This window comes from Electrophorus electricus, chromosome 18 (genome assembly GCF_041902795.1).
Source record: "Electrophorus electricus isolate QZ-2024a chromosome 18, ASM4190279v1, whole genome shotgun sequence".
Classification (NCBI taxonomy): domain Eukaryota; kingdom Metazoa; phylum Chordata; class Actinopteri; order Gymnotiformes; family Gymnotidae; genus Electrophorus; species Electrophorus electricus.
The window spans coordinates 19,947,589-20,019,677 of record NC_137514.1 but is presented as its reverse complement, the minus strand read 5'-3'; the positions used below and the strand labels follow the sequence as shown (position 1 = coordinate 20,019,677).

General features: G+C 41.4%; 3 protein-coding genes across 4 annotated transcripts in view; 2 read left to right on the top strand and 1 right to left on the bottom strand.

The window, feature by feature from the left end:
* Positions 1-17,654: 17,654 nt before the first annotated feature.
* On the bottom strand, positions 17,655-29,995 carry ndfip2 (Nedd4 family interacting protein 2). The gene is made up of 8 exons (XM_027019897.3): positions 29,739-29,995; positions 26,375-26,546; positions 24,339-24,469; positions 22,552-22,639; positions 21,563-21,687; positions 21,263-21,329; positions 19,363-19,468; positions 17,655-18,806 (listed from the first exon to the last, which is right to left on the bottom strand). Exons 1-7 carry the CDS (start codon positions 29,766-29,768, stop codon positions 19,365-19,367), a joined length of 717 nt encoding a protein of 238 aa, XP_026875698.1. The 5' UTR covers positions 29,769-29,995; the 3' UTR covers positions 17,655-18,806; positions 19,363-19,364.
* A 6,713-nt stretch (positions 29,996-36,708) lies between these two features.
* Positions 36,709-56,507, top strand: LOC113583527 (histo-blood group ABO system transferase-like). Of its 2 annotated transcripts, XM_035534593.2 has the most exons (15): positions 36,709-36,862; positions 37,366-37,518; positions 37,660-37,742; positions 38,546-38,624; positions 38,749-39,243; positions 39,332-39,659; positions 39,781-40,870; positions 40,981-41,295; positions 45,306-45,368; positions 47,184-47,260; positions 48,017-48,052; positions 48,191-48,241; positions 52,738-52,767; positions 52,955-53,089; positions 55,369-56,507. In XM_035534593.2, exons 10-15 carry the CDS (start codon positions 47,205-47,207, stop codon positions 56,051-56,053), a joined length of 993 nt encoding a protein of 330 aa, XP_035390486.1. In that variant the 5' UTR covers positions 36,709-36,862; positions 37,366-37,518; positions 37,660-37,742; positions 38,546-38,624; positions 38,749-39,243; positions 39,332-39,659; positions 39,781-40,870; positions 40,981-41,295; positions 45,306-45,368; positions 47,184-47,204; the 3' UTR covers positions 56,054-56,507. The 2 variants fall into 2 exon arrangements, with proteins under 2 accessions (XP_035390486.1, XP_081557746.1); XM_081701620.1 differs by lacking the exons at positions 38,749-39,243; positions 39,332-39,659 and having other exon boundaries at positions 40,661-40,870.
* A 9,120-nt stretch (positions 56,508-65,627) lies between these two features.
* Positions 65,628-72,089, top strand: part of LOC113583521 (histo-blood group ABO system transferase-like) — an 11,233-nt gene continuing 4,771 nt past the window's right edge. Inside the window, exons 1-6 of the mRNA XM_035534904.2 lie at positions 65,628-65,859; positions 67,331-67,407; positions 68,780-68,815; positions 68,972-69,022; positions 71,436-71,465; positions 71,653-71,787. Of these exons, the coding sequence (XP_035390797.1) occupies positions 67,352-67,407; positions 68,780-68,815; positions 68,972-69,022; positions 71,436-71,465; positions 71,653-71,787 (308 nt within the window). The 5' untranslated portion in view covers positions 65,628-65,859; positions 67,331-67,351. The remainder of the gene's footprint in view (positions 65,860-67,330; positions 67,408-68,779; positions 68,816-68,971; positions 69,023-71,435; positions 71,466-71,652; positions 71,788-72,089) is intronic.

Here is a 72,089-nt window from a genome sequence, read left to right as displayed (position 1 = left end):
AGCTCAGCGTTTAGGAGTGGTAGTGTACTATACGTACTGTTCTCATGAGAGATAGTGTCCTATAGATACTGGTCTCATGAGAGATAGTGTCCTGTAGATACTGGTCTCATGAGAGATAGTGTCCTGTAGATACTGTTCTCATGAGAGATAGTGTCCTGTAGATACTGTTCTCATGAGAGATAGTGTCCTATAGATACTGGTCTCATGAGAGATAGTGTCCTGTAGATACTGGTCTCATGAGAGATAGTGTCCTACAGATACTGGTCTCATGAGAGATAGTGTCCTATAGATACTGGTCTCATGAGAGATAGTGTCCTACAGATACTGTTCTCATGAGAGATAGTGTCCTATAGATACTGGTCTCATGAGAGATAGTGTCCTACAGATACTGTTCTCATGAGAGATAGTGTCCTATAGATACTGGTCTCATGAGAGATAGTGTCCTATAGATACTGTTCTCATGAGAGATAGTGTCCTGTAGATACTGTTCTCATGAGAGATAGTGTCCTGTAGATACTGGTCTCATGAGAGATAGTGTCCTGTAGATACTGGTCTCATGAGAGATAGTGTCCTATAGACACTGCACGGCTTGGAAGTTTTTTGGAGATTGATCTAGTTTTCTGGACCCAAATATGTGTTTGTGGCAGCTTCATGGTGAAACCTAAAGTTTCTTCTGTTCTCGTACTGGAACATTTATTATTTTTGTCTACTAGTTTTTTTGTTTTTTTTTCTCGAAGCACACCTGTCTTTGATGGCATCTCCAGCAGTCCAGAGGTTTCGGTTGTTTGAAGCCTGTCTTTGCTGCAGGTAGATGGCCTCTAACAACCTGTGACAGATCAGAAAGCCCCATGTGTGGTAGCGGTAGGTGTAATACAAGCCCAGTGTGCAGGGTGGTCCTCTTAAAAAAAGATACAAATACAGCATGTATAGTCTGGAATTAGCCAAAGCTGTTTCACTCTTTCTTATTCTCAGCTAAAGCTTTGCAGAGAACAAGCCCTGCCTACTTCTCTCCCCCTGGCCGGTGGGTCCTTACAAACTTTGCATTTGCCAGGAACATCTGGTCTGAGTTTGGGTACTGAAGCGTGTTGAGTACATATCTGGCAGTGCTCTTGGCAGGGTGGTGCTTGCCAAGGTCTTCCCACACTCACCTAACTTGGTGATAACTTAGCATCAAGTGCCCTAGCCAGAGATAACTCAGGCAGAACTCAGCCCATAACCCTAACTGTGCTAGCCCTAGGTTTGGACATAGCCGCCAAGTTTGAGAAGGCTGTTGGTGTGGCCAACTGGGTTAGGGTTTGCCTAGTTAATCCAGTTAGAGTTAGCCCAGTTAGAGCTAGGGTTAGTCCAGTTACAGCAAGTCCAGTTAGAGTTATCCCAGATAGAGTTAGGGTTAGCCCAGTTAGAGTTAGACCAATTAGAGTTAGGGTTAGTCCAGTTAGTGTTTGGGTTGGTCCATTTAGAGTTAGAGTTAGTCCAGTTAGAGTTAGTCCAGTTAGGGTTAATCCAGTTAGAGAACATCCAGTTAGAGTTAGGGTTAGCCCAGTTAGAGTTAGTCCAGATAGTGTTTGGGTTAGTCCAGTTAGAGTTAGGGTTAGCCCAGTTAGAGTTAGTCCAGTTATTATCAGGTCACATCTTCATGTTCTCTAAAATTTAAAAAAAAAAAAAAAAAAAAAAAGCTATTTTTAGCAAAGTTATCTATAAATTTGCTATTTTGTTTGTTCCTCAATAACCTGAAAGGTGTGAAATCTGCACCTCCTGCTCCTTTTTGCTGGAAGACAGCAGGTATGTCCATGTCGTCAACCTTCTGCCTTTGTGCTTAGTGAGGAGAGGCGTATAAGGGGAGGGACCTGGACCTAGACACTGCAGCGTAACTTTTAAAGCACCAGTAGTGCTAAACCACGCTGTTTTACAATAAACCTGAGATAATAATACATTTGGGGCTGCAATCAATATCAGGGTTTAAGCCCCAAAGCCTACCCCTAACGATGGGTCTGTTAGGGTTTCACCTGTTAGGGTTAGTGTCTGTGCCTGTGCTTTAGTGTCTCTGTGCTGTGTCTCTGCGCTGCACTGTGTCTGTGCTGCACTGTGTCTGTGCTGCACTGTGTCTATGCTGTAGTGTCTCTGTGCTTCACTGTGTCTATACTACAGTGTGTGTCTGTGCTTCACTGTGTCTGTGCTGTAGTGTCTCTGTGTTGCACTGTGTCTGTGCTGCAGTCTCTCTGTGTTGCACTGTGTCTGTGTGTTGGTTTAAACAGCCCATGCACTTTTCGCAGAATTGGGAAGAATTACTCCGGAAAGAAGGGAGCAGCTCATTCAGTGGACTCCTATTGTTTGAGCACCAGGGCCAGGCAATCAAATATCAACTTTAGCCTGAGAGGGGGGGTGGGGGGGGTGGAGAGGGGGGGTGTGAAGGAGAGAGAAAGGGAGGGAGGGAGAGAAAGAGGAAGTGAGAGAGAGAGAGAGAGAGGGAGCGAGGGACAGAGGAAGGGGGTAAATCTGTGTACTATCCCACACACACACACATTTACAGCATTGTAAAACCCGATATGATTACAGTAGTAACCTTGGCTTACTTTAAACATGCGTGCAGTAAAATTTATTTATGTATTTATTTCACCTGACCCTTAATTCTGACAGGACAAATTAAATTCATTTTAAACATTAAAAATTAAAATGTCCTGTATGAAGTACCTGAACAGCGCATGTGGGTTTTGTGTTGTGTTGTGTTCCTGTAGCTGCAGGAAAGGAATTCATGAAATGGATCTGTGTGTGTGTGCGGAGGTGGGGGGTTAGTTTTCCTTCGTGAATGATCAGCAGCTCTCCCTGAAGGCTGTGGCAGATTAAGTTTCTGAATGAAAGACGATGAAAGTTCCTAACTGGAAGGCACTCGCTCTCTCTCTCTCTCTCTCTCTATCTATCTATCTATCTATCTATCTATCTATCTATCTATCTATCTATCTATCTATCTATCTATCTATCTATCTATCTATCTATCCTTTGCCTCCCGCCCTATGGTCATGGTTAGGGTCACCCTGACCCTAACCCTTCTGCTACAAGCCTAGGTGCTAACCCTAACCTAAACCCTCTGCACTGAAAATCCTCTTGCATTTTTCCTTTGTATGTTACCTTGCACCTTAAAATAGATGCACGTGCATTTGGGTAGGTCTGCATGCTTCAGTCTAAGTGCTAAGATTTCAGTAAAGTTGGAATTGAAATTTCAACCGAACCTGTCTTTGCATTCTGAGTCTATGGGTTGTGCAATTAATTCAGAGCTTCTCCCAAAAATTACACTGCACATATCCTTGCTGGAATAAGCTACAAAAATGTAATACCAGGAAGTATAGGTAGCTGGAAATAACTGGGTCTCTGTCTCTGTCTCTCTCTCTCTCTCTCTCTCTCTCTCTCTCTCTCTCTCTCTCTCTCTCTCTCTCTCTCTCTCTCTCTCTCTCTCTCTCTCTCTCTCTCTCACACACACACACACACACACACACACACACACACACACACACACACACACTCTCTCTCTCTCACACACACACACACACACAAACACAGGATATGGCCATGAATTGCTGTAAGCATATTCAAAAAGCTACACACTCTCACACACACATCCACATAAATGCATGCACTCACACGCCCGTGCATGTGTACACACATTTCTGAGAAACACGAACTGTGTATGCTGCTTCCTGTGGAAACTAACCACAACACTGATGTGCGCACGCACGCACACACACACACACACACACACACACACACACACACACGCATGCGCGCACACACACACACACACACACATACTCTGACAGTGAAGATGCTTTCATACACATTTATATTCTCTCATGAAATACCTACTGTTACAAACATGAACAGGTCACATGATGTGCACATTGTTTGTTTGTTTTTCCTTTCATAATCCATTTGATGACGGACTCGTTTGTATATCTCTTTGACTGTCTGATTCCCTCTCATAACCGAGCACAGCTGACTGTAGTCATGCTTGCAGCAATAGGTAAAAGATGTGAGCAATGGTAAGATGTTAAGAAACGCCAAACCAGACTACCTCCTGTAGCCACTCAGCACACATACGGAAGAGAATATAACCATGGTAACAGTATTCCAACACCACCAATCACGTGTTCTCTAGATATTTTTAAAAAGATTAGTGAGACAGAGCTAAGGAAAACTGCTGTGTAGATGTATCTCTCCCACCCTGATGTGTTTTAGATCCTGTGTCATCAGCAGGTTTTAAAGATGCAGCTTCGCAAAAAGTCTCTCAACACTTCTCAAAAGTATTAGACAATGTAAACTGATCTTTGAAAACATCTTTTACCTCCAGTCAAAATAAAATCTGTTCACTGACCAGAAGCCTGTTCGCTTCAACAGAATTAGAATTAGAATTAGAATTAGAATTAAAAGCAGTGTTGGATAATCTCAGAGCATTACAGAGTAATAACCAGTAAACAGCAAGTAATAACAGATGGACTCCATCCAGAGCTTGGGGATGAGTCAGGCATGCATTTCTGCTTCGGCACTGGGACGCTGTCTCATTTTACTCTGCAAGCTGAAACAAAGGTGGTGTCACAGGTACCCTCAGGAATCAACTACAAAGATTTGCATGTTTGCAAATCGAGTGAGGAAGGACCAGGTAAACCATGGCCTGAGAAGTTGGCCAGTACATATATTTTCTGAAATGTTTTTCAACAGTGAAAACTGTTGGTATGATGAAGGGTCTAACTTCTCTCCTACCATCTGGGAAAAGTCAACCAGACCAAAGCTTCCATTATGAACAGCGGGGGCATGCAAGACAGCCACTTAGAAACACACACACACCCACACACATACCCACACACACAAATACACACACATACATACACACACACGCACACATAAATACACATACACACGTACATTCACACACAAATACACACACACATAAATACACATACACATGTACATTCATACATAAATACATAGACACACACATAAATACACACACATAAATACACACACACACACACATACACACACACACACACACACACAAATACACACACACACATAAATACACATACACACATACATTCACACATAAATACATACCTACATACACACACACAAATACACACACACACGCACACACACACATGCTTTGCTTTATTCTCTTATCAGGAAAATGATCTCAATAGGACAGTTGAGGTAACCCATACACAAAGGTGTGTAAAATTCACAAATATAATCTTGAGATTATATTGGACATATAAAACATACATTATTTGTACATAATTACAAATTTGTTTTATGTGCCCTGTGTATTATATACTATACACAGATGTTATGCAATATGAATGTGTGTGTGTGTGTGTGTGTGTGTGTGTGTGTGTGTGTGTGTGTGTGTATATATATATATATATATATATATATATATATATATATATATATATATATATATATATATATATATATATATTTTGAATTTGAATACACTGAGGAACTTTTCTAAATGATTCAGGAAGTGTATCTGCATTCTCACAGTTTAATTAAATGCAGCATATTTAGGTCAAAACAGGCTAATTCAGACTTATACTGCACTAATACTGGTGTATATTGCACTACTACAGGTTTATATTATACAAATATTGGTTTATACTACACTAATAAATACACAGCTGGCACTCCACATAAAATAATTTGTCTGGATGTGATTTACTGGTGTTGTGTTTCATGTGAAATCTTGATATCAGCCACATAGCCAAACATACTACAGCGGATAGATAACATAAAAAGGAACACTTTACTCAAAGACAATGACAAAAGAGAAAAATTTGAAACCTAGCACATGCCACTTAGCATTCACTATACAACATCATACTAGGACAAATAGCACTATTAGCATTTAGTAAATGATCACGCTAACTGACACCAATAGAGATCAAGTGTTCTGTGCAAGCTTTCACTGGCTGAGACATGATGGCGTTTAAATGAAGGGATCATTTATCTGATGATGTCTGACCCCTGACTCCTGCTCTAAGGTAACATTTACGCTGTGATAAGTAAACAAAGGATTTACCGCCACCAGAGACACCTTACAACCCAGCGGTTCTGTCAGCACCCCGACCATGTGAAAACAGTGACAGGAACTCACACAACTCAAACACAAACATATGCATGCATGCACACTCACACACACAAACAGGCACACTTGTACGCAAACACCCACTAAAGTCTCACTCTGAGTGAGTGGCAAGGTTTATGGTAAAGGTCTGTAAAAGCCCTATAGGAATCAAATATGTGGTATACATAGGAACTGACATGTTCATTTCATACTAAATAATAACAGCTCATTAGAACTTCAGAGGTCCTTCATCAAGCAAAGTGATTATATATATATATATATATATATATATATATATATATATATATATATATATATATATATATATATATATATATATATCCTCCACTCACCCTCTCTCTTTTTCCTTCAAGCTCAGGTTCTCTACCAGAGGCCTGGGAGCTAGAGGGTCCAAAGTATTATCTCTGCTGTTCCCAGGACTGACAGAGATCTCGGATGTTGTTCCAAGGATCTGCTGGAGCCATTCTCCCAGTTTGGAGGTCACACCCCAAGCACTCCCTTTACCACAGGAACCACTGTTGCCTTCATCATCTTTTCCAGCTCTTCTTCTAACCCTTGGTATTTCTCAAGCTTTTTGTTTTTCTTGTTCCTGGTATTACTATCACTTGGAATTGCCACATCTATAACTACGGCCCTCTTCTGCTGTTTATCCACCACTACTGTGTCCCGTTGGTTAGCCATTATCTTCTCTGTCTGTATCTGGAAGTCCCACAGGATCTTAGCTTAGACATTCTCCACCTGCTTTGGGGGTGTGTCTCACGTGGACCTTGGAACTTCCAGCACGTACTCAGCCCAGATGTTTCTGTACACACTCCAGCCACTTGTTTATGGCATTCCATATACGCTCTGCCTGCTGGCATCTTGTATCCCACTGTTATGTGTTGAATGGGCTTTGGGGCGTCTCTGCACACACCCCACATCTACTACCTGGTGTGGTAGATACAGCTTCTATTGATCTTGTATTCAGCTCTTGTTCCTGTGCTGCCAAGATTAGAGCCTCTGTACTGTTTTTCATTCCATGCTTTTCCAGTCAATGGTAGGATTTCTCCATATCAGCCACTTCCACTATCTGACGGTGGTTCATACCATGTAGGGGTTTTTCCTCCTATGATGCTCCCTGTTCCTCCACATTTTCATCCTTCCTGGGTTTCTGTCTGAGGTGCTCACTAAGCACTTCATCACTTGGGGCCATTATCCTGGTGTACTCCTGAATCTTGAGTGAAACCTTCCATGCATTGTGAGGAGTTTCCTTGTCTTGATGTCAGTGTCTTCTATCTCCACCTTAGGCGAGCATATCGGGTTTTTTGATTATACCAGTGTGGTGGCTGATGACTGGTAGTGTGTAGGTGCTGATAGCCCTGATCTTGTTTCTCCCGTTCAGCTTCTCAGGATGTGTCTCACTCTTTGTAGGTATTTGGCTGCAGCTGCTTTCCTTGGGGCCTCTTCATGATTCCCATTTGTCTGTGGGATTCCAGGGTACTTGTAGCTGCCCTCGACATGTGTTATATTACCACACTACCTCTGGTAGTGAGAGCCTCTCTTCTTGCTACCTTCCCTCTCCTTGTAACCTTATGACCACACTTATCCAGTCCGAATTACATTCTGATGTCATTGTTGTATATATTATTATTAGTTACATTTATATAGCACCTTTCTCAAACTCATGGACTCTTTACAGACAAATATCAGTTTTTACAATCACTCACAAACACCAATAGTAAGAGAGATTAGTGACCCAAAGCCTCATTCACTTCTGGCATACAGGTTGATGTCATCATTGTAGACTGAGGTGGCTGATGGTTGCTCCATTCCGTAGTTGGTATCCATAGTTGCTCTGGGTGATGAGCTCACTAATGTGGTTCATGACTATGCAGAACAGCAGTAGGGACAGAGTGTCTCCTTGGTAAATCCCACACTTGATGGCGACTCATGGTATTGGCTTGAAGTTGGCCTCTAGGGTCATCCTCCAGAGCCCCACTGAGTTCTTGATGAAGGATTGGGCTCCTGTTGATGTTATACATCCGGAGGCATTCCAGGATCCATGTGTGGGACATTGAATCATAGGCTTTCTTGTAGTCAAGCCAAGTGGTGCGCAGGTTGCTCTGTCTGGTCCTGCAGTCTCGAGTGTTTTGTCCACCAGTAGCTGATGTTTGGCTCCTCTGATGTTCTTGCCAATGCCTTTCTGGGCCCTGCTCATGTTTTGAGTCATGTGCCCACTCATCTTTGCCACAGTGATGTTTGACAGAAGCCTCCATGTTGTACAGAGGCAGGTTATCGGTGGTAGTTGGATGAAACTGCCCCTTTCTGGAGGTCCTTGAAGATTAGGACTGTCTGGCCTTCAGTTAACCATTCAGGGTGGGTTTCATCTCTTAGCAGCTGATTTATTTGTGCTACCGGGTACTGGAGTTCAGTCAGCTTCTTCAGCCAGAAGGCTTGGACCATGTCAGGGCCTGGAGCTGTCCAGTTCCTCACAACTTGAGACACTTTCTTGAACATATGTTGGTGTGATGGTTACTGGATCCTGTTCAGGGAAGTTGCTGTGGTCATCTCTCAGGTTCTCTAACCACTGGTCATTGTTGATGTGTGATGCGCCCTTCTCCAATATGCTTGTTATTGTTCAGTCTCTGGCTGCGGTGGGTCTTTTCTTATGCTGTTACCCTGCCACTGAAAGTACACTTTGGACGGCTCATGGGAGAACATTCTGTTTATTTTCCTGGCTTCTACTTCTTTTGTGTACTTCTTCTGTTGATCTTAGCTTGGTAGTCTGGGAGGTATGAACTGCTTGTTGTACTTCTCAGGTACCTTCATCGCACCTTTCTGCATTTCTGATAGCTGGTGGAATTCTCTCTGTGTTGCCCTTTACTTAAGACTGTTGCTGTGGCATATATCAGCTTGTTGGTCTCTGTGCTGTTCACCGTAGAGATCATATGTAGTGCTGCATTCACTGCAGTTGCCAATTGGAGATATTGGAACAATTAGTTACTGGTTCTTTCAGTGTTAGTCTAGATGTTGGGTTTTGAAGCATCCAAAGTTCCCACATCCTCTGCATGTACCCTCTCAAGACACTGAGCTTTCCATGATCTCCTAGCAACTGATGCAGTCCTTGTACACAGAGCGCCTTATAGCAGCACAACAGACCTCTGTGTTTGCCATCCTCACCCAGCAACCTTCTGCGGTGTATCAGAACAGCGCCCGTGCAGCCAATGGCCAAATCTTGTCTGCAGGTGGTCACCCAAGGCAAGGGGAGTGCCAACCCACCTGCATGAGAGTGAGTCTGCATTTCCATCACAGCCTTCGCTCACTTGGCATTGCTGAAATGGACACAAGTATACATGGTGGACACACCAAGCCAAGCATGTATGTGTGTAGATGTGTGTAACTCAGCCACATCAGACCCCAAGGAAAGAAATTTGTGAATGCTATGAAAGATGGTGGACTTTCTTTGAATTCATCCTCAAGGCCTTGTAGGTGAGTGTGTCCTGCCAAAGATATTGACTGTGGAAATTAGTGCAGGTGCAGTGTTTCATCACATGTGGAAATTAGCACAGGTGCAATGTTTCATCACATGTGGAAATTAGCACAGGTGCAATGTTTCATCACATGTGGAAATTAGCACAGGTGCAATGTTTCATCACATGTGGAAATTAGCGCAGGTGCAATGTTTCATCACATGTGGAAATTAGCGCAGGTGCAATGTTTCATCACATGTGGAAATTAGCGCAGGTGCAATGTTTCATCACATGTGGAAATTAGTGCAGGTGCAATGTTTCATCACATGTGGAAATTAGTGCAGGTGCAATGTTTCATCACATGTGGAAATTAGCACAGGTGCAATGTTTCATCACAGGTGCAATGTTTCATCACATTAACATGGGTTAGATTTTTCATCACGTGGAAATTATGTGTTTCATCAATGTTTTCTCATTGGCTATGAAAGTGGAGAGGCTCCTGCTCAGTGAATCAGAGAGGCTCCTGTTCACTGAATCATAGAGGTTCCTGGTCAGTGAAGCTGAAAGCTCCTGGTCAGTGAATCAGAGAGGTTCCTAGTCACTGAAGCAGAGAGGCTCCTGGTCACTGAAGCTGAGAAGCTCCTGGTCACTGAAACAGAGAGGTTCCTTGTCAGTGAAGCAGAGTGTTTCCTGGTTAGTGAATCAGAGAGGATCCTGGTCAGTGAATCAGAGAGGCTCCTGGTCAGTGAAGCAGAGAGTACTGCTTGCTCAAAATGCTAAAGATGCTTTATAAATAAGCAACTAGGAGGGGAAAGCTAGTATTATGCAAACCAGTTGCGCATACACCATAAATGCGTATTCTCAACATTTTGTGGGGGCTTTTCAGTATTAAAAACTGCCCTGGAAGTTCTCAGCTAAACTCACTCTGTGTCTCTCTGTTGTGCTGTCTTGCTCTTACTTCATTGTGTGTTTTCGGTCCACACTGGTTTGGTGGGAAATAAATGAAAGGTCACATTCTGATTGTTGGGAACTCAACTGCACAAAGCGTATTGATTACTGATCACTTTTGACCCTTTAGTTCAGAACACCAGCACTATCATTTTATGAATGCTAGTTGCAGATAACTAAAGGATGTCTTGTTCTGAGGAGATTTGTAGTGCTTTTTGCTTATGCCTTTTCAGCGAGACTGCAGAAAAAAATCAATGAGATATGTTTGTTTTCAGTAATGAAATGTGTCTTTTCACCCAAACACAACCCTACTGAATCCTACTGACTCTTAACCCAGAATCCCTAAGTTAGTAGGTGGGGTCCAGACTGAAGAAACCAATAAGATATACCCTCTTCCCCCTTCTGGAGCGCTTTCTTTAGCCTGCCCCTCCCCAGGCTCCTCCCCTTTGTTTGCATTGACCACCCCCATCCTCCCCGCACTTAGGAAGTTGCACTGCTGGTGGCAGTGCCAAGTTCCTGCTCTGTTCTGGCTTCTGTCGTCATCTGAATGGGAGAAACTGTTGCTGGGGTAGAACATGCCCAGAATGTTAGCAAGAACACGCCATTCACACAGCAAGAACACGCTATTCACACAGCAAGCACATGTTAGTCACTCAGCAAAGTTGTAGAAGAACGCAATGGAGAGAAATGCCCACAACAGGCATGATGTTCACGGTGTTCAGGCGCCAGACTGGTGGGTGTAGGGAAGAGTGTCTGCAGGTTCCTTTTCCCTCACAAATGTTCACAAAGCTCCGTTTCTTCCTCTTCTTACACATCAACACACACACACAATTTGATAGGGGTTGTTTTTCCTCTGTTTCAGGATGGGATGGATGTGGAGTTGAGGGAACAGAGCCAGCTCTGTCTGTTTAGGATCTAGCCAAGGCTTCAGCTGGCCAGGGAGAGTGTGCATGTGTGTGTATGAGAGAGAGAGAGAGAGAGAGAAAGAGAGAGAGAGAGAGAGAGAGAGAGAGAGAGAGAGGAGAGAGAGAAAGAGAGAGAGAGAGAGAGAGAGAGAGAGAGAGGAGAGAGAGAGAGAGAGAGAGAGAGAGAGGGAGCGAGAGAGAGAGAGAGAGAGAGAGGGAGAGAGAGAGAGAGAGAGGGAGAGAGAGAGAGAGAGAGGGAGATACTGAAGAGTAAGGAATTTAGGCCCAGCTGGCTGGCTTGACAGAGCAGGGGACGGGGGGGAGAATGGATTGTGGGAGGAGGGAAGACAGTCAGGGTGAACACTTGGAATAGATGAAGCTCTGCACAGCTCCAGAATGCCACATTGTTCAAGCCAACAGACAGACAGACAGCTGAACAATTCCAGCTTTGTGTCCAGTGCTGGCAGGAGGCAGCTCCACCCCTCCAGCCTCCTGCTCCCTATTCCTCTCATTCCTTCTCATTTTCTATCTATTCCTCCACCCCTCTCTTCCCCTTCTCTCCTGCTCACCTCTCTTTCATTCTCCCCCACACTCATCTTCCCTTTCTCTCTCGCTCTCGATTAAGCTTCCCTTCTTCTTCTTCATTATGCATGCTTGCATGTCCTCTTTCTGTCATGCCCGTGAGGAGGATAATGTTTCAATTCACAAAATAAAAAAGTCAGATAAAAAGTTGGCAAAAGTCCAAGAGAGAAAAAAAAAAACATTAAAAATTTGCCGTGCCATGACCGATATTTCATAATGATTTTATTGTAAATACTCATACGCTCTGGTAAGAAAAAGAGTCAAAACAGTATTCATGCTACAGGACTTCAACATTCCCTGTTGCTGCTCCGCTGACCTGTAACAGTTTACTGTCTCACTACGAGCTGCACTGCCATCTCTGTTGTTTTAGGCATTATATGCAAATGGAAGGCTAACCGCTACTTTCTGCAAGGGAAGGTTTGCATGGTGTACCACCCTATACAAAAGGCCTTCACCGGCATTACGGAAACCACCAGCCCAGAGGCCGTCTGCCAGTACTCCACATGGAGAAGTATTTGCGTGTGTGTATGTGAACACCTCACCTGGTTATGTGTAAGTGCATTGTGTCCTGGACCACGGAAAACAGGCTGGGTCCAACCTCCAGGAACTACTGTCTGTATGACCTGTCTATCCAGACAAAAATATTCCCCTAATCTAGGGTTAGTGAAGGTCATATACAGAAGGTATTTACTAACCCTATAATAATTACACAAGCCATATGCCACACTTATCAATTAAAAAGGTGGTATAAAACACCCATGTACATTTCATACTAAAATTATCTTAACATATATGGCACTAACATCTTAACATATATGGCACTAAAAGCATATTCATATAGTATTGGTTCTGTATGTGTCAAATACGAAGTGCAGTTGTGCAAGATGTCAGATAAGTTCATTTGTCAGATAAGTTTACCGCACTTTCATACATAGTTACAATTCCAAGTGATTTTAACAGGTGTGACAGGATGAGTCTTAAGCAGGATGCGGGGACAAGGGATGTTGAGACAAACGTTTTATTTAACACCAAACACCTACATTTAGCACACATGCATTACATCAAACACCAACAAACCTATGATGACACACGAGACATATATATACACACTTGACAATTACACACAAGGATCAGGTGGGTGACACGAGAGGGCGTGACACTACAGACTAACGAACACACACACACCCACACACACACCACACACACACACACACACACACACACACACACACACACACACACACACACACACACACACACACACAAACACACAAACACAGACACACACACACACATTTGTCTAGCATGTCTGAAGCTCCTGGTTCCTACACTCTAGACAGTTATTCAGGAAAACCTGGACACTTCACATATTTAGTTACTAGCAGAGCATCACTCAGAAGCCTGATGATCACCCTACACCTACCACTTCGGCGAGAGAGCCACCAAACCGACACTGGAAAGCTTCCATCAGCTCGCGGTCACCCTCGTCGCCTATATGTGCTGCATACTTAACCAAGCGTGCCACAGCTGATCAACAACTCACATGCAACGTTCTGCGTCTGCGCACAAGAAAAGAAATTAAAATGAAACCGCTGCTTCCTGAAGGTGCAGGCTTCTTCTAACGAGTATACTGCATTTTGAGTGATTCCCACCCCTTCTTGAACTCCTTCTTTCCATAAACCTGCAAACAGTAACAACAATGATGACAAATGGTTCTGTTCGCTAGATAGCACAGCAAAATTACATTCCATGTGGCCAAATATGTTAGCCGGGCAATCAGAAACCTCACAGCCAATTGCTGACGTTGATTCAACACGAAATATCAGCCACAATCGCATTGCCAAGGATCAGCTAAAGGCAACAGTATTGGAGCACGCCACACTGAGGACGGGAGACAGCCGGGCACCAACGCCCTCCAGTGACCCCACAGTCGGGTCTGTCTCTCCCTAGCCTAATCCTAACCCTTATTCTAGGCCTGACGTCCTGAAGGGAACTCGCAGTGCAGAGATCTCCACCTGTTGTCGCTCACCTCCTTGTGTAGGACACTCTGTTCTCATGTTCTATCTACAGACTCATGGCCTGTTGCCTGTTACATGCTGCAAGGTTTTTCTCTTCAGAGACTGTTGACCTCTTGACCCTTGTCATGCATATATGGATGTCTGGCTCACCAAAGGGCAAAGACTAAGGTCTGAGAGATTACTGTTTCTCTACAATCTTCAGCTCTGCAAATCTCTGATAAGCTTTAGAAGAAAAAAAAAAAAAAAACATGTTGGGAATAGAATCCAGTTGAGGGAGAAGAGGGGACACATACAGATGTCCCACACTGTCCCATACTGCAATTGCACATATACATGTCCTGCACTGGAAGGGGCCTTTATAGATGTCCCACACTGTCCCATACTGTAAGGAACCCATATAGATGTCTTGCACTGGAAGGGACACATATATATGTCCCGCACTGTCCTGCAATGTAAGGGGCCTTAAAAGATGTCCCATACTGTCCCATGCTGTTAGGGACCCATATAGATGTCCCACACTGTTCCGTACTGTAAGGAACCCATATAGATGTCTTGCACTGGAAGGGACACATATATATGTCCCACACTGTCCTGCAATGTAAGGGGCCTTAATAGATGTCCCATACTGTCCCATGCTGTTAGGGACCCATATAGATGTCCCACACTGTTCCGTACTGCAATTGCCCATATACATATCCTGCACTGTCCTGCACTCGAAGGGGTCTTTATAGATGCCCTGCACTATCCCTTACTGAAAGGGACCCATATACATGTTCTGCACTGTCCTGCATTGGGCTGCCCAGAGCCACTAGCAGCTAATATGCTGGCTAAACCTGGTCTGATATCTATAGCACGTTTACCTGTCTGATATCTTTAGCGCGTTTACCTGGTCTGATACCTATAGTGCGTTTACCTGATGTGATATCTAAAGTGCGTTTACCTGGTGCGATAGTTATAGTGCGTTTATCTGATGTGATAGCTATAGTGCGTTTACCTGGTGTGATCTCTGTAGAGCATTTACCTGGCTGCACTCTAAGGATTCTGCCAGTTGCTTTCTGAGTAGCTACCTGAACTTCTTCATATATATATACTGTTATGCATCATTCTGTAGTGGTCTGATATGAATCAACATTTGGTTCTGGTGAAGTTAAGCTTTAGCAAACAGTTGCACACAGAAAGGTCAAATAAGCCTTTCAGAGCAACATATATCCGTGGCACTATAAAAGGTTTGTGAAGTCCATGGTATTTCATCATTAAACGTAACTCAAGAAATTTGCCCAAAGTACTTAATAATATGCAACAGAGACATCACTGCTTGTTTGCCTTCTATACGTCACACCAAAATAGCAGGTTTGTGATTGGCCGTTTTGCGCGTCAGTCAAATTTTCTTTTGCTGCAGTAGCAGGCAGTTCTTGGCCACGTTAAGAGGCAAAAGGCTCTAGACTTTAACTAGAGAGACAGGCACGGTGAGACTAGGGGGCTGATGGCAGCTTTCAAGTGTCGGAGGTAAATATGCAGGCTGGTGATAAAGACACTGTGTGTTTCATGGGGTGTTTACATAATGTCAGCACACTACGAGTGCGTTTGGTGAGAACCAGATACACTTCCTTATCACAGCAGCTACAGACACTAAGCTACCCACTGTACACCTGCTCAAACACTTGATACGAGATGGTGAAATTACACTGCAACACAGCTATTTGCACTTGAATTGTGAATTTATGTGCAAATATGTGTTTGTCCAATAAAAAACTGCAGCTTGACAAGAACCTCAGAAGCATGTCTCTGATTAAGACAGGCAGGATGGTGTGTCCATCATGCAGTGTGGGTGGGACATGGAATGAACGTCTGAAGACGTTTGCAAATCCCTGATCTTGGGATGCATTCCATTCCACCAGGTCCCTAAACTGCGCCCTTGGATTACCCACGGATTACCCATGGATTACCCATGTTACCCATGTTAATCCCACGAGCAGGGTCGAGGTAACAGCGTTCGACAGACCCCTTCATTGGGTGTGGCTAGAAAGGTCAGCACACAAAATGCTGGGTAATTAGACAGTTTCTTTGTTCACTAATGTGGTTACCCAACTACTAAACTCTGTGTAAGTTTGACCTGATATTTTCCATCAAAAGAATATCTGATGTTGGCTGAACAGCTTTCCATGGCCAATGTTTACTTCAGGATAGCTAATATTAACTAACTAGACAAGAGGCAACAAGCCAAATTCATTGTCCAGCTGATCTGGCAACTATTCTGAACAGGTTGCTTCCGCATAAGTTTTCAGCAATTTATTTTTTATGAAACGCTAACAGCACTCACAAATGAGTGAACTCTAACAAGTTCATTTGCTGCTCTCCGATAATCAGCCAGGCTGCAGGCTCAACAGAACGGAGTATCTTCATGAGCTGTCGTGCAAGCTTCCTGCATAGCGATAAACCATTATACGCTACTGCCTGCCAAACTGGACGCTCCCTTCAAACTTTCAGGGAACTAACAGGGTGATTAAAGTACATTTACAGACCTCATGGAGTGTACAGGGAATCTACATAGTTCATGTTCCCTTCTCCCCATACATCTGATTCAACTCCCCAGTTCATTAATATTTACAGCATTTAGCTGACACTTTTATCCAAAGGAACTTACAATTATGACTGAGTACAACTTGAGGGTTAAGTGCCTTGCTCAGGGGCCCAACAGCAGCAACTTGGCAGTGGTGGGGCTTCAACCTTCCGATGACAAGTCAAGTACTTTATCCACTGAGCTGCCCATACCATTAAAAAGCCCCTTATGATTTTTCATGACTGTTGTGGCTAGATTACCACAGAAGTATCCATTCAGAGATGCCTATCCAAACATAAAATGGACAAACCAACCTAAAAACTGACAAGGCTAAGTGAATGTCATTGTCTACTTTCACTTTGTTATTCTTGAATTGGATTGAATGTTGGATTAAAAACTATAGACCAAAACAATTTATGTGAGTTTTAAACCAAGGTCATATGGATTCATCTGGTGCAATGAGATGAAAGAAGGTGAACTGCAAGACTATATTTATAAATAACTATTCCAATACCACCCTAACAAACCTTTGTTTTTATCACTACTGGACCAAGAGTTATTGAATGAACATATCAAATAAACATGCTAATTAGCTTAGTGCCTGATTATGTCTCCATGTACAAATTACATTTGAGATCAAGATCAAATGGACAAACATTAAACAGGGTTATATTTTTAACATTTACTTTTCAGTGTATAATCTATTGAAATACATGTCACAGAAGTGTTAAAATATAAATGATGAGAATGGGACACTGGGACTGCCCAGTATCTTAAATCTGGGGCAAATGGGAAGGTGGCGCAAGAGCCCACGAAGGGAATTAAGAGAAGGGGAGGACTGGTGACAGGAAAATGTGGAAAAGAGGAGAGAATAGACAGAATAAAAAGGAGAGGAGGGGAAGAATAGAGAGAATAAAGAGGACAGGAGAATTGGGGAGCACCTGACAAGCCAGAAGGTGTGTTGCTTAGCCGCTGCTTGGCTCTTTGCTCTCAAAAGATAGATAGCTAGCGTCATCGGATGGGACATCAAAAACCAGGCCACGGACTCCAGCGAAACCTTCCCTGTGCTCAATTGGAACTTTATTGGCATTTGCAAGACAAGAGGATTAAACACACAGCACACAACTCTCTTTGGGGAAACCACACATTACCCCAAATTGCAAAGAAAAAATAGGCTTTTCGTTTTACGAACATTTAATAATAATTGCTTTTTAGCCTCTCAGGCTTTATTGGTGTCATTATTATTGTTATTATTATTATTATTATTATTATTATCATCATCATCATTATGACTATTTTAATCACAGCAGCCAAATGAACCATGCACTTCCATTATGGAACATGTGATATTGCTGAACAGGCTGCTATGTTATCGATTAGATAAGCAGTCAGACGGTTCACAGTATGACCAAACTCGCACAAGTTCATCACGACCGACCACCAGATCATCATAGATAAAAAAACTAAAATAAAAAATAAACAAATCAGCAAAACAGAAACAAAAGTGATTCAGAATTTCACTTCCAGTCTGACATGTTAAAGCTACCTAACTTTTAACCAGTAAGATTAAACTAGCGACTAGCAAACCTATGGAGAAAACACGAGAAAATTCTTAGCAAATGTGCAAAACATTTATCTTACATTGGCATAAGTTTGACCATTCATCTTAAATAATCAAATCATGAGTCAAAGTCTTAATACTGCAACGCAATGCAACTTGCCAAGGTCCTGGATCTGTCGAGCATGTCCAGTGATTGCTCAGTTTAGGATGAGCCACCACTGTCTTATTTAAAAACTGAATTGCATAGGACAGTCTTGGCTATATACTTCTGTTCATTTGTTTTTTTTTTACGCCTATCCTTTTTAAAGATCCATATAATAAATTATTTTTCTTATGCACATGCAGTTAATAGAACATTCTTCAAAATAAGTCCTCTGCCCTGACTCAATTATCCCCCCCCCCCCCCCCCCCCCCCCCACCAGATAATCAAATTATAAATAAAATGGCTGTGTGTAAATTAAAAAGGGGGAGTACATTTGTGAAGGTGAAATGTTAACTTGGTGAAGAGCCACACGTATGGGCCGTTTGGCAAAGCGGACACGCCCGCCCTCCTCCACCTCCCCCAACGCCGAGATGCAGCTCATCTGACAGCCTGCTGATCGTTAGGAAATTTCACATGAGAGGAATGTCTGTCCAAGCAAATCCTAGACAGAGGCGAAAAAAGAAGGAGTGTGTGATTTAGAGAGAGAACAAGTATGTGAGAGAAAGACTGTGATGGAGAACAAGTGTGTGAGAGAACAAATGAAAGAATAGAGAAAATGGCAGTTTTACACTGTGCACTGCGGGAATCCTTTCAATCAGAGGAGAAAAACGAGACAACATGAAGGAGGAAGTTATTTAGCAGAGTGCGTGTTCTGCCTGTCTCAGACACCAGGACTTAAAATCTGGACAAACGATGCTTTACAATGCTTTTAACAGCAAGGGGCCCTAATGCCTCTCCCCTAATCGCTAATCCCCAACACATTCACCAAACATAGGATCCCTGCCCATATTTCTGTCTTTTCTCAATGAAATATCTCCTCTTTCACCTTTAAATGTCTTACAGTCCAACAACTGGGGCGTATGTGTGTGTGTCTATAGTCTCACGTCCAACAGAAGCAGCATGTAGTCTGTATGGGTGTGTGTGTGTGTATTCACCTCTAATAGAGAAAGAAGTGTGAGTAGTATGTAGTGTGTGTGTGTGAGAGAGAGTGTACTCACCTCTAATAGAGGAAGAAAAAGCGTGTTCTGTGTGTAGCTGCCATGCTCTCAGACATGTTCCGCACCTTCAGGTAGTTCACAAACCCTCTGAAGAACAGCAGCAGACCTGTATGCACAGCACACAGTAAACTGAGTAACAACTTGAGTAACTGAGGGTTAAGGGTCTTGCACAGGGGCCCAACAGTGGCAACATGGCAGTGGTTAGCCTTAGCCTGTATTACCATTAGCCAAGATTAGGTTTAGCATATATCATTAACCAACATTAGATTTAAAAAAGTATTACCATTTGCCAACTTTAGCATTAGCCTATATTACCATTAACCAAGATCAGCATTAGCACATATTACCATCAGCCCATGTTACCAGTAGACCACATCAACATTAGCTCACATCAGACTCCGAACCAAATTTTCTTTAGTCCACATTAGTACATCAGTGCAGCTCACTGTGTGATATGGTCTTTAACCCACATTAGTACATCGGTCCAGATCAGAATGTGATATGGTCTTTAGTCCACATTAGTACAGAGATTCAGCTCAGTGTTTGCTACTTCAACCCTTAAGATGTTCCTTCAATACTAAATCAAACCATAACCCGAAGCCAGTCACTGGCTTTTTGGTTGAGGAAACAGAGCAGTAATGGCTTCCCTGGTAATATCTGTTATACAGTCTTTCTGTGACTGTCACTTGCTGTAGTACAGTAGTAGTCTTTGATGTTTTTGCAGTTCAAATCTTTATTGCCATGGTCTCCTCAGCTGTGCTACACTGTCCAGTTGTCTGTAGCAGTGTTTCCGACTGCTGAATGTTGACCTCAATGCATAGTAACACGAAGCGAAGAGCTTTATAACATTACAGTTTGTCCTTAATAATAATAAAACTGACAATGCAGCATGTAAGAACAGAAGGTCAAAAACCGTTAAGAAGGTGTAGCATACACAAGTGACTAGCAGATGGCAGCAGAGGGCTGCCAGCACAAGCCACATATTTAACACAAACCAGGCCAGGCTGATGGTGTGGGCCCTGGTCTCTGTGTAGTGAAGATGACTATCGGGTCATTAGTGTTAATATACAGTGCAGTGAAAAAGTATTTGCCTTTGTGTGAATTCTACCTTTTATATATTTATCCATCAGATTTCTACATTATGCCACATGTATATCTCCTTACATACCTCTACTATTAAATCTCTATACATCAGGCCAACATTAGATCTCTATACCTTAGGCTAGCAGCCAGCAGCAGTGTTTTACATACGTTCTATGAGTCTGAGAGCACCGTTTTACATACGGTCTGAGAGCACCGTTTTACATACGGTCTGAGAGCACCGTTTTACATACGGTCTGAGAGCACCGTTTTACATACGGTCTGAGAGCACCGTTTTACATACGGTCTGAGTCTGAGAGCACCGTTTTACATACGGTCTGAGTCTGAGAGCACCGTTTTACATACGGTCTGAGTCTGAGAGCACCGTTTTACATACGGTCTGAGTCTGAGAGCACCGTTTTACATACGGTCTGAGTCTGAGAGCACCGTTTTACATACAGTCGGTGAGTCTGAGAGCACTGTTTTACATACGGTCTATGAGTCTGAGAGCACTGTTTTACATACGGTCCGAGTCTGAGAGCACTGTTTTACATACGGTCCGAGTCTGAGAGCACTGTTTTACATACGGTCTGAGAGCACTGTTTTACATACGGTCTGAGTCTGAGAGCACTGTTTTACATACGGTCTGAGTCTGAGAGCACTGTTTTACATACGGTCTGAGTCTGAGAGCACTGTTTTACATACGGTCTGAGTCTGAGAGCACTGTTTCACATACGGAAGCATGGAGAGGCATCCTACAGTTTGCGTAAGACATCTTTGAAGTCTTTAATCAAAGATAAAAGACCCTGCATTCACTTACCAAGAACCAGGAATATCCACCAGAGCCAGTACTGCCCATTGAAGTATCCAGTAAAATACTCTGAAAACTGAAAGACAAACACAGAGTGAGACGGTGCTCTGCAGCAGCGGCTCACAGCTCTGGTTCTGTACAGCTGTGCATTTTCCCAGCTCTAAAAACACTGAAAGAATGAATTATGCATTTTCCAGTTCAGACTTCATTCATCTTCACGGATCTCTTCCTGTGTGTGTGTGTGTGTGTGTGTGTGTGTGTGTGTGTGTGTGTGTGTGTGTGTGTGTGCCTGTGTGTGCAAAGCCTCACCCTCACAATGAGGATCCACTTGATTAGGGACAAGCCAAAGCCACAAATGGCTCCATATCGTCCCGCAATGGTGTTAGTCAGACAGAAGGACAGACAGAAGCCAATCCAGTTGAACAAGAAGGCCACTGGGGTAAAACACAATAATCTGGCATCAGCTACTGTTCTCAGATCAGACCCACACCAACCCAGATGCTCTCTCAGATCAGACCCCCACCAACCCAGACGCTCACTCAGATCAGACCCACATTAACCCAGACACTCACTCAGATCAGACCCACATTATCCCAGGTGGTCTCTCAAATCAGACCCATAATAACCCCACCCCAACCTAAGCCTCACTAACCCAGCTCAGACTGACAATAACTCAGGGGTACTGGCACTGCATGGTATAAATGCCTATATGTGTATTTAGGCATCTTCTTACATTTATAAGTCTAAAAAAGGAAACTAAAACCATTTGCAACACATTCAGTTCCCAAAATGAAGAGATCTAAAGTATGAGTTTGCAGGGAGCAGAGGGGCCAGATCAGTGCGAGCATCTAAACTCCCAACCAGGATCAGATGAAATATTCAGTCTATAGGTGCACATACAAATTCAGTACTGCACTCTTAGCAGTCAGTCGGTCTCCTTTGGTTCATATGGTACAGAAATGTTTACAGGTCTTCTAAAGGTCCACACCTGGTGGACAAAGTGTGAAACGCACCCCAGCTGCATACATATTCACCAAAAGGGCTTCTGAAATCTAAACATCATCCACTCTACTGCAGCAGAGCCTAGAGAGGACAGGATGGTCACCTGGGCATTACATTACACATACATTCATGCAGGAACAGTACATCACCACCAGGGGGAGATCAAACATACGTTATCCTACCAAAAACTCACTCACCACAGATAAAATCAACCCTTCCACCACATGCACACCCGCACTCACCCGTGCATGCACAAACAAACACACACACACACACACACACACTCTTGGACTCACTGAAGAAGGCCAGCAAGAAGATGCCATCATTTCCAACCCTCATCTGATCACCGTCACTGAAATCATTCCGCAGTGGAAAGTCATCTTCCTGTTAATCCATCCATAGAGAGAGAGAGAGAGAGAGAGAGAGAGAGAGAGAGAGAGAGAGAGAGAGAGAGAGAGAGAGAGAGAGATACAGTCAGAGATAGAGGTAGACAGTCAGGAATATATATGAATGAGAGAGAGAACACAATGCAGTTAGAGAAAGAAAGATAAAATCTTAGGAAACTGTCCCCACCAAGATGGGCTAACATATCAGAAGATAATCTGGTCTTTACTAACATGGCCCAGTGCAGTTATGGAACATTCTTTGGGTGGATTGCGTCTAATTGCATGGCCCAAGTACAGTTTTAGCGTTGTGTCTAATAAATATGCTCTGGGTAAGACCACCTGCCACAATGCTGTGAACGTTGTATAATACAAGCTGGGCAATTGCAGTTAATTACACGAGTTAAAAACACGAACTTTTTTTTTTTTTTTTAAGCATATTACAAGAAATAAGCATGCATTATCCATGTTTTTTTCTTAAATGACAATAAAATACATTTTCCTTTGGCTTTTTTCTACTTAAAGACCATTTTAAAAAGCCAAATGCATAATAATCCTATCAAAACTGTTCACCAGTTCTTGTGTTACAATATTCATAAATTCACACGGAAATCCTTTCAGTGCTGGCGACACGCAGGTACCGTGCAGCTGTCTTCAACGTTCTTTTCAACCAAGCATAACGGAAGGAAGGTGATGGCGTTATGGTTACACGGAATCCTCTCTCTTTCACATCGCGGGCCTAACCACCACAAACGCATTGTTTTCGCTTGTATAAAACTACAAAAATTGTTATACAATATCACTTTCAGTCAGCAGACGCACGGTGAGCGCAGTACGTCCCTTTTTATCATGAATAGCTGTTCGCTTTTGTTGTTTGTCTAAATATAAAGCGCTGCTTTAGTTTTGGATGTGCTGCCGAGAATTGTGAAACCACTGTAGAATACTGAACCATGAGTCATGGGAATTATTAGCAGTCTGATAATCACCACTCTGTATTCATGGAGACCATAATCTCTCGGTGTGGGACAAAAGACAGACTTCAAAAAGTCTGCGCTCTTTCTGAGAACTGAAGCTAACTAGAACTGCCTGGCTGGTTAAAGACTAATCAGGAGAGAGTGAGAGAGAGAGTGCACACTAGAGAAGGACAGCACGCCTGCCACGGTTTTAAACGACGCTGTGCTTCACTAAACACATCAAAGCATTTCATTATTATGGTTGTGCTATAATCTCTAGCAGTAGTCCAACCACTGTCAGGACCCTGCAGCCAGTCCACCTTCACATTTGACAGTGCGTTTGTCAGCCTTTCACATAGTGGAAACAACAGCGCCACTCAGTGGCCAGTGCTGTTCTGATTATTATTGTTATTATTATTATTGTTATTATTATTATTATTAAATTATTGTTTTTAAAGGGTTTCTGTGACAAAGCTAAGCCTAGCTAAATTACTATTACAGATCATTAAAAAGATTAAAAAAATAAATAAAACCAAACGTTACCAATTTAAATGTTCATGGACAGACTCTGGCAGATGTTTACAGGTTTCTGAAAGTTCTCTATATCAAAAGATGCAGTTCCACTGCAGAAATGCTTGAAAATATAAGAGCACCATTTCAGATCTGCATTTCCCCTGAGGATGCCTGTATGCATCCATGCATGTGTGTGTGGACGCCTGTGCATGCCCCTCTGTGTGTGTGTCTTACACGTGGCATAGTGTCCACGGCAGAAGCTGCCATCTCTGCAGCTTTGGCCTTTTCCACTTCATCATAGGTGGGGAGTGATGTAGCCACACTGTAGGGAGGAGGCACAGGGAAGTCCTCTGGGAAGAGGTGCTCTGCACACACACACACACACACACACACACACACACACACACACACACACACACACAAACACACACAAACAAACACAAACAAACACAAACAAACACAAACACACACAAACACACACAAACACACACAAACACACACAAACACACACACACACACACACACACACACACACACACACACACACACACACACACACACACACACACACACACACACACACACACCTCAGTGAGACAACACTTTCCAGCTGTGCAGAAAACAACCAGCATCTGATTTCTGCTGCCAGGGTACTCAAGGCCCTTTTTCGAGTGTCCCCTACCCCTTGCTTTTGAGTGTCACCTTGCCGCTCGGAACAGAGTAGAACAAGGGCAGTGGTTGGAATCTCTCGTGCGTGGGCGGTATGTCTGCATCCTATTGCAATTGTCTACAGCGGCAACTGTTGCCTGCAGTTCACAACTTCAATTTCACGTGTCAATCGATCACCAAATTAAAAAAATAACAGCTTCATTTAGAGTCCTATAAGAGCTCTGTAGGCACCCCAGCCTGTCTGCTTCGACAGGTTTTTAGCAGCAGTAAGTTCCTCAACCTTTCTGCTAAATTTCAGTTACAAATGAGGCATTACATGCCTTCGAAAAGATGGCAATCCAACATGAAAATATGTGAAACTACAGGCTGAATGCAGACATCACCTGTGATGTTTTGAGAATGTGTCTAAGGCAGTGATCTTCTTTCTGTACATCAGTGGGTTGAGGTTTCAAGTTATAAACACACTGATGAAGGCCTGAGGGTTGAAACGCTCATGCCTTGTTAACTGTCCTGAGGCGAGTAATATATGAGTACTGCATAATCTAATAATATATGTGTGCTGCATAATCTAATAATATGAGTGCTGTCAGACCACCTCCATTTTTTTTTCTCCATGCATCCAGCACATGAAAAGTATTTCTTAAAAGAGAGAGTAGTTTGTTTTATTCCATTCTTCTAAAATGCAGGATTTGACACGCACATTTCAGCAATAACAACATAACATTTGCTAGCTAGCTGAACCAGCTCCACTTTCAAGACAAGCTCTTTGCTAATTTTACATAATCACACAGGGCAAAAGTAAACTGACAGAATCCATGGAGCAGGGGTTAAACATACCGAGGACCTTCAAGTCATAAACATGACATTTTCAGGGTAAACCAGGGTACAGTCTAGTGGTCGACCAATACATTGGCAAGTTGATAACATTAATGTTAGTTTTCACAATCCTGTCAACATGAGCCAAAAAGTTAGCCAACAAGCCATCTCCTGTTAGCAAATGTAGCCAACAGTAACTAACGTTGGGTATCTTATCAACTGCTTTGTAACGACGGCTGAAGGCAGCCACCCTACCTGGGACTCGAACCCAGATCTGACAGGAGGGAAACAGACCAAAGAGCCAACTCCCAAAGAGCCCTGTAAGGTAGCTAGCTAGATTAGCTGGTTAGAGGCTTGCTAACATTATTCACATTTACTCCTTAAATGACCGGAATCAATCTAATTATGTTACTAAGAGTGACCAAATTACCAAATAAGGCAAAAAGGTGGCAGAAGGTGTTAGCAGAGGTCAAGAAGCAAAAAGAAGGAAGGTCTTCATTTAAAAGAATACACCAGCACTTTTCTTCTATCTACAGTGTGTGTGGGGACAGCGGTCAGACAGGCAGCGTTTTCACTGCATTTCACATCCCTACATTTAGAAAGAACCTGGTTACTCAAAATACCCTTCAGTGGAGGGCTATGTTCAGGTTTTAAGATCGACCACTGCCCTTTCAACATGAAAAACCCTGGAGTATTCCTTTTAAACTGGAGTATTGCTTTAAACAGCAGTAACCAATATCAGTACCAAGGGCTGAAAGACAATCGTTCTGCTACAAACTGCACACCTTGGGCAGCTGTAGCTCCTAATGGAACGCTGGTATAGGGAGGGGGTGGAGCCTCAGCATTTGTTGACACAGCAACAGGGTTACCAGAGGCAACCACAGAGGCGGTAGCCCGGGTAGAGGTGGACGGCTCTCCATCAGAGGCTGTTTCACATGGGTCGTCCTCGTTGTGCAACTAAAGAGAACGAGAAAAGGAAAAGATGAAGGGGTCAGGTAGAGTTCAACAGGAATGAAAACCATCACCAGTGCCAACCACCAAAACTCATACTAAGCTGTTAATTAACTACACCGTGAAAAAGATTATTTAAATTTCAAGTACAGGAGAATAGCACTGTGGAATGAAGTTAGAAACACCAACTAATTTCTGATCTTTTCAAACTCAGCTGCAGAATATGATGAGTGATGCTTTTCATAAACTGGAAAACTAAACAATTATCTAACCGGTGACACTAAATCCATTAAAGCATTAGGCACCTCTGTTGAAAGTCTGCTATATAGTAATGATAATGCCAGCCATGAAGGTGATGACACTCTTATCAATAACGCCGGTTTTTGCCATCACCTTCAGCAACTGGCCAATGTAGCTGGTTCATTTAGAATTGCACCTTACAGTGATTTCCCCCATTTTCAAAAATGTCTTCCTTCCAAATTAAAGGTTTTACTTCATTTTATATACTATTTTTATTCCTTTTTTAAGTATAAAATATATATATTTTTTAATGTATTGTGTCAGTTGACATATTGAGAGTGTACCACTAATTTCTTAAGGGTTGCAAATCCTAGAAGCTGTATGTAAATAATATTTAATATTATATATTTTAAGATCTACAGTTTTTTACAAGAAATAAACTATGCAATGCAAAACCATGCCACTGAAGTAACAACACAACAACTGCTTAATACTTGACCAAAACATTAATAAATAAAACCCATGAATGCAAGAAAATTGGGTGTATTAATACCACCAAGCAGCAGTGGCAGAAACCAAGGGCTGGAAAAGACACAGCAAAAGAGGAACAGAGAAATCTAGGTTGGCACTGGAATAAAGTCGACTTTCCTTTGACGAGCCTTCACTCAAGAGTTCTGCTCTGATGCCCTGTGCTTTGTCTGGCTACCACACGACACTCTCCAAAGTCCACCAGCACCTCACAAACACAGAAGTTCACGCTGTGTTTATCAAAGTTTATTTGTCACATACATGGTCATACACAGTATAACTGGCAGCGAAATGCCTTTGGTGACTACTCTGCCCATAAGCCAAGGAGAGATACAGAAAAATATATAGATCGGGGTAATGTGAGGTTAAACTGGAATAGATCCTAAAATGTATTTAGAAATGTGCTAATGGTGCCATTGTCTCTGAGAGGTATAATCAAAACCGTGATTATTTCAGTCTGCTAAAATAGTAAATGTGTCAGCAAATGTCAGGTGAAATGTTATGGAATTCAAATGCTATGCCAATGCAACATTACTGAAAAGAGCCTCATTGCTCAGACCAAATATCTATGGCCTTACCTTGCTCGTTTTATCTATGGAATAAGATAACTGCATTTTTGTTTTTTAATTCTTCTTCTTGGAAAAATCCCTGTTGACTAATAACTTGCAAAGTTTGTTGTGCAAATATTATTTCTCTTGCATATTTATGCACCTACCTGAACTGAAAGGAAAACAATACAAACCTGTAACCAACAAGAAAGTCTGAGCTGTAAGCTACACCCACTGCTTTAGGCTACCAAAATATAGGCTGAGCCTGCTTAGGAAAAACAAAAAGACTTTCCTAAACCAGCAGGCATGCCCAATGCACGGTGCTGACCAGCATTGATTTCAGACACAAACTCCTGTTAAAAATAGCCAAGCCACTATTTCACAACACCCTGCACAAAAGAGGTCTAACTGGGGTATCAATGTGGTGCAGCTGTGATTCAGTGCTGTGCTCAGGGTTGAAGAGTCCCTATGCAGTTCACTGGTATTTATAATAATGAGACCAAACCATCTTCAGGCCATACAAAAGCTGGGGCAGAGTTATAAAACACCAAGGAATGTAAAACCACAGTAATGTAAAATGGAAAGCTCCTCTCCATGATGACACATCCAGAGAGCCCTACTTTGCAGTCGTTGCATAGCAACAGCCCACCAGAAATATAATTGACTAAGGGTTCGTCAGATTCGTAGAGATATACAGTACAAACTGTGTCAGAGGAGTCCAAACACGAAAGACTGACTGTACAAGTCTGAAGATTCAAAATAAAATATCAAAGGGAAAAAAAAGAATAATAATATGTTGTACTTATATAGCACTTTTCAAGGACCTAAATATGCTTACAAATAGTCAGTAAAAAGACATTATAGACATATAAGACAACATGTTCAGTACATAACATTTACAAATATGTCAAAAAACAGTGTCATTATTGTAATATGTCTTTATTCAGCTGGACTGATTAGGCTGTGTCCAGGGTCAATCCTCTGAGTATGCCTTGATTTAATATCAAAAACTAAAACAAAACAAAAATGTGTGAATCATATCATTTTACCACTATATATCACTCTATTAGATGATGTGGTTGTAACCATTATTTATTTAAACGACCATGTCAGCCAACATTAACATCACCTAGCAAGCCAGTTAGAAGCCCCATTAGTTAGTGTAAGTGGCCCTGGTGTTGTCACTTCCTCACTTTAACGCTTATGAATTTCTTCTGAATTTTGTGACACACATTTTCTAGGAGAGGAAAGAGGTAAAGTTCAGCTCCACACCCAGCCAACTCATCCATCTTCCGTTAACATGTCCACGCTAGCTGGGGTAGCTAGGGTATCTGGGGTAGTAGTTGGGGTAACTACACAGCCATCTCATCCATCTTCCGTTAACATGTCCACGCTAGCTGGGGTAGCTAGGGTATCTGGGGTAGTAGTTGGGGTAACTACACAGCCATCTCATCCATCTTCTGTTAACATGTCCACGCTAGCTTATCTTAGCTTAGCCATTTCTGCTAACAGGTTAGCTAGCCAATGTTTTAGGTAAACACGATAAACACGTCGGTATTCACAGGAACCGGAGCGTAATATCGGCTCAGTTTAATTGATTTATATCGCATCTGTTTAATGTATTTTAATCGTGACGACAGTTTGATTGATTTTAATCGTGACAACAGTCGTTTTAATCTTGTTCGGTTCTCACGGCTTTAAACAAGGACGTGCGAGCTAACGCGGAAGTGTCTGTCTGTGTGTGTGCCAGCAGCAGGCGTCGATAACGTCCAGTTTATGTCCGAGCTTCAGCTAATTCTTGTTTATATTTATATTATTTTTTAAATGTCGGCTTTTAAACTCCGCTGACCAACTCCAGCGTCCCCACAGCCGGCTCACTCACCACTTGGTAGCGACTCCCCGCCGGGTCCATCTCCGTCTTCGCAGCTGGCCGAGCCGCTCCAAACCTTTTAATAACTGCTGTGTCCCTTTGGCAGTGGATATTCAGAGAGCTAAAAGCATATGCTTGCTGTAAACAAAGAAGATGTATATATTTTCTCCATCTACACAAAAACCCAGCATTAATGTTATTTCCCCCTAGCTACACGGAACAGACGCGGTCGGGTGGACAGAAAACGAGTGGGGTGTAATCTCTCTGACGCACCCATTACGCACCACCAGGAGGAGAAACCAGTGGAGATAAAACTAAATATTAATAATGCTGACGATTATGATGATGATGATAACAATAATGACAATATTAATAACAATAAAAAACAAAATACTCTTACCGCTTTATTAGATACACCTGTCTTGTAGTTACACCCTCTCAATCCATTAGATGATGATAACAATAACAATAATGGTAATATTAATAACAATAAAAAACAAAATACACTTACCGCTTTATTAGATACACCTGCCTTGTAGTTACACCCTCTCAATCCATTAGATGCAAAAACTTGCCAATACTGCTGTGTGTGATGAATTTGGTCACCTCTATATCCACAACTTCAATACTGCTGTGTCTGATGCATTTGGTCACCTCTATATATGATGCATTTGGTCACCTCTATATCCACAAGTTCAACACTGCTGTGTCCGATGCATTTGGTCACCTCTATAACCACAACTTCAACACTGCTGTGTCCGATGCATTTGGTCACCTCTATAACCACAACTTCAACACTGCTGTGTCCGATGCATTTGGTCACCTCTATAACCACAACTTCAACACTGCTGTGTCCGATGCATTTGGTCACCTCTATATCCACAAGTTCAACACTGCTATGTCTTATGCATTTGATCAGCTGTATATGGAATGGGAGGCCCGCAATGCCAGCAGGCTGCCACAAGAGGGAGGCCACGAGCTGGGATTTAATTAGGGCAATATGAAATTCTAGAAACTTCACAACGCAACTTCTAGACTAGCACCGAAGCAACTATTAGGACATTGTTCCAACATCTGAAAGTGTCTACTGCTATCCCTAGAGATTGACAAGGTACAGCACAAATGCTACCACAATGAGGCGCCAGGACAACAGGTCACAGGAAAGATCTCTTCATCATCATCATCATCATCATCCCCACACCCTGAAATTGGGAACCAAGACCCAATAAGTCCATGAACCAAGACCAAATGAAAGCCAGGTGCTAACTAATACTGATGCTAATGATGGATAAATCAAAGGCATTCACCCTCACCCAAGTTGTTCAGCCAGAGAAGGGATGCTGTAAGTGGTGTGAGTGCAAATAGACATGCTACATCCAGGCAAAGCTGGCAGCCATAGGCGTAATTTACACTGGGGACATGTCCCCACCACTTACTGAAAGTGTACTCTGAAATAATTATTGTTTCTTCTACAAGCTGCCTTTGCTTCAGTATGTTTAGTCAAAAAAAGGATACGTATTATGTTCCTAATGAGAGAAACACAAAGAGTCTGTGCTTAAATTTTGTCACACAGCATAGTAAATTCAGCACATCTGACATATTTTGAAATGAAACGAATTCTGTTTTAATCAAAATAAACAGAAAACTGTTGTACTGCAAACATATTTTAAAGCATATTGCTGATACTTCCTGTACTGTTTTTGAACTGTATTTACTAAAGGGAATACACATTTTAGGGGCAGCTGAAATGAAAACACCCCGTCCACATTCTTGCTCCCAGTACTGTTCAAAACAAAGTTACAGCCATGCTAACAGCAAACCCTTCCAGACCGGAGCTACCCCTGCTCACTCACTCAACCATAAACCGGACATGCTCAGGTATAGTAAGACTGCATGGTATGAGGTGAGTGAATGCTGCCTATTACTCTTCACGATTACACAATTACAATTTTTCCACCAACCGGAGCCGTTGCTGGATCCCAGGGACTAGAAAACCTTCCAAACATCATCTGCATTTCAACTGTATTGAGAGCTTAGGGAAATGTATATCGATTTTTATCATGAATATCATATGAATATATGAATATTTGCATATATGTATTTTTATATCAATATATTTTATATCAATATTTTTATCATAAATATCATAACTTATTTGGCGGTTTATCTATGCAGTGTAATTTTTAATTTTTTTTTAATTTTTATGTTATGAATGTGTACAGTTATTCAGTGGCAACTAATATTTATTGGCAGAGGAAATACTGACAGATTAAATTAAATACAGGAAAATCCAAAAAAAATAAAAAATTCCCAAATGAGAGCAAGACCCTTTGGCTGCTTTTATCACAGGTCCCAGACCAGAAGGCATACGGGGCAGGAAAGGCACCGATGCTGGTGGACAGTTTTTTGTAGTGGAAAATCACAAAATGGTGCATCAGACCTAGGACAACTTGTAGCGTACCCGATCACCATGTAGTGTACCAGTGTTGTGTCCATTCAACAGCACCCAGGAAGCCTAGATGTTAAACACATTAGGTAAGATTGCAGGCACTATCTGTGAATTCATATTCTGTTTGGTTTTGAGTTAGCTAGGACAAGTGTTTATTTTCTTTTCACTTAAGCTCAGGAACTAGGAGTTGATTTTATTTATTTTTCTTTCATCATTGGCCATTCATCAAGCCTGGCTATCCCTCTATTGTATAGTGTAATTACTGACTGGTGACTAGGGACTTGTTTGTTACTGTTCAATGTGATTGTTTTCTATAATCATCTGTACCAATTCACCCTGTGGATTTTGGGGACATGTCCCTACCATTTTGTGAAATGGCTCATTTAGTCCCCACCACTTTCTAAGAGTGTACACTGAAAGTATCTGCCTTTGTTTATTCAATAATAATCTGAATAATAACATGCTGGTTTTAGTCAATAAAGCAAAATGTACCATGTTCCTACTGACAGAATCAGAAAAGCATCGACACGTTCACATATGACAAAGCCATGTGAAGTGTTTGTGGCTTCTTCCTGGTTGTGCTGGTAAAAGATTTGAAGTATTGAATACCAATGGCAAAACAGTCACACCTGATGGTTGTTCATATGAAAAAAGCAGTAATGCTGTTTAGGTATTAAAGTTCTTCAATAATCTGTTTAAAATAATTGTTTCCTTTTTCTATGTGAAAATGTAACAATACATTTTTACAAACTATACTGGGAGGAAATAGGTTAAGTCTGAAATATTTGAATGTTTCTTCCCCCTTTTTCCTACATATTTCCACATACTTTCCCCACCATCATAAGAGTTGAAAAGATAAGGGACACAAAGCTGAAGCAGTGACATTACAAAATGAAGCAATCACACAAGCGGTGCCGGGAGCAGACAGCATCCACATTTGCAGCAGGCCGCAATAGAGTTTGCTTGAAATGAACTCCAGTCTACCAGTTGCAGGAGGCTCAGAGATAATGTTCTACTTTCACACTTGACCAAATGTACCAAACTCACAGATCAAGTGGATCTGGCTCTGAAAAAAAACAACCATTAGGGTGAAAATGCCCTCAAAGGGAAGAGGACTGAGTGGCTACTGAACTGAAGACAACACCCAGCATTCTGCATTCTTGTCCCCTGCACTTTTCTAAGCCAGAGTATGCCCATGAATACACCTGGTTGTGTGTGTGTGTGTGTGTGTGTGTGTGCGTGTGTGTGTGCGTGTGTGTGTGAGTAATTGCGTTCACTCCAGACAAAGACTCCAGACAAAGAGTTGAATTTTATCAAGATATTTCCATTGCAACAAGGGAGAGTTCACGTACAAATGAAGCATATGACTCATGCAGGAGATACAGTTGTTTAGGTTGCATCAAAAAAGGTAGTCTATAATTTATGCATTCCCACGGGTAAATCTAGCACACCCACGAAAGGTTTGTGAGTCATGCACAAACTATAGGCCACTCTGCTTCCACATTACTAGTGCCGTAATAAAACAACAGTGAAAACACAGCCGTGCAACAGGGCTTGTATTATCAGCAGAGTTTTTCTCTGTTGTCTTCTCATGGCGTTTCTCTTAAATAGGAGCAGTGAACTAAAATAGCAGTCTGTGCTTTTATTATTTGATGGTCGTTGAGTGTTGATTGTTATTCCTGTCTTATGTACGTATCTGTATTTGCAGTTTATATAGTGTTATCATATTTTGTTTTACGTTGATCGAATGATCAGACATGCCTGGCCAAATCATGATACTGGTTCTGCTGTTGTATTTTGAAGCAGAAAAAGACCTTTGTTCTGCCTACAGACATACATGAACATAAATGAGGGGCCTGTTAGAACTATTCTGCATAGGCTGGGAACATTAGAGAAAGGTTATTTTATTTGTGTACTGGTTAGCCCATGTCCCATCAAGCCCTGACACCAGTGTGCCGTGTGGTGCAACAGGGCTCCTATTGGCTATCCATGGCATGTTCATATTGACGAAACTGGCTTGGCAGCAGGAGCTATTGATGGATGCCATGCATACATCAAGCCCTCAAAATTGAATAAAGACTATTTTAACTACAAGCAGTTTTATTCGATTCAAATGTGGGCGATTTGTGATTCTACTGAACATTTCCTTAACATTTTGGTGGCTTGTCATGGTCCATTCACAGCAGTCATGTTCTCACAAACAGTCCGTCCAGTAAGAATCATCATTCCCTACAAGCAGCCTCTTTGAGGGAAGCGTGGAGGAATGGTTCACTTATTGCCACTTGTGTGCTCGATGTTGATGCTGATGTTTCTGTTCCCCCACCAGATGCTGCACGCTGAACTATGTGGCCACCAACTATGGGCGTGTCTGTATTGCCACGCCCTCTCGTGCCATTCACCTGATCCTTCTTGTGTATAATTGTCATGCGTGTATATAAGTCTTTGTGTCTTATCGTTGAGGTTGTCGGTATTTGAAACCATAGCCTGCATACTACGTCTAAGTGTTAAGTGTATGAATAAATGTCTGTTTCAACGTGCCTTGTCCCCGCATCCTGCTTAAGCCTCTGAACGTTACAGAAACCCTGACCGACCAAGGATGCCTGAGAAAGGCAAAAAGAAGAAGGGAAGTAAACGCCCTCCCACAGCCCGTTAACCCTGTGTTCTTGGACACCCTCCTGACTCCAGGTGCATGTCCATATGCGGAAGCAGGGGAGTCGTACGGAACCATGTCTGGCGACCGGGACTGGTATAATGATTTTCAGTCCTCAGAATTGGACTCCGTGGATTCCTACTATCCTGCGGAGAGACCTTCCCTCATCCTGGCTTCACTCCAGGGATCCACAAGGAGGGAGGAACCCACTGAATGATTTTGGGGGGTGTATGGTCTGGGGTCAGGCTCTGCGGAATCCTATGGAGACCAGCCGGACTATGAGAACCGGCGCTCAGAGGTGGACTCCACTGGGTCCTACAACCCCTGCCTGGATGATTATGGGGTCTATGCTGATTATGGAGAGAAAGGGGAGTGTAGCGACATTAGTCTGCGGTCGGACATGGGGTCTGATCGTGAGCAGGACACTCCAATGGAGGTGGAAGAGGACTCTCATCGGGATCTTCCCTCCCACAGCGACGCTAAAGGCCCCGAGAACGATGCGCTCCCAACACCAAAGGCTCCGCCCTGGGCACGCCACCCCACAGCGCATGCATCCACGACTAAGTCTCGTGAAGGTACAAAGGCAGTGGCGCCAGTGCCTACACCGGAACCCGGCAACGCAGCTGGTATGTTTCCCGACGCGCATGCGCCAAAACCAGGACAGCCGCCGCTACCCCAGCTAGCGAAAGACAATCCCCCCCAGGCAAGTCGGCCTCCAACCCAGCTGACAACTGGGGGACTGGCTGTGGTTCATTTCCCCTACTCTGGACTGTTTAATATGTGTGGTGTTATTCATGTGTCTGTGCCCATGCCCGTTAGTGTGTGCGTCCCCGTGTCTGTCGTCGTCCTGGTCCCTGTCCTTCCCCTGCTGTCCTGCTCGCGCTGGCCCGTGGCAGGTCATCCAGTCCTTTTACCTCGCCGTTTGCCGTTGGTCTCAGGGCTGCAGCCCAATAGGCAGGCAGAACTCACCTGCAGGAAAGAGGCAAACACCCTGGACAAGGTGGTCGATCACAACATCCTCTTCGACTGCCTCCTGGAGAAACACCTCTCACTTCATGTCAGCCACATTAAAGTCAAAACTCCAGAAAGCAAGTTGTTTGCTAGCTGCATACATTAACAAAGATGTGGATGAGTCACTTATTTATCAGTAAGTCACTGGGAAATGTTCATTTATCTAGAAATGTCAGTATTTCTAAATTCCCAGCAATGTCCTGCTCCTTTATCAAGTATTATTATTACATCTGGTTGATAATATGATGCTTGCATTTAAGTAATGTTAAAAACATTACAAGATAATATGTGATCATGTCATTTTTCTGTCATGCTAGCATAACACGGGTTTTTTCTCATGTACACGAGTCATTTCCATACAGTGTAACGTTGCTCACCCAAGTCTTCACGTTTTATAGTAACAGAAAACAAATATCAAAAGGTTGCCGGTTCAAGCCCCGCCATTGCCAAGTTGCCACTGTTGGGCCCTCGAGCAAGGCCCTTAACCCACAATTGCTTGAATAGTACTCACAACTGTAAGCTGCTTTGGATAAAAGCATCAGCTAAATACCATAAACATAAAAAGTAATAAGAGAATTGTAATAAATAATGTAATAAATGTAATAAAGCCATATTGCCTGACTTAATGATTTGTTAACACAGACCTAGAGAGGGGCGCGTCGAGTGTAGCCAATCCTTATTGGTCTGTCAGGATTTTCAGAAACGGAGACTCGGGACAGAGTGACCAATCAGGTCCATGGCGCCAACACCGTGTAGCCAATCGTCGCGAGTGGAATTCCTCCTTCTGTCCAATGGCGGGAATGTTGAGCGAATGTTTGGTGACCGGGGGGGGGGTCACTGGCGCACAAACGTCCGAACGCCGAGCCCGCGAAGTTTAAGTTAGTCCGCGAGACCAACGGCCAAATACTGCGTATGGATTCACTCTGAGACGCGACATCTCTAGACCTAATTATTCTTCTAGATGCAGTCAGCTAACGTACCGTGTTGTCATTCCGAGTTAAGACAAGCACAGCGTTCTCGCCAGAAGTAATTTTATCCGCTATTTATTATGCATTTGTTTGGTAACTAGTTACGTGTAGAATTCTTGGAACTAAGCTGGCTAGCAAACGTGACTGTGTATTGACGACTGTTTTGTAAGATAAAGCTAAACCATTAATATAGCTAATATAATAATATACAATGTATGTTAACTTAGATTCTCGCCGGTTGTATGTTGTATGCTGGACCTACTCCAGTATCAACAGCTGGCAGGTTAACTAGTTAACCTAGGTTAACTAGCTACAGTTTGCTGTAGGTACTGGTAAACATTAATGTACCACAATGCTGTTATCCAGCTAGCTAGGTTAGCTGTTTAACAAGCTGTTTTTTAAAATAACGTTTTAACATTAACGTCTGAAATTGTGTTAAATCCCACGACAAGCTTCTTCTTTTTCATATTTGTTTTAAAAGTCTTTATAAGATATATCAATTTAAATGTCGCAAAAATATTCACAAACACGTTTATGCTATTTACGGAAACCCCTACCCAGCCCAAAGGCAAATATTCCAAGCCTCACAGGGCATTGGCGGACTCAGAGTGGATTTGCCGACTGAGAAAGTTCGCCAGCACCGGGGTCTGGCCTTCTGGTGACGGTAACAGGCCTGCTCCAAGGCAGAAGAAATGGTGCGGGCTGTTTCAACGGGTACGAGTGTATACTTCCCACAATACATATTTTTAATCCGTATTACATAGGTGTCACTTGCAAATATTTAATATGTTCGGTGCAAGATGTTGTATAACAGTAATTAAAGGATTTACATTACATATGTAATCATTATTACAGATTGAGAAATGTCCAATGCAGGCTAATGGCCAGCCTTCTTTGGTCAGCTGCAGAAGTGTAGGTGTGGATTTCACACTCAGAAGGTACGTCCAGCAACTGTTTTTCCCCATTCACGTTGATGGCTCATAATACTGATTCGGAGTACAATAATAATACATTGTATTGTTAGAAAATCCCCAGTGCTGAAAGTTACACTTCAAATGTTAATTTAGGTCCGGCTAGACACCTTAACATTTTTGTGTTCATCCAAGATGTTGGTTTCAGTTTCCAGTAGTGTCTGTAGTAAGTAAGCAATTGTAATTCTTGATCTCCTCTATGCAGCCAGGAAGGGAGTCTCCCTGGAAGTTTCATTTTTGCAATCTAATTAGACTAAAAGGTGCCGAAACTCGAAACTTGAATTTAATCTCCCCCACTTTGCTCTCAAACAAGGAGCTATATAGAATTAGGTGACAACTGTCCTATTGCTCAGTTAATGACTGAGGAATTAAGTGATGACTGTCCTATTAATAGCCCAGCCAACACCCGATCAAATATCATCTGTACACATTTGTGTATAATGTCTCTAACATTAAGTTGAGTCACTGAGAAGGATTTCCATGGATTGCTTGCATTAAATCTAGCGTTAATTGTCACCATAGTCCTCTTGCAGAAATTATCAAGTTTTTAGATGGACTACCCTTATTATTCTAAATATATTCCATGTATGCTAGCTATCTTATACTCACTAAGAAACAACAAACATTTGAAGAAGCAATACTTTTTTTTTTTAATGTCCCCTTTAATAATTGTTTTGTCTGTCAGTGTTGATAAGTGCTGTATATGTAAACATATGTTTTGTCTATGAGTAATGATAAATGCTGTTTATTTTCTACATGGTGTTACACAGCCTGCTGCAGGGTCTGTCCATGAACCAGTGACTCAGGCTCCAGTCATAAGTCCTCCACCATCATGGCCTTTTATAGTCAGTAGGTAACATCACATTCAGTTGTATTGGTATGCAAATATATTCATTATTTGCATTTGATTATGGGTGGAGTGTGTTAATACTTTATAATTTTTATGATTATTATTATTGTTAATTATCTGAAGACTACTTCATCAAAGATGTTGACTCCTGAAGCTGCCACAGCAAATTCAGAATCCTTGTTTGTGGCTGGAAGGTTTGCCACCAGAAGACCACAGCTGGACAATGAACACGCTGTTCCTGGTGGGAGCAGAGGGTAAGCCAGAACTGCGAGCTGACCTGCAGCTTTGGTACTACCCACCGCAACCAGGGCGCCTGAGTCACCAGGTTCCGGCACTAGACCACTTTTTTGCACATCCACTACTGGTGTGGATGCCATATAGGTTGTGGACGGTTAAGGTGGTCTGTCCCAATCCTGCCTGTGGACAGCACAAGCTCACCGGAGCAGGCCTGCACACCAGGGCATGGCAGGTTCTTGACGTGGACAGGGTTTATAACATGGTGACCGAGACACTCACCTGCACCGAATGTAGCTCCACCTATGTTTCCTGGAGTCAGACGGTCCTTCAGCAGCTTGACTTGACCCACCGCTCTGAATTCAGAGTTATTCTCACACAAAAGTAAGATTTATTTAATCTCGCAGTTGAAATCACATTGTCACATGTAGTACAAAGATTTGTTCTTACATATTTCCTTTCTGTGTCCAAGGTATGCTTGTGACATTGGGGTCGTTTGGCTGCTGCGTGAACAAGGCCTGGGGGACAACCCCACACGGGTGCTAAAACAACTGAGGGACAACCACACGGAGGAGTGGCTACACCGTGTCACCCGGTTTACAACACAATGTGTGGACTTCCTGCACCACCCCAGTCTGCTGCCCACGGTCTTCCCTGAGCCTCCAGAGCCTGCTGTGGTGCCAAGCTTCAAATGGCTCCAGGTCGTTTACAGCCAGGATATACTCACGAGGCTGGATGAAATCAAGGCCAAGATAACCTCAACATATGGAGCCATCTTGAAGTTGGAGTCAACCAAAAAAGTGAGGGAAAATTTAAATTAAATTAGCCTAATAATATTATGTCCTGCCCACCGGTTGTTTTTTCATTTCATGTTTTGGCACATGCACTTATAGGAGTCCTCTTAACCTTTGTGTACTTCAGGTCGCCAAGAAGCTGGATGGGATGGTGTCAGGGACGGCCCTCTGGCTCACCTCTGGGCAACGAGCTGGGTCAGGTGCTCACCAGCGTGCCTGGACGTTATGGCAGCCGGTCTTATGAGGAGGTATTGGTGGGCGGGTGTGGTGCCCCCATTGTGTTGTACGTTAATTGCGGCTGCTGCGCAGAAGCAGGAGAAGCAGAGATGAAGACCAGGTTCAGTGGATGGAATTCCCTGAATATAAGACTGGACATCTGGCATTTCATGTGGAGGATCGCTTTGGGATGCACCACTTATGCCCACCAGCTGTATCCCCTCTTTATGGCACGACTTTCCACATGCATATTTGAGTGGGATGCATCTGACATCGCTCTCCTCCGCAGAGCAAAAAGAGAGCAGCTCATGTCCCAGGGCCTGCCTGAAATGACAGATGCAGAAATGAACAGACATCTTACTAAGCAGGAACTGGTTCTCCACTGTCGGAGGAGAACGCGAGGAGAGGAGACCACTGTTCTGCTCATAGAACAGCTGCTAAGAGAGCTCACAGGGAGCAGTGGCAACGATTCCCTCGGTGTTCCTCTACTGGACCATGAAAGGATGGCACACATCTGATATGTACAAAAAAAGTATGTGAGGTGCATTCAGGACCCAGCAGGTGTAGCGCTCTACACAGACAGGAAGCACCACAAAGGGTGGGGTGCTTCTGAAGATCTACCGATGTGCTAGAGGTTCAACCTCTCTGGAATCATTTCATTTGCACCTTAACCGCTTCATCCCGTGTGCGTGCGTGTGTGCGTGCGTGTGTGCGTGCGTGTGTGCGTGCGCGTGCGTGTGCGCGTGCGTGTGCGTGTGCGCGTTCCTAATTACTGTTTTATCTGTTTCTAGGTACCTGCACCAACAGCCTCAACTTCCAAATCTACCTGCTGGAAGGGCTTCACAGGTGGAACCAGGACCGGGCTGCAGCGTCCCTGTCTTCAGGACCGTTGGCTCTCCATAGCTACTCAGACAACATGGTTCATTATGTAAACCAGAACTATGAGAAGCTGTTTGGCAGGAAGTTGGTCCCCAAGTTCTGTTCACCTGCGTGCTACACTGGTAAGACATACTGTTATTGCTGATATTGTGGTGATGTATCCTGAGATTTTATCAGTTTTACCATTTTGTTTATTAACTTTATTATCCAACCCTTTGTTTCTGTTTTTAAGGTGAGTTTCTAGGAGTTCAATATCTGTTCCAGCAGACTGGTCAGGCACTGCAGGATATGAACCCTGATTCAGAAGAGACGGCCAAGTTAATTGAAGAGTTTGACTTGGAGGAGGAGAGGGCAGAGGAAGAGGGGTTCTGTGACGTGCAGGATCCCACAGTAATGAACATGGAGGTCCTTTAGTCACTTCAGTCAGTTGCCTCTTTAAAGACCACTGCTCCTTTGTCTCTCAAGTCCAGTGCACATTCCAGCACCTCTGCCCTGCCTCCCAGTTCTTCCTTTCAATACTCAGGGTCTTCTTCTGAAGATGGAGATGGTAAGTACTATTGCCTGTATCCATTAATTATTTAAAGACTAGTTTAAACAGGATTGAACATGCATATTTAAATGTTCATTTAAGAAAATGTATTAAATCAACATTAGAAAACAGTGGTGCACTGGAAAAAAAAACAAAAAACAAAACTTTCCAATAGTGAATTTCTTTTGGATAACAGGCTAGAACTCCTCAAAAGCAATTGCAGGAACAGAAGCATCCACGTGAATGCAGTTTGTCAGACAATAGGCCAGGCAAAACAAAGATTTCAGCCCATCAGGCCCCAAGAAAGAATTAACGCACAGCTGTTACCAAAATCTCTAGTGGCTGGAACCACCTCTTTGACACCAGCCACAACTTTTTAGCCACTAACATTTGTCCAGGTAATGCCAATGATTCAGGCATTGCCAATGACTCCAGCAGCGTTGGTCCCAGGCACTGTAATTCATCCAGCAGCGGTGGTCCAGGCGGTTAAACCTCAGCCAGCAGTTTTTGTCCAGGATGTTAAACCTCAGCTAACACCATTGGTCCAGGATATTAAAACTCACTTAACAGTGGTGGTCCAGGACACTACCCTACATCCTGCAACCAACCCTGGCACCGTTCGAAGAAGACCATACAGGCGAACTGTGCAGGCAAATACCTGCAAGAAGTGCGGCCAGTTCCGCACTAATGAAACAGGACACAGCCAGTTCAGGGGCACAGTATTCTGCCCTCAATCTGAGTCCGCCACCAAAGAGCAGTGGTTGGAGGTTATGAGACGGAGGTTGTCTACATGATGTAAATGGTTTTTGTAATTTACTAAAATTGTATAGGTCTACTTCAAAGTTGTGTGTGTGTGTGTGTGTGTGTGTGTGATTTTAGCCACATTTGCTGTATGGTGTTTTAAATTTTACTGTTTACATGTGAATATTTGATTTTGAAGGAAAATTTTTTTTTTGTTTCATTTATGAAGGCAAGTATAGCTCAGTTATAGCATCCTTTTTATGTAGGAGTATTATGTAAATTTCTGAGGGCTTTTGTTTTTAATGATTGAATAGTAGGGCTTTAGACAGTCAGTACAGCTGTTTCTAAAGCACAGCGTTTTGAAATACTGCTCCGAAATGTGAGTCATTGTTTCACACGACATCATTATCAATAGTCATTATCAATATTGGTTACGGTGACGAGTGCCAATGGCCTATAGCCTGTACCCATTAGATGTTACTGTGGAGATGGGTGCCAGATTGTTTTGAAATCTTATAAAAATTTTAAAATTGCTGTGAACGTTTGTGTTTTACAAAGCCCCATTTTACTTTTACGGCATTTGGCACATGCCCCTATACTGAGCGACTTAGAAAAGTGCTTTGTTATTTACTCATAGACTACATCCTAGCCATTACAGTAGGTTAGAGTCCAAGATGCCAATGAACAAGAATACTGTTGAAATATAGGGTTCAATGCTGATGCCTATAAGTACAAAATTCAGGTCTTGCTAAAACAATGAGTACTAGAGTTTGTTACAGTGGTGTGAAAGTGTTTGTCCCCTTTCGATATCTTTTTTTTTTTTTTTTTTTTTTGCATGTTTGTCAAATGTTTCAGATCATCAAACAACTTTAAATATTAGTCAAAGATAACACAAGTAAACACCAAATGCAGTTTTCTAATGAAGGTTTTTATTGTTGAGGGGGGGGGGGGGAAATTCCAAACTAGCATGGTCCTGTGTGAAAAAGTGATTACCTCTGGTGTAAAAGTAACACAGCACTTCAGAAAAGGAACATCACACCAACGGTAAAATGTGGTGGTAATGTGATGGTCTGGGGCTATTTTGCTGCTTCAGGATCTGGAAGACTTGCTGTGGTAAATGGAACCATGAATTCTGCTGTCTACCAAAAAATCCAGAAGGAGAATGTCTGACCACCTCTTCGTGACCTTGTGACCAAAACACATTTGGGTTCTGCAGCAGGACAATAATCCAAAACACACCAGCAAGTCCACCTCTGAATGGCTTAAGAAAAACAAAAATGAAGACTTTGCAGTGGCCTAGTCAAAGTCCTGATCTGAATCCGACTGAGATGCTGTGGCATGACCTTAAAAAGACGATTGTGAACGAGTTACAACAATTCTGCAAAGATGAGTGGGCCAAAATTCCTCCACAGTGCTTTAAAAGGCTCATTGTTAGTTATCGCAAACACTTGATTGCAGTTGTTGCTGCTAAGGGTGTCCCAACCAGTTATTAGGTTTAGGGGACGATCACTTTTTCACACAGGGCCATGTAGGTTTGGATATTTTCCCCCAAACCAAAACTGGAAGTTACCACACAGCAAGAAAGGTAGCTTAAACTTTCCCTGGCTCTGCTGCTTTTGGTAGGAATAATTCCCTCTAGTTGTTTATACCACTGAAGCGTTCATCAGGAAAGGTAAGATGGAGAAATAGGACACCAGAGTTGAGATAGGAAATTGAACATACAGCACAGTTGAACATACAGGAAATGTTCCCAAGCAATTATCCCCTCCCTGTTCCACGTTTCAGTGATAGTCATTGACTGAGCTCTGTCTGGACTGCTTGTGTCTCTGGGTTTGGCACCCTACTGAAAGGGAAGTTGGGTTGTAAGTAGGATAAGCACAGGGGTGCAGGTGCAACACATTTTAATTATCCACTGGTCACCTGAGCTGTCTCTGCAGTCACAGACGATGCTCAGCCTGCCTCCTGCTGCAACAGATAGAATAACAATAAAAAAATAAAAAAATAAAGCACAAAACAAATAGTCATGTAAATACCTGACTATATAAATAGGTTTTCAGTCCAGCCTTATGTATTGAGACTGTCTGGCTCGTGAACATTTACAGGAAGGTTATTCCATGGTGTAGGAGCTTTATAGGAAAAGGCTCTGTCCCCTTTGGTAGAGTTTCTTGCTACTAGTAAATAACCTGCACCTTTTGATCTAAGCATACGTGGCAGGTCGTAATGCATTAGGAGTTCCCCAAGGTTTAGATCAGCCTATGTTTTGACAACTGACATGGGTCAGGGTTAACTCATGTTTTCCTGGCTGCTAATTTGAATGATTTACACATGTTAGGTACATTGTCTTTAGATGTGAGGCTTTCAGACTTTCAGTCATCTAGTATAACAAGTATATGGTTAGTATAAGGAGAGTTAGGAAAATCCATCCTAAACTGCTTCTACAGAATCAGTACCCTGGCCTGCAGAATCCCAGTTTAGTTAAAAAACTACTCTGTTTTAGACATGAAGGAGTCAGGCAGTCAGACTCCCGAACAAGTCTGCCAGACGCTGAAACTGAACTATTACTTCAGCTGTCTGTTGGCACTACCCACTGCTGCCAGTCACTCTGAATGTGAGATTAACCTTCACGCGCTTTAATTTCTATACATAATCTGATCCTCTGACAATATCCAAGCTGCTAAAGCATATTGACTATGTATGTAAAACAACAATCCACCCACACCATTATTCACTTCTTACCATCTGTTTTACTGTTCTGTGCTTAGTGACTGTTTAATCTACTGTATGGTGACGTGTATAATTTATTGTATAGTGCTATGTACAGTTTTACTGTCTTTACTTTCCAGTTGCACTGCTGTCTGTTGTAGTTTTACATCAGTGTAGCACAGTGTACGGGACAAACTATATTTGAGTTCTCACTCAACATCTGTGGTGAGAAAGTGACAATAAAAACAACTCCAGCTCCATGTTGGCAATTCTGACTTCTAAACGTACACAGGTACACAGATTTGGCAATTTAGCACTTGTGTTATGTAATCACGTATTTGTGTACACATGTTTTTGTACACGCCTGCAAGTTAAACAAGCTCATTTGTATTCAGGTATAAAGCTGTGTTATAAGTAAAATCTGGTCCAGCTGGTTTTCTCTTTCTAAAGACAAGGGACATGAAGAAAAATCATAGCTATATCAATCCATTTGTACTCAGGAGAGAACCAAAGTACTGTTAGAGAAGCTTCGACACTGAATTAGAGATTAAGTAAATGTTGAAGAAATGTGTTTGTCCCTACAGCTTGGAACTAGCAGTCTTATGATCTGGAACACCTACTGAGAGAAAAACTTACACTATTTTCAGGTATTTGATGTATACTTTTTCTGTAGTGTTTATTTTTCTGCTGTTTATAAGTGTGGTGTTTACATAGTTGCCCTAATCCGATGCACTACATGGGTGAATCCTAAAGAATGAGGGCTATGGGTTTGCAGTTTTAACTAAAAGATAGGGTGACCCACCATCTATTACTGTTAGTGAAGCAACTGTGGGAGGAGCAGGTCCTATACTCCTCATTCTGGTGGCACTGCAGGACTACATCAACAACATCATCTTATTTAAATATGGTTTATTTAAATATGGTCCTATGGGTTTCAAAAGGCGTTCATCGGAAGCTTGTTTGTGGTGATTAAATTCCTGTGGATCTTTTGAAAAGTAGAGTTTTAATTAAGTTAAGTTATCCTGCATTAGGGTTGTAGGATGAAGTCCCAAGGAGTTTATGAGCCCCTGGTTTTCCTAGTAAGGGTGCTGAATGCTAATTTGGGTGGTTCAGACACCCAAATTGAACCCTAATTTGGGTTGGCGAGACCTAATCCTGGGTAGTTGAGACACCCTTGAGCCAAAATATTTCTGTCCTTGGAAAATGCCAGTCCCCCATAGAAGGAAGAAAATCTGACCCAAAAGGTTATAAATTAAGCTATCTATCAGCTATCTATGCTACACATTGTTCATGATGTGGGATATAAATTTGGGATTTGATAAAATATTTACAGGTATAACCCTCTGAGTAAAAATCACACAGATGAGTATACCAGCAGTTAGAGACGCATCAGGAAAAGGCTTTGGGAATGTAATTAGTACAGAAATGCATGCTTATTAATAAGTACTGGTTGTTCTTTGTACTCCTTGTAAATGGACCCATGATATATATTTCCATTATACAACCACAATCATTTACAGGTGTAAATAGCAGTTGCCCAAATAATTCTGAAATACAGAAAATACCTACTCTCTTATATATCAAGCCTACTGGAATGGAGTAATAAAAAATGGAGGTCTATAGAGGCAAAACTTCCTCCTGATTAATGGGTAGAACCAAGAAGTTTGAGCTAGGATTGATATTTGCATGACTTTATTTCCCTTGAAGCACAGGAAAACAAGTGTCGCCGTTGATCATGGTTTATTTAAAAGTTTCATTATATCCATAATGAATAAACTGCAGTGACTAAGTTACAACATCCATTTTATGTGATAGCTAGTCAAGACCTAGCCTTCTGTTGTACCGCCAGATCCCCTAGCAGACTACAATACCCAGCAACCCGTTCATCACCCGGTCAACGACTCGTCCAATCAGATCAGTGTCACCGGAATAATGACTGTTATTAAATCTCTGTGATTTGGATTGTCCCTTTATACACTCTTGTTTGTTCTTCACCCTGAGTTATCCCACAACCCCTAAACGAAAAATAAGTCAACCTACTGTTTCCTATCCGCAAGCGTCTCATTTTGCTTGCCACATTACAGCTTTCCCTGTTCTTGCTGGTTCAGACTGGACTTTCCACATTCTCCTTAGTCTATGCCTACTCTGGGTAATTTGTTTCATGACTGAGGACTTGTTTTCCTTCTGGGGCAAACCATCAAGTTTAATGAAGTAGCAAAAGTAGACCTGTACCCAGCCCAGGACATGTTACTACTTAAAAAGCCCGAGTTGTGCAGTGAAACTGGAAGCTTGGTGGAAGACACAGATGCAGAAAAGCATGTGAACCATGTGAGTGTGAGGGAGTATGATGGTGTGTGTAAGAGGTTTGATGGTATGTGCAAGAAGTAAGTTTGAATAATGGTTTAAGGTGCATCTCATAGATAGGAGTGAAAGCTCTAAATGTACTTGTTCCTTTATTGCAGGGCTAAAGAAAAATCTGCACCATGCCATCGAATAAATACTTGTTTTTAGTGCTATTGGCAGGAGCTCTGATGGTTTGGTATGTAACTAGCCTTTTGATGCCTTCAAAACATTTGCTGAATTAATCTTATTTTTCCTGAACACTCAGAACAGTATTTTATTGTTACCCTATACAATTGTTATTGTACTAATAACAAAATAATATTGATAACACTACACAACTCATATCAGACAAATCCAGTGCAACGAACCAGGAAACAAACGCTTATGGAGATTAATCTTTGCTGAAAAAAATGCCTTACATGTACTCAACCACATTAATAACAAATTAAACTTTAATCCTGGCTTTGGATATAGATTTGTTATAAAACAAATATTACACCACAAACATAACTATGTACATAAGAGCTATTTAGATAACTGTAATCTAAAGAGCTAGGACTGAAAGATAAGGCAGACAGATCCATGTGTATATTAGATAGCCGAAGCTCTACTGTACTCCCATAATGGACAGTCTAAATGTTTATGCATGTGTAAGTGCTGGCCAGGGTGGTCTATCCTGTCCCAAGCATTATTAAATTCATGTGATGGCCACATTTATTACTGTTGGTGCTTTCTTGTAACAATATATAACAATATGTCTCCAGATGTAGGTAAATGTAGGTTTGAATATAGCTGAGCTCTTTGATCTCTTTTTAGCCTTTTGTTTGATGTATAGTTTGATGTTTACATTTTTTTCAACCTTGCACTGTAAAGAGGCAACTTCCCTCAGTGTCTATTTATATGTATAACTCTACTGTTATGTCATCTGAAGCTGATCTTTTCAATTTATCAGGGTAATTTACCTGGGCTACGCCTCACACATGTTCAGGTAAGCCATAAACTGCTGCACACAACCTCAGTTCACACTTGTGCTTATATGCATGTAATAAGAGTCCAATGGTAAGAACCCATGCACATACAAACATACAGAGAGAGAGAGCTTCATTATAAACTGTTCTGTTTTCAGAAATATGCAACTGGGGAAACAAATGTTAACACATGCAAGAAACTGTAATACGTAAGTACATATTTAAGAACACACAGTTGAATTGGTCTGTGTATCACATTGCATCACAGTACTCTCAAAGATCCTAAATCAGCTTTTTAAAAGAAGAATGTAACATAAACCAGTCAAGTGTAAGTTCATAAAGAGCAATTTCTTCTTCCCAATTTCTTTTCAATATGTTTTATTTAGTTTACAATAATTACAATCAGTGTCTTTACACTCACATGAGCACATGACATGGAAAGCTACAAGTGAATGTTAGCCAATCTACTGCTGCTGAGCAGTTGCCACCCCACACCAAGATGCAGTACATCAACACTCTCGATGGAACAGTGGTAGAAGAACACCAGCAGCTTCACCTACAGATTGTTTTTCCTGAAGAACCTCAGGAAGTAGTCACTGCTGTGCTTTCTTGACTATTGCAGTGGTGTTGGTGGTCCAGGAGAGATTCAGTGGTGTGCATGCCCAGAAACCTGAAAGCAGGGACCCTCTACACTGTCCCTGTTGATGTACAGTGCAGATAAGGGTCGATAATGAGTTCTTTTCTTTTAGAAGAGTCAAAGATGATATTGTTTCTTGAACACCTCCTTGCCAGTCTTTGGACTTCAACCCTGTAAGCTGTCTCATCTACTCCTGAAATAAGTGCCACCACAGTTGTCATCCACAAACTTGTTGATTGTGTTTGTGGAATGTGTTGGTCACAGTCGTAGGTGTAGAAGACATAAAGAAGGGGACTCAGAACGCAGTCCTATGGTGCACCAGTGCTGAATGTCAAAGTGGAGGAGAGGTAGATGCCTATACTGATAGTCTTGAGGTGGTTGGTCAGAAAGTTCTTTATCCAGTGGAAGATTGGTGGTGAAATTCCTAAGTCAATGAGTTTAGTGACAAGGCTGCCCAGTATGACTTCAGTGCTGAAGTCTTTAAAGCTCCCCTGGTGTTCAAGGTGGGACATTGCAGTGTGAAGTGCAGTAGTGATGGCATTTGTAGACCTATTTACTCTGTAGTCAAACTGGCATGGGTCAGAGGTGGGTGGGAGTTTGGCTTTGATGTGGTGCAGGACCAGTCTCACAAATTACTTCATAATGAGTTGAGTAAGTACAACTGGACAGTAATCATTGAGTCTTTTTTCGCAGTGGAATTATCATGGTAGACTTCAGCACCCTTCCTGTCGCACCTTCAGGGCCATCAGCTTTCCTTAGGATAACTGCTCTGAGCAGACATTTCACATCATGCTCTTCTACAGTGAGGATGTGGCTGGTGGAGGTGATGTTTCTGTTGCCACTGCATTTATCTCATAGGAAGCAAAGAAAGAATTATGTTCCTCTGCAAGCGAGATGTTTCCATCAGCAGTCATACAGTGGCTGGTCTTGTAGTTGCTGAGTTGTTAGATACCCTGCCATACCCGGTATGAGGTCCTTAGTCTTTCTCTTTTAGGCTGGTTTAGCCTGCCTTATACCATTGTTCAGGTTGGCTCTGGCAGCACTGTGTAGGTCGTTGTTACGAGACCTGATGGTGAATGTATGAGCCTTGAGGAGAGTTTTTACCTCCTTTGTCATTCAGGGCTGTTGATTGGGATACACCCAGATGTGTTTCTTGACGGTGACATTGTCAACACAGTTCTGTATGTAGCAGAGTACAGTTGATGTGTGCACCTCCAAGTCCTGGTCCACAAAAATCTCCCAGTCAGTCCTATCAAAGCAGTTCTGCAGCTGCAAGGAAGCTCCTTCAGTCCATGCCTAAAACATCTTTCTGGTGAGTTGAATTCTTCTCCTAAAATGATCATCTGCTGGGATTAAGAAATTGGATCTGTGATCTGACTGGCTCAAGTGTGGTAGTGGTGTTGTCCTAAAGCTGTTTGGAAAAAACTGTAAGGTGGGCTTGTATCTAAGTCAGCTAGGTGATGACCCCAACAGTCTACTGATTGAGCAACCATGCTCTAATGGTGGGCCTGTGTGCAAAACAGTTAGATCATGGAACAGGTAAACAAAAAAAGTAAATAACCAAAGGGGAGGTGAACCCTGGCCGCTTTGTTGTTAGGCAGACAAAGACCTGCTAGACCACAGCAGCTATAAGACTACCTGTGTGTATAATTGCCCTTCAGAGGAATGGAGGATGACAAAACTAGAGGGGAAAAAAAACTAAACACCATGCCAAGCATGGGAAAAGGGAGAACCAAGGATGTCACGGGAAGAACAGCAGCCCGATGCACTGGGGAAAACTAAACTAAAACCTCCCAAACAAAACCAGAAAACAGGGAGCAACTGTAATGGCTAAGGGGAGCCTTGGGGGAGAGAGGGATTTGAGGGGGAAAACTGGAGAGGAAAGGGGGATGTGTAAAAACATGGACACCCTTGCAGCGCAGAAGTAAGGTGTAGCACAAGGGCTCACCCACTTCAATACCCAACTAGTTACCGGCTAAGAGCTCGGCTCAGAACTTTGGCAAAGACCCAGAACTGAGTGACTGGGTCACTGGGCTTATATAGACCTAGCCCTGCTTTTGGGCGTTAGGCCTGATTAGTGGTGCGCCTGACTCAAGACCTCCCTCTGGTGCCGGAGGGGGCCTCAGCCTGGCATCAACCCTTACAAAAACCTTATCTAGTGTATTTTCTCCTAGTAGCACATTTGATGTGCTGTTCAAATTTCAGAATAATTTCCTTAAATCTGGTTAAAATCACCAGCTTTTAAATGGTCTGCTTCTTGATAGGTATTTTGTTGTGTGTTTATAGCATTGAACAGCTATCCTAAAACTATGCTAGCATTAGCATTCAGTGAAATGTAAACTTCTCTTATTACGACAATGGATAGCTCGTGAGCAAGGTAAAATGGCCTGTATTTGACTGTCAGGGACTCCAAATGAGAGGAACAGTGTCTATGATTTTGGTATTGGAGCACTAGTTATGTACTGAAATGCAAACTCCCCCTTCCTTCCTCCTAACAGAATCTTTATCTCTATTAGTGAAATGATGTGTGGCCTGCTAGCTCAATGGTTACATCAGGGATATGTAAGTGTAGCTGTGTCTCTGTTAACAGAATGCAACAGTTCTCAACAGGACTCTGTGAGTTTGTTTGTGGAGATTTGTGGAGTAACTTTGGTTTGTTCATTTTGTTGGTGATGGATCTGGTGTTGGTCAGAAACATGCTGGGTAGTTCTGGCCATGTCCAGAATGTTGTGTGAGTGTAGAAATCCTGGATGGCCAGGTGTTCTGGCCATCTCCTTCGGTACTTTTTGTGAGTCTAGAAATTCAATCATAACAGCCAGTGTTGGTCAGGTTGGTCAGATGGTCAAGTGATCTTGGCAAGTGTAGGTTGGATTTTCACGACAAAGCATTGAGGGTCATGTAAACAAAAACAAAACGAGCACCGAAATGGAGAGTGTCAAGCGGGATTCTTCATTCTGTTCAGCTGTTTGCTGTTAACTGTCCAAATGTTCACGTGGTGCTGAACAAAGAACGAGAGAGAAGATGGTTTCTTTCTTGAGCTTCTTTCTTTTTAAAGTCTAACCTTGTTGAAGGGGAAACCAGAGAGAATGAGATGGGTATTTTGACCTGATTTCTATGTGTTATTAAACACTTCCCTCTTTCTTCCATTGGCGTAACTGTAAAGATGAGCAGTAAGGAGGTGGATGCAAGTGCGGAGAAGAGCGGGATTTATTAGGGGCAAATCTAAAGTTATAGTCGTTATGGTAGTCCAGGGTCATTGAGCCAATACGTAGAGTATGGAGATACATGATAAACACATGAAGACAAACAGGGGAAGTAGTCTATAACAGATGCTATGAAGACCTCGGAGGCTAACAAACACGAAGGCTAGGAGAAACACAAAGGCACGGACTAGAAACTCATATACAGGCAGATACAGGCTTTCAGATAGTCAATGAACAGCAGAGACACAGGACACCAGACAGGGTTTAAATGTATGACCTAATTAACTCTAAACTAGACACAGGTGAAAGTAATAACAGGTGTGGAAAACCTGTTGAGGCAGCAAAGAAAACGAAACCCAGGAACGGAACAACTAGGAAGTAAAGGAAAACAGACACGACAGGGAAACTATGGAAACAGAGACACCAGGAGGGTGGCCATTTGTGACAGTAACCTTGCTCTGTGTTACATGCTGGTTAGTATAGGACCTACACTTACTGTTTATTCCTATGAAAATCAGAACATAAACCAAACAGAACTGCATGGAGATGTTATGATGTACACATCTAAGGCAGATATAAAAATCCCTATACATTAGAATTAAAAGGAAGTAGATCTAATTTCTACATCAGTCCCATTTAGTACACAAACTAAATATTTTCCTCCACATTGTTGGCACCCAGTAATGAAGTACAACTCCCCAGCTCCTAAATTTCAGTTGAACCCCTGTCCTTAAATATGAGATTATTTCATTAGTTACTTGTGTGAGTAGGTTTGAGTTATATACATTTGCACCCAACCTAAAGAAATAGCCACTTATTAGTTTTTCCCTATGTGCATAACTGTATTTGTTTGATTTTGTTTTAGGCCTTTGTACACTCCAAGTTTACTGAATGGGTAAGTAATATATACTCACCAAGAGTACTCTTATTACTGATGATATCATGTTTATTGTTCTAATCAGAAGTAAGATGGGAACAATGAAATCATTATTGATTGTGTGCATGTTTGTGTTTGTTTACAGTTGTGTAAGTTCACTGAATAATTTGATCTCCCTTTGTTTGTGTCTTGGCTTGGCCAATAGCCGTAAGGACGTTGTTACAGTGACACCATGGTTGGCTCCAATTGTGTGGGAAGGCACATTTGACATGAATATCCTTGATGCCATCTATAAACCGCAGAACATCACCGTGGCAAACACTGTCTTTGCTGTCGGCAAGTACGTGACTATCACTTTTCTGGACATTTTCATGTATAAAGCATAAAGGTTATAATGTTCTTTATGAAGTTATATTTAAAATTCCTGGAGGTTAAACATTAGTCTAAACATGAAATGAGAAACATCTGGCAGGAGTGTTGGCAAAGTCTCAGCAGCATTTAATATTAAAATGCAGGAAGTAAAATTGCATAATGAAATCCTGAAGAAAAGAAAGAGAAGGACTGGTTGATTAAGCCTGAGACTGCCTTTTGCAACAGGATTTCAGAGGCAAGACAGTGTAAACAAATCAGTTGTTTTAAAAAGTTGTCAAGATCATTATTTGTTCCACTTATTATAACAGAAACTACATTTCATCAAATTTAAAAGCCTGTTCCTATTCCTGCAGAACGGGCTGTTGGTAAATGCAGCACGTGCACGTTTATTTCCAGGTCCTGCATTTGAAAAGATGCTTAAAGAGGAAGTTCACATTTCAGCATGTATAGGGTGAGGTCTAGACTCCTCATATATAAAAACTATCAGTTACATGAGTAGTTTGTTACAATGACTTAAAATAAAACTCCCATTGAACTCATCAATTGCAACATCCATATTTCAGTCACTGTACACACACCTTGGCTGAGACAGACACAAATGCCTTAGTTGACATTCTTTTTCATCAAAAGGATTCTCAGGCTAAAGCATTCAGTCATTTAAAATTCCTTTGCATGCTTGAATGACACAAATGTATTCTTCTGCTGTGTTGGGAGCACATCCCGGGAGCACTTGTGTTCCTGTTTGTGTTGCTATGCACTAAATAGTTAAGTGACCAATTATCACAAAAATATATCTGCCAAGTTTGTTTGTGTGTGTTTGTGTGTGTTTGTGTGTGTGTGTTCTGTCCTATATACACACACAGACATTGTATATATTTACACACAGGTCGCATTCATATTGATAGGGGCTCAAATAGAGATGGTATTTCCCCTTTGACCTGTCATCCTCTCTACCCCTTGCCATAGCATGTGTGTTGTACCTCGTAAAAATCTCAAGTTGTGATAGCAGTTGCTGCTTGCAGATGTTGGAAAATTGAGTTACTAGATGATTCAGTTTTAAAACCAGGAGGTTAAGACTAGGACAGAGCACGCATGCACGCGCGCACACACACACACACACACACACACACACACACACACATTGTGTATTTGTGTGCTGTGTCCTGGCCTGTGTGTGTGTGCGCGCTCTGTCCTGGTCTTAACCTCCTGGTCTTAAAACTGAATCATCTAGTAGCTCAGTGTGTGTGTGTGTGTCTGTCTGTTTTGCGCGTGCGTGTGCGCGCGCGCGTGTGTGTGTGTGTGCGTGCGCGTGCGTGCGTGCATGCACGCGTGTGTGCTCTGTCCTAACCTGTGTGTGAGTGCGTGCTCTGTCCTGGTCTTAACCTCCTGGGCCACGCACAAATTGGCTGCTGCTTCTCATCTGTGATATTTATCTGGATGGGACTAAATTGATCAGATGTGCCCTGAATTAGTTGAAAAACATTTGTTACTGCTGTCCTTTATGTCCCCTCCTTGTTATATACCAACTCCACCTTGAAACTCTACCTTGGTTTGAATAGTTTGAAACTCCACCTTGGATAATATTCTGTAAGGAACATGTAAATAAATAAACATTTTTGAAGGCCCTCACCCATCTTTGTCCTAAGCAGGCACACAAGGCCTGTCTGTTGCTGTATAGTGTTACACAGTTGTTTCATGAACACAAAGGCCCATCACTATTTTAAATGCTTTTAAGCTCACACGCAACATAATAAACTGTTAAAATGATCATTTCTTGTTTGTATTGTCTTAATACAGACCTCAACATAGTAGCCATGTTCAACGTCACTTGTTAGTCATGTAGTTGGGTTACCAATTCTTGATAAATATTTAAGCAGTCAAGCAGGCAGTAATGTAAATCAAGGCGTCCTTGTGTGGCTAGAGTAGTCATAATCAGGGACTCATAAGTAGTCATAATCAAGTGCTGTTTACGCACTGTGGACCTGTTTTCTGTTGGTTTAATATGGGAAGAATATGAAATCATAATTTTCTCTTTTTGTTTGACCATGTACAGTGTGAGATGCAAATAGCTGAAGAGAGAACAATACCTGCCTCTTACTGTATTTCAAATGGGACAAAAATATATGATTACAAAAATAATTTAATAATACGTTTTTCATTCATCTACTACTAGCTTTGTGCTAACTGTTGACTGAACTGATACTTCACAGTTAAATAAACCATATTTGTTCTTCTGCCCCACCCCAGATATGTGCAGTTCCTGAAAGATTACCTCGAGTCAGCAGAGCAGTACTTTATGCTGGGGTACCGTGTGCATTATTACATCTTTACAGACCAGCCAGAGGCAGTTCCTACGGTAACACTGGGTGCTGACCGTAGAATAACTACACTGAAAATTCCAGGCTCAGACCGCTGGCAGGAGATCACACTACGCAGGATGGAGATGATTGAGAATCTGATTGAGACCCAATTAGTCAGTGAGGCGGATTATATTTTTTGCCTCGATGTAGATACAAAATTCTATGGTCACTGGGGGGCAGAGAGTTTGAGTCGCCTTGTCGCCGCTGTACATTTTGGTTTCTACAGTGCGTCACGTGAACATTTCACATATGAGCGCCGGCCCGAGTCTCAGGCCTACATCCCATATGGAGAGGGTGATTATTACTATGGCGGGGCGATGATTGGTGGGCTTGTGAGAGAGGTGTATAAAGTCACTAAAACCTGCCATCTGTGGCTGGACATGGACAAAGCTAATTCCATTGAGGCAGTCTGGCAGGAAGAGTCCCACCTGAACAAATACTTTCTTTACAACAAACCCACCAAGTTGTTATCACCTGAGTACCTGTGGCATGGCCCATATGCAGGCAATGAGGTGAAAATTATCCGTTTCACACAAGTGTGGAAAGATGCTAGTAAGGTACGGCCAAACTAACCTCGCAAAACTATTCTGAATCTTTAGATATCACTTTCCTTAAAAAATTGGGATGAGTTAAATCAACAGTCGCATCTTAATTATAATAATGTTAGATTATGTTTAATAATGTTTATTTGTCTTTGCTAAGTTTTAAGTTTTTAACAATAGTTGTATACAAGGCCCTATTGTGCATAAATCTCTACACTAAATTGTCTCTTAGAGTAAATCAGAAACAGTTTAAAACTTTTGCAATCCTTGGGCCAAAGCAAATAGTTTGAAACTCCACCTTGGATAATATTCTGTAAGGAACATGTAAATAAAAAAAACATTTTGAAGGCCCTCACCCATCTTTGTTCTAAGCAGGCACACAAGGCCTGTATGTTGCTGCATAGTGTTACACAGTGGTTTCATGAACACAAAGGCCTATCACTCTTTTAAATGCTTTTAAGCTCCCACACAACATAATAAACTATTTACATGATCATGTCTTTGTTTGTATTGTCTTAATACAGCCCTCAACGTAGCCATGTTGAACATTGCGTCAGTGTAATGCTAGGTGGTGCCATTTCCAAATTAGCATTGGGAATTGAATGGTATATATACACCAGTTCATATGACAGAAGAGTGTTACTTCTTCAATAGCACAGAAAAGAAAATTGGATGTTTCTGTAACTTTCACTGTTTAATCCATGTTTAATCTGTTTAGCCCACTAAATGCATTTTAACTCTTCAGATGGCAGATCATCTAATGTTATATTAGATTTACTTCCAATATGCTAATTTACTTTGGCAAACAGCCAGCCAGCTAAAGTCAGGAATGACTGAATTCAACTCTATTTTAACATGTTTTCAACCAAATACATAATAAACAAATGCATTCAATTGTGCTGCTAAACAAGATGCATGACATTTTAGTTTCATGAATATTAGGGGATTGAATGAGTTATATATAATCGTATCACAATTGGCCACCCTTCTAGCGTCCATTTCTCCATGGCGTCCATTTCTCCTGTCTTTGTTTTGCTTTATTTCCTTGTTGTGGTTCGTTCCTTAGTTTAGTTTTCTCCATTTTAGTTTCAAATTGGATATTTAACATGGTAACTCTCATAGACGCATTAATTATTGGGCATAACACTGTGGCTGACATTTTATTATATTGTTAGCATTCCACTTCTTTATTATACACTATATTGCCAAAGGTATTCGCTCACCCATCCAAATAATTGAATTCAGGGGTTCCAGTTACTTCCATGGCCACAGGTGTAAAAAACCAAGCACCTAGGCATGCAGACTGCTTCTTCAAAAGTTTGTGAAACAATGGGTCGCTCTCAGGAGCTCAGTGAATTCCAGCATGGAACCATGATTGGATGCCGCCTGTGCAACAAGTCCAATTGTGAAATTTCCTAGCTAATAAATATTCCACACTTAACTGTCAGTGGTATTATAACAAAGTAGATATGATTGGGAATGACAGCAACTCAGCCACGAAGTGGTAGGCCACGTAAAATGACAGAGTGGGGTCAGCAGATGCTGAGGCGCATAGTGCGCAGAGGTCACCAACTTTCTGCAGAGTCAATCGCTACAGACCTCCAAACTTCATGTGACCTTCAAATTAGCTCAGGTACAGTGTGTAGAGAGCTTCATGGAATGGGTCTCCATGGCTGAGTAATTGCATGCAAGCCTTGCATCACCAAGTGCAATGCAAAGTGTCTGATGCAGTGGTGTAAAGCACAACAGCACTAGACTCTAGAGCAGTGGAGATGTGTTCTCTGGAGTAATGAATCATGCTTCTCCGTCTGGCACGTCTAATGAACAAGTCTGGGTTTGGCGGTTGCCAGGAGAACGGTACTTGTCTGACTGCATTGTGCCAAGTGTAAATATTGGTGGAGGGGGGATTATGGTGTGGGGTTGTTTTTCAGGAGTTGGGATTAGCCCCTTAGTTCCAGTGAAAGGAACTGTTAATGCTTCAGCATACCAAGAGATTTTGGACATTTTCATGCTCCCAACTTTGTGGGAACAGTTTGGGGATGGCCCCTTCCTGTTCCAACATGACTGCACTCCAGTGCACAAAGCAAGGTCCATAAAGACATGGATGAGTGTGTTTGGTGTGGAAGAACTCGACTGAGCTGCACAGAGTGCTGACCTCAACCCGACAGAACACCTTTGGGATGAATTAGAGCGGAGACTGCGAGCCAGGCCTTCTTGTCCCACATCAGTGTCTGACCTCACACATGCGCTTCTGGAAGAATGCTCAAAAATCCCCATAGACACACTCCTAAACCTTGTGGAAAGCCTTCCGAGAAGAGTTGAAGCTGTTATAGCTGCAAAGGATGGGCCAACATATTAAATGCTATGGATTAAGATTGGGATGTCACTCAAGATCATGTGCTTGCCAAGGCAGACGAGCAAATACATTTTTTGAATACTTTCTCAGACTCAAGCTCACCTTGGAACAACAAACACACCAGTAAAAACATTTAACACATTAAGTAACAACTATTAACAAAAAGGATGGTGAAAAAATGTTGAGAGAAGAGGTAAGTGTTAAATTGGGATTTGAAAGAAGAAAGTGAAGAGCAGAGATGGAGAGATTAAGGTAGAGTGTTCCATAGTACTGGAATGGAGTTTTGGAATGTTCCTTAATTTTGGAATAGCCACTACACTAAAGCTCTGCCTCCTACAGAGACCAATCTAAACTTGGGGATGGAGAGGAGACCTGCAGCAGAAGACTGAAGTGATGGGGCAGTATGAGTGTAGGAGTTCAGCTAGGTAAGGAGGTGCAAGACCATACCGAGCTTTGAATGTAAGCAGGAGGAGTTTAAACAATGCATTCAGGGACAGGGAGCCAATGTAAGTGATCTAGAATTTGGGTCATATGGGTTGATGCCAATGAAGAGAAAGTTGCCATAATCAGGACAGGAGGTGATGAAACCATGAACCAGAGTGTCAGTGTCCTGTTTGGAGAGCATGGACCTAAGTCTAGCGATACTGCGGAAATGAATAAAGGCATTTTTAACCAGTGACTTGATGTGGGGTTCAGAAGACAGTGAGCAGTCAAAAAGTAAACCAAGGTTCTGTGGGGTTGCATAAACTAAATGAATGCTAAGCTTACACTAATAGAGAATAATGTGCAGAATGGAATAGGACTAACGCTTGAATTAATAAAATAATTACTGTTTGTCCAGACATAACTGGCTGAGATGGAAAAATACAAAAGCAGAAAAATATGTCTGTGTTATGCTTTAGATCTCACTTGCACTGTGCTGTGAAGTGACATCTTCAGAGCTCTGCATTAATAAAAGGCCACAAGGTAACGCACTGTTTCCTGTCTCTTCTTTCCTGCATCAACGGACACGACAGTTCCTAACTACAGATGAGGATTTGACCAAGACACTGTCCAGATTTAATTTAAAATGAAAGAATTTCACTATTTTGGATTTAGAACCTAAAAGTAAGTACTTCTGTTTTGTCAGGATTTAGTTTTAGAAAGAGTGTGTCTATATAGTGTTTGGGATCTTGGATACAAGATAGTAAAGCAGGAGGTGGTTAGCCTCCTGCATAACAGTAGAAATGGAGACCATGACTATGGATAATCTGACCAAGTGTGTGATTTGTATTTACCAAAGACAACAAAATGTGATCTATTAGAAATATGGGAGTTGAACCATTTAAGGACTGTATTAGATATTCCACTGTTGGAGAGGTGGGTGATGAGTATGTTATGATTAATTGTGTCAAATGTGGTACTTCTAGAAGCAGAAGCTTCTAGAATCTAGAAGCAGGAAAATGCTCAGGTCACCAGAATCAGTAGAGAGAAGATCACTAAGAATGCACTGTCTCAGTGCTATGCATAGGACGAAAACCAGACTGGACATGTTAAAATAGAGCCTGAGTATTTAAGAGAGACTGGAGTTAAGAGGTGTAACAAGTCATCCTCCATTTTGTTTTCAGTCATAGTTCAGGCAAGCGCTACTCTGCTGACTTCCATATTCTCTCCTTTATGTCCGAGTCTGGAAAATGAAGTTTTACAACTGAAAATGAAATGAACGAATCAAAACAAAGAACAAAGGATGCCATTAATTCTGAAAACTTCAGTAAAGCCATTTATTTTACAAAGTTGTTTATTCTTGCTGAAATTCACATTTGTGAGAGCAGGATACTATGGTAACCTGTTCAACACTCCTGTCACTTCTTGCAGTTTAGTCCAAGGCTCTACTGGCATGATTGGTGCCATTTACTCCATTTTATTCTTGTTTCCAGTCAGTAAAGTCTTTATGAAATGTTTGTGCACCAGTGTCTGAGAAGCAGACAAAACCTCTGTCCGATCTGCTGCTAAGGACTGATTCGGATTAATGATTGTGTTAGCAGTGGATAACTCTTAACAGACTGTCAGTAAAGTGTTACCTTTACAGCCTTTTGCTGTGCTGCCTCATCCGTCACACTTGAAAGGTGGGAATGGAATGGTAAATGCTGCGATCCATTTTCCCAGATCACAGCTGTCCGGAAAGCCAAGATGTGTTTATGAGAAGGGTAATTGATTTTATTAATGAAGTGCTATGCACTGCTGAACATGAACAGACTCAGCAGTGATTATTATTAGTGGTCTTCTGAACAGCTCCAACTGCTGAGTACAATACTTCCACAGACTTTACTGTCATTCATTAAAATGTAGAGAATCCTTGGGGAAACAAACAAACAAGACCAAATGAAATGACAATACAGGGTGTATCGGCAGAGAACTTGAGAAACTGATGCTTTAATACATGTCGACTTTAGTGGGAATTACAACTGCAAAAATTCATGGCACCAGCAGTGTACTCTACTGGCATGTAAGAACAGCACAGTATCAATCCTACCTGAAAAATGGAATGGACATATAAAATAAACATCTCCCATCTTACAGGCCTGATCTCTGATAACTGGACATAAACTTTCATTTTACCATGTAACTGGTGGATCACACAACACAAAATCATCTCATTACTTCAGGAAGGATATGATGTTTCAAGATGAAATATGGTATGTCTTGTAAATTTCACAGTTAATGAAAAACAGACTGAATTACATCTTCATACTGTGATTCTGCTCTGCCAGGGTGGTATGGTGCCCACTGCATCCCTTACCCCCTCCTTATGCTTTACCACAGCCACGTGGGTGCTTGCACATGTCATGGAGAGGAGCATAGCAATGCACATGGCTTTTTGTTTGTTTTCGTTTTCTGTTTCACATGTTTTCTGTTTTGATTTATTGCCACACCCTACTCAGGTGGTGCGTGTGTTGCCTCATTTTCCACACCACATGAGTGTTGTGTCACTATGTTCTCTTTAAGAGCCCTTTGTGTGTGTGGGACCATTGTCATTGTCAGTGTTATGCTGGCTTTTTTATGGTGCTGCACTTTTATGTTCAGTTATGTTCTTGTTTGTTTCATTAAACTTTTCAGTTGGAGACTCGCATTTCCTTCCTGTTCTACGCCCGTCACATGTACACCACAATATCCAGTGATGGACTATTTGAAGGGTAGGAGCAAATAAATATTGAATATTTTATTTTTAGGCATCTGTATAATCATCTGACACTCCCTTATCCTGAACTTCATCTCCCAGCATTCACCTGTTACCAGCTCCCCTGTCACTCAGACCGGTTCCTCCAATCATCACTCCTCACCAGATTTGCATCCCAGACTACTGATTGTTTTCACCTGTTCCTCCTTACTTGCTTGTCTATTTATACCCATTCATTTCCACATATTCTCTTTGAAGTATTGCCATGATATATATATATATATATATATATATATATATATATATATATATATATATATATACATACATATTTAAGACATTTAGCTGACACTTTTATCCAAAGCAATTATGAGTGAGTATAACTTGAGCAATTGAGGGTTAAAGGCCTTGCTCAGGGGCCCAACAGCAGGGCTTGAACCAGCAACTTTCCAATTATAAGTGAAAGACCTTAACCACTGGCCTCCCACATATATGTAGTGAGTGTCATCTCTGTCTGCCTCTAACACTTCCCCAACTGTTGAGACTGTACGGGTCTAGGTGTCTTGTGCAGTTAACCAACATTCAAACTAAGATTTTCACAGCTCTGCGCCAACCAAAGCCAACCACTTTGTTTCCTTTGTTGCTGCATGGCAGCTTGTCGTTCTTATCGCGATGGGTAACGGAGACGCCTTCGCCTCACGCTCGCCTCTCGCTCTGTCTGTGTTACCACCGTCACATTTCTCAGGTTTTATTTTTTCGCTGTATTTCACTCAGCTACCATACATAATCTAGATTTTATATTTTAGGATTATTGTTTATATGTCTTATGTGTGAACTTTGGTGTTGCCACTTAATTTCGTGGTTCTCTGGTCAATGAATTAAGGAATCTATCTATGTATCTTAAACTGAATGAAACTTCTACTCCTGGATTTTAGCACCAGTATGACAATTCGTAGTACACCTGGACAATGTTGTGGTACAGCCAGATAGTGAGGCATTACAGTAGTCCAATCTGGACGTGGTAAATGCATGGACTAGCTTTTCTGCATCTGTTAATATATGGTATTTCTAATCTTTGCAATGTTCCTGAGATAGAAAAAAGGCTGTCCTAGAAATATCATTTACATGAGATTCAAATGAGAGACTGGGATCCATAATTACAAAATATTTAACCATTACACATGTGATTGGGAGAGCCTCAATGTTTGTTACATAATGAGAGAGTGCACTCCAGGCTGCCTGCAGGCCTGATAAACACTTCTGATTTGTGAGGATTAAATGAGAAAAGGTTTCTCATCCTCCAGTGTCAAACCAGAGGACAAATATCAGTTTAATATTATGGAGGAATGTTTAAAGAACATGATGTGCTTTAAACATTCCTCCATAATATTAAACTGATATTTGTCCTCTGGTTTGGCTGAGACATGTTACTGAACATTGTTATCATAGCAGAGGAAACTAGCACAGTGTTTACAGATAATAGCACAGTGTTTACATATAATTTCACCTAAAGGCAGCATATTTAAAGAGAAAATAAGGGATCCTTGTGGGGCACCAAAACTAACCTTGGTGTTTGCTGAAAAGTATTCATTTATGTTCAGAAACTGGTACCGATCAGATAATTAAGATTTAAACTATGATTAGGCCTAAATCCTGACCAAAAGAATTCATCTGGTTCTGATTCAGGTATGAGCTTGACTGCAGAGCTACAGCTTTTTCTAGAATCTTAGAAATATAGGGAAGGTTTTAGATCAGCCTGTTTTTTGACTACTGACATGGGAAAGGGTTAGCTAGCTTGATGTTTTCCTGGTTGCTAATTTGAATTATTTATGCATGTGGGGTACATTGTTTAACATTGCTGCTGGACCGAGTACCACAGGGCGCGAGGCAGGACACTCAGACTTCCTCCTTCGTGCAGAACATTTATTAACAATAAACAAGTAAGTCAGAGGTGGCACTCAACATTTACAATAAACATGACTATACATTTAACATTAAAAGACATATACATAATGCATTTAACGCAAACAACACAAACCAACATTATGGCTACATAGATGTAGTTAAACACACACGTATAAATAGTTTAAATAGATATAAGACATCAACATTAAATCCTGTGCACGTGTCTGCAATCCCTGGCGGGTGTGGTTACAGCACAAACACAGTATATGTGGATCCCCCTGCACGCGGCGGGCTGTACTGCATAATTTATAGGGGAGGAGCAGTCCGTGACACATTGTGCTTAGATGTGAGAGGCTTTAAGACTTCAGTCTTCTAGCCCTTATGTTGTGTTCAGGTCAAATTTGACCGATTTAAAAGTTTTATCTCTGAAAATTGTAGATATAAATTGTATTGATTTGCATACAACTTTGTGGGTTTTATTCAACTTTTGTTCACTCTTAATGTTCCTGGTCAAAAATGTCCATTAATTAGAAATGAATTGAGGAGAAACAATTAGTGTAAAAACTGAGCTCAGGTACATCCTCATTTGTCAGATGGACTTGCACACAAGCACACATGTGCACACACACACACACACACACACACACACACACACACACACACACACACACACACACACACACACACACACACACACACACAGACACACCCTGGGTCCCCCTGACAACCACTGCAGGAACCTTTGCCCAGTAGAGTCTCTATGCTGCACACCTGTGTTGACAGTTCTCACAGAAAATTGCAACATTGCTTCAGTAACACTGAACTTTTCCCATAGCTTAGGTATATAATACTTTTTGAGGCTTTGCTCCCAGTTCATTGCGTGGCAGCTCCATGGCAGGTCAATATACCATAAGAGAGGTTCTTGATTAAATTTTTGATGGTCACCACAGTGATGAGGAGGGGAGAGGCCAGGAAAATTACATCTGATTATTTCTTATACTCAAAATAATCCAGAAATTATGTTTTTTAGAACTAGCTTTCAAGTGTATGAGGTCAGATCAATGAGGCACACAGGCCACTAATAACATATAAAAGTTAAAAACTTGTAATATTCACTAGAACTTAAGTTAATTAAAAAATCTAACACAACAAGTAGTGATAATATGTATTATTACAGTTTTTTATGGTGAGTCTTTGGGGAATGGTTATTTCTGACCAGGAAGACAAAATTGATTAACATGAAATGAACACAACATGAGGGCTAGTATAACAAGTATATGGTTAGTATAAGGAGACTGAAGAAAATCCATCCTAAACTTCTTCTAGAGAATCAGTACCCTGACCTGCAGAATCCCAGTCTGGTTCACAAACTACTCTGTTTTAAAAAGATAATATTGCGTCGTTTTCCTGCTACTGGGTACATTTGCATAATGTGGTGAATATGGAAGGCCTGGGGCATCAGCAAAGATCTCTCTCACACCGTAAATGGTCTGTTACCAATGCTGCCATCCAGGTGTAGACTACAGAGTAACTGGGCCAAATTATTTCGCTCCAGGCAGTCAGACTCCCGAACAAGTCTGCCAGACGCTGAAACTGAACTATTACTTCAGCTGTCTACACTACCCACTGCTGCCAGTCACTCTGAATGTGAGATTAACCTTCACGCGCTTTAATTTCTACACATAATCTGATCCTCTGACAATATCCAAACTGCTAAAGCATATTGACTATGTATGTAAAACAGCAATCCACCCACACCATTATTCACTTCTTACCATCTGTTTTACTGTTCTGTTTAGTGACTGTTTAATCTACTGTATGGTGACGTGTATAATTGATTGTGTCGTACTGTGTACTGTATTTACTTTCCAGTTGCACTGCTGTCTGTTTGTCTGTCTGTTGTTTAATGTCAGTGTATCACAGTATACAGTATATATTTCAGTTCTCACTTGACATCTGTGGTGAGAAGGAATAAATGAAACCAATTTATATATTTTGGGACCTAATGCTGCCAGCTCCATGTTGGCAATTCTGCCTTCTATAAATACACAGGTACACAGACTTGGCAATTTAGACCTGCTATCCCTCAGTGTACAGCACACATTTGCATATAGGTGCACGCCTGCCGGTTGGACAGGTTCATTCGTATTCAGGTATAAAGCTGTGTTGTAATGTGAGTAAAATCTAGTCCATCTGGTTTTTTCTTTCTAAAGACAAGGGACATGAAGAAAAATTACAGCTGTATCATTCCATCTGTACTCAGATGAGAACCAAAGTATACTTTAGAGAAGCTTCGACACTGAATTAGAGATTAAATAAATGTTGAAGAAACGTGTTTGTCCCTACAGCTCGGAACTAGCAGTCTTGATCCTGATGATCTGGAACACCTACTGAGAGAAAAACTAACACTGTTTTCAGGTATTTGATGTATACTTTTTCTGTAGTGTTTTATTTCTTTTTGTTTATTAGTGTTGTGTTTACATAGCTGCCCTATTTCTAAGCACTACAGAGGAGCGAAAACATAAAAATGAGGGCTATGGGTTTTCAATTTTAAGTAAAAGATAGAGTGAATTTGGGTAATCTGGGACATTTTTTGCAATTTTGAATTGTGCGTCTTATTCCACGTGTCACTATCTAATACATGAGAGCAACACATTCTAACTTTCTGTAATCCCCAAGATTAAGTACATCGGAAATAAAATGTAGCTATCACACCCAGAGGAGACATGCCACACTCATTAATGTTCCTTAATGTGCCAAATAAATAAATAGATAAACTCTGCATTTGATAATCTGGGCCACTGGCAGACTAATATGGCTGGAGAGCTAATTGATTATGCGCTAATTAGCTGTATATCTATATTTAGCTAAATACCAGATAACAAGCTAGCTATCTTGGTCACTATCAGACAATCTGTTTGAACAGACAGGGACAGATTGTATTTGTACCATGAATTGCTGTCTGACAACTGCAGGCCATATTCTAAATCTCTTTGGTTTAGCATTTTATACACCAGAAAAGTAGGATTATATAAAATTATATGATGAGACAGAATAATTTATGTATGCAACTTCAGGAAGTCCCTACATTTCAATTTCCCCCATTTATATAGAACTACTAAAAGCTTGCTGTCCTACATTGTCAAACATATTTGATAAAGTGAGACAACTAAAAATGTTTGGAAAAAAGTAAAACAATTATCTTTTTTTTAAATCTTTTATAAGCAACACATCTTGTTGCTCGAATAGAACACAACTAGCCACACAGCATATGTAACTAAAAGGAATAAATGGTGAATTATTAATTACAACACGCACACCACTAGCCACATATTAGAATATGGAATCAAATGGACTCAGAATAATTTTATTTAGCCACGTCATGGTGAGTTTGCTATGGTGAGGGCACTTATAACACACAATACAGACTATAAAGGTTCACAGTCTGTTCATTTAAGAGGAAAATCAATAAGCATTTAACTTATGATGGAATGTGACCATGGGCATAACTTCACTTTGAAAATGCTGGGAACAAGAATGTGGAAAGGGTTTTGCATTAAAATCAGCTGCCTCTAAAATTCATCATGGGCAGAATATAGTATATATATCTGAAGAAGATTCCAGGCGAGCGTAAGAAGTTTGACAGTGTGTGTGCGAGTATTATGTGTGTAAGAGGTTTGATTGTGTGTGTGTGTGTGTGTGTGTGTGTGTGTGTGTGTGTGTGTGTGTGTGTGTGTGCGCGTGTAAGAGGTTTGATAGTGTGTGTGTGTGTGTGAGTATGATGGTGTGTATAAGAGGTTTGATAGTGTGTGTTAAAGGTAAGTTTGAATAATGGTGCCTCTCATAGATAGAAGCAAAAGCTCTAAATGTACTTGTTCATTTATTGCAGGGCTGAAGGAAAGTTTGCAACATGCCATCATATAAATACCTGTTTCTAGTGGTATTGATGGGAGCTGTGATGGTTGGGTATGTAACTGCAGCTTTTTGATGCCTTCAAAACATTTGTTGAATGAATCTTCTTTTATCCTAAACACTCAGAAAAGTATATTATTGTTACACTATACAATTGTTATTTTACCAATAACAAAAAATAATATTGATAACGCTACAAAATGTTTGATTCCTTTCAAAACTCATATTAACCAAATCAAATGTGTTTAAAGTTTTAATGAAGCATGAGTGCACATGCTGAGAAATACAACTTTTATTGAGGGCAAATCCAGGGTCAAAGGGAACAAGGTCATACAACCAGAATATTTAGATAAAGAAACAAAACCAGAACATGTGATGATAAAGAAAGCAAAACGCAAAACACAAAACTAAACACAATGTGCAAACACGCACAGAACAAGCTAATATTGGAACAGGGAACAAGGCAGTACATAGAAGATAAATGTGTAATCCAGAGACAAGGAATACAGACACAGTCTTATTGCAAACGACCAGCAACACAACAAAAGAAACGTGTGGCTTAAGTACAACAACTAATAAGGGCTAATGAGACACAGATGAAACCAATAAGGGGGGGGAGAAAACTTAACAAAAGGCTAAACAGGAACACAACCAAAAATCACATGGCTAGGCATCGCCATGGAAATCATGATGCCAGGGGAGGGGCATTTATGACAAAAACAATCCTTTAAACACTCAGTTAAAAACCTTATGGAGGAAACAATCACTTATGGTGATAAACATTTGCTGAGAAAATTACTTACCCGTTCCTAGCTCAACAACACCGAGAATAAAGGGTAATCCTGGCTTTGGATATTGATTTGTCATAAACAGATATTACAGAACAAATAAGACTATATAGGTAAGAGCTATTTATATAACTGTAACCTGAGGAGCTAGGATAAATAATAGTACCAGAAATAGACTAATATAGCTTAACACTATTTTTTTGTTAAATTAAGTTTCTGTACGTTTGGTTTGATTCAAGGACTGACAGATAAGGCAGACAGATCCATGTGCATATTAGACAGCTGAAGCTCTACTGTACTCCCCATAATGGACAGTCTAAATGTTTATGCATGTGTAAGTGCTGGCCAGGGTGGTCTATCCTGCCCCAAGCATTATTAAATACATGCGACTGCCACATTTACTACTGTTGGTGCTTTCTTGTATCCATATATAACAATATGTCTCCAGATCTATATAAATGTAGGTTTGAGTATAACTGAGCTCTTTGATCTTTTTTAGCCTTTTGTTAGAGATCTAATTTGATGTTTACAGTTTTTTCTACCTTGCGCTGTAAAGAGGCAATTTGCCCTTAGTATTTAATTGTCTGTATAAGTCTACTTTTATGTGTCATCTGAAGATGATCTTTTCTAATCTCCAGGGTAATTTACGTGGGCTACACCTCTGACATGTTCAGGTAAGCCATAAACTGTGCTGCCCACAACCTCAGTTCACACACTTTTGCTAATATGCATTCTGTATAATAAGAGTCCAATGTAAGGACTCATGCACATACAAACATACAGAGAGAGAGAGGGGGAGAGAGCTTCATTATAATCTGTTCTGTTTTCAGAAATGTACAACTGGGGAAACACATGCTAACACACTCAAGGAACTGCAATATGTAAGTACTTATTTAAGAACAAACAACTGATTTGGTCTGTGTATCACATTGCATCACAATACTCTCAAAGATCTTGACATTGTCCTAAATAAGTTTTTTTAAAGAACAATTTAACAATTTAACTAAACCAGTCAAGTGTAAGTTCATAAAGAGCAATTTTGTCCTTCCCAATTTCTTTTCAATATGTTTTTTGTGACATTGGCAGCACAGATGGAGTGAGAGGAGAGGATAAATCAAAGAGTCTTTATTTTTCATGACTCTCAGGAGTACAAAAGAATAAACTGCAAGGCAGCAGTAAAATAAAGAAAACAGATACAGTTTAAGACATGGGCTTGCACTGGATGATGGGCTGCCGATAGCGCCGTTGGTCTGGAAATGCGCAGTGCTGACGTAAGGAACCTGTCGGTTTAGAGAGATGGAAAACAAGGAACAGGTGTGAAACGTTAAAATGCTGGTGCAGGTGTAGTGAATGCTGGTGCAGGTGTGAAAGAGTGGGCGAGTCCCTCCTGCTGGATGGTCCACCTACCGTGACAGTTTTATTTGGTTTTGGATAATCACATGAGAACATGACATGGAAAGCTACAAGCATCTTGGAATGCACGTGTACGATAAGATTTGTGCTTTTCTCTTCATTTTTCTCTCCCAGCCACAATCCTTTCTCAAAGTAAGAGCCAGTAGAAGCAAAAAAGAGCATTAATGCTAAATAAACATTATATATTATATTATATATTATATATATAAGTACCTTGCATAACTATTCACCCAGCCCTTCCTGGAGCATGTTTTTGTATGTTGTTATGTTACAACCTGGAATTGAAAATAACTTAAAGTCATAAATCTGCACAAAATAGTCTATAATATTTAAGTCTGTGTAAAGTCAATATAGTTTAAAACAAATTAAATAATTGTGATTGGATAGGTATTCACCCCCATTGCTGAGAAAACTTTAGTTCTGGTGCAACAATTGGCATCAGAAGTCCCCTAATTATTTGAATAGAGTGTAAATTTCTGTGATTAAAGGTGTTATATGATCTCAGTATAACAAAGGTGTTGTTTGTGGAAGGTAACAGAGTTTGAGAGCATACCTGCTTTGATTGCTCCTTGATCTTCATGACAATTTTGTAGGTGTGCTTAATTAACAATTCTTAATTCAGTCACATTTCATTAAAATGGCAAGTTCTGCAAAAAAGACCTTGATCATTGACCATGAACCACAAACTTTACAACTAATAGGATGTTTAATCAGAAAAAAAAAAAAAAATAGTAAGATGCATTAAATAAGAATGAATGAGGACTAGGTTAATAAAGACCACAGTTATGAAATTCAACAAAACAAAAATTACCCAGGGCAGTTCCTGGTTAACAGTCTGCCCATGTCCAGAATGTTGTGTAAGTGTAGAAATTCTGGATGGCCCAGTGTTCTGGCCAGCTCCTCCGGTGCATTGTGTGATGGTAGAAATTCAATCATAACAGTTAGTGCACATTGGAATCAGATGGTCAGGTGATCTTGGCAAGTGTAGGTGGGATTTTCACGACAAAACATTGATGGTCATACATATAAACAAAAACAAACGAGCACCAAAATGGAGAGTGTCAAGCTGCTGCATCTTAGCTACTTAACAAGCGGGATTCTTCATTCTGTTCAGCTGTTTGCTGTTAACTGTCCAAATGTTCACGTGGTGCTGAACAAAGAATGAGAGAGAAGATAGAGTTTCTTTCTTGAGTTTCTTTCTTTTGAGGTCTAACCTTGTTGAAGGGGAAACCAGAGAGAATGAGATGGGTATTTTGACCTGATTTCTATGTGTTATTAAACACTTCCCTCTTTCTTCCATTGGCGTAACTGTAAAGATGAGCAGTAAGGAGGTGGATGCAAGTGCGGAGAAGAGCGAGATTTATTGGGGGCAAATCTAAAGTTATAGTCGTGATGGTAGTCCAGGGTCATTGAGCCAATACGTAGAGTATGGGGATACATGATAAACAAACAAACACATAAAGACAAACAGGGGAAGTAGTCTATAACAGATGCTATGAAGACCTTGGAGGCTAACAAACAGGAAGGCTAGGAGAAACACAATGAACACAATGAACACTGTTCATTGCTATGAAAATCAGAACATAAACCAAACAAACAGAACTGCATGGAGATGTTATGATGTACACATCTAAGGCAGATATAAAAATCCCTATACATTAGAATTAAAAGGAAGTACATCTCATTTCTACATCAGTCCCATTTAGTACACAAACTGAATAATATTTTCCTCCACATTGTTGGCAGTAATGAAGTACAACTCCCCACCTCCTAAATTTCAGTTGAACACCTGTGCTTAAATGAGATATTACTTACTAAAGAAATAGCCACTTATTAGTTTTTCCTTATGTGCATAGCTGTATTTGTTTGATTTTGTTTTAGGCCTTTGTACAGTCCAAGTTTACTGAATGGGTAAGTAATATATACTCACCAAGGGTACTCTTATTACTGATGAGATCATTTTTATTGTTCCAATCAGAAGTAAGATGGGAACAATGAAATCATTATTGATTGTGTACATGTTTGTGTTTGTTTACAGTTGTGTAAGTTCACTGAATAATTTGATCTCCCTTTGTTTGTGTCTTGGCTTGGCCAATAGCCGTAAGGATGTTGTTACAGTGACACCATGGTTGGCTCCAATTGTGTGGGAAGGCACATTTGATACGAATATCCTTGATGCCACCTATAAACCGCAGAACATCACGGTGGCAAACACTGTCTTTGCTGTCGGCAAGTACGTCATTATCACTTTTCTGGACATTTTCATGTATAAAGCATAAAGGTTATAATGTTCTTTATGAAGTTATATTTCAAATTCTTGGAGGTTAAACATTAGTCTAAACATGAAATGGGAAAGGACATAATGTTATTCTAAGTTTGTCTCAGCAGCTATTAATGTTAAATTTCATACAGTAAAATTGGAAATGGAAAGCCTGAATCAAAGAAAGAGAGCATCTGGTCAGTTAACCTTGAGACTACGCCTTGTGCAACAGTATTTCACAGGAAGTACAGTGTAAACAAATGGGAAGTTCACAT

Bases quoted from the DNA above. Each gene is read 5' to 3' on its own strand.
- ndfip2 (XM_027019897.3), bottom strand. From the start codon at position 29,768: ATGGACCCGGCGGGGAGTCGCTACCAAGTG. The intron at 26,547-29,738 runs GTGAGTGAGCCG...CGTTCTCTTTAG, and splicing joins CGGGGAGTCGCTACCAAGTG to TTGCACAACGAGGACGACCC. The intron at 21,330-21,562 runs GTGAGGCTTTGC...TTTGTCTTTCAG, and splicing joins AGTGGATCCTCATTGTGAGG to TTTTCAGAGTATTTTACTGG.
- LOC113583527 (XM_081701620.1), top strand. From the start codon at position 47,205: ATGCCATCGAATAAATACTTGTTTTTAGTGCTATTGGCAGGAGCTCTG. The intron at 48,242-52,737 runs GTAAGTACATAT...ATTTTGTTTTAG, and splicing joins CATGCAAGAAACTGTAATAC to GCCTTTGTACACTCCAAGTT. The intron at 53,090-55,368 runs GTACGTGACTAT...GCCCCACCCCAG, and splicing joins ACTGTCTTTGCTGTCGGCAA to ATATGTGCAGTTCCTGAAAG.